The 72,089-nt window shown below is 40.4% G+C and overlaps 1 protein-coding gene across 1 annotated transcript; it reads left to right on the top strand.

The window, feature by feature from the left end:
* The first annotated feature begins 31,914 nt into the window (after positions 1–31,914).
* On the top strand, positions 31,915–57,522 carry LOC134944271 (olfactory receptor 9G19-like). The gene is made up of 5 exons (XM_063932848.1): positions 31,915–32,079; positions 47,925–47,986; positions 53,201–53,715; positions 54,275–54,326; positions 57,420–57,522. The coding sequence occupies exons 1-5, from the start codon at positions 31,915–31,917 to the stop codon at positions 57,520–57,522; spliced, it is 897 nt and encodes a 298-aa protein (XP_063788918.1).
* The last annotated feature ends 14,567 nt before the right edge of the window (positions 57,523–72,089 follow it).

Raw genomic sequence — 72,089 nt, 5'->3', positions numbered from 1 at the left:
TAACATGAGAAGATGTGAAAAAAATTGTCATCACTTGAATTCTGGGCATATAAAATAACATTGGAAAAGTGAAGTAACAAAATAACATCCAGCTAGCTGCTCCAGGTCAGCACCAGAACACAACTTGAATAAGAACATACTTTATGTAAAAGGCATAAACAGTTGAGCAAAAGTTGTATCAGCTAAATACAGTGTGCTATCAGAAGGCATTCAAAAGATAATGCCATAAAAGTATGGGGAATAGGAAATAAGGTATGTCTGCAAATAATACCCATCGCCCTATACCAACTAGGCATATTAATAAAATAGTGTACATTAGGAGATATAGGAGGGAAGGTAAACATAAGCAATGAGCTTAGATTAAGAAACAGAAATACATCAGATGGAATCAACAGGGAATACTTAGCACTTCTAAACTTTCAAGTATCCTGTGAAGCAGACGGAGGGTCAGTAATATCAGCTTGGTAAGAGTCCCTTTCTTCGTGCAGATATGCTGAAGCATCAGCTGATGAAGTAAAATCTATGAAGGAGTCTCTGTTATAAATATGCAGATTTTCTGGATAGAGTAGACTTAATTTATGTTTGGTCTCGGCGAGTTTAGAACAGACTGGATTGAAAGCTTTCTGTACTCTGGTAAGTTCCGCTGAAAAGTCTTGGAAAATAAACACCTGGTTATTTTCCCACATAATGGTGCGATTTTGTCGAGAGGCTGTCCAGAAAGCAACCTTGTGCAAGTGGTTGAAGCATCTGAACAAAGTAACTCTTGGGCGGGAATCCAGGGTTCGGAAAGAGGAGGGCCAACTCTATGCACTATTTCAATAACAAGATATTTGCATATGTCAGACATTCCCAGTAGTGACGGTAATGTGGTCTGAATAAAGGCAGATAAATCTGCACCTATGACAGTCTCAGGTAGCCCCACCAGCCGTATGATATTCCGGTGTGATCTGTTTTCAGCGTCATCGAGTTTGTACCATAACTGACGATTCTCTTTCTCAAGTCGAGTAATGGCACACTGGGCTTGCACCATATCTTGACATAAATTTCCTATTCTGTTCTCATTAACAGTGGCCTTGTGGGTTAACTGCTTCCATTGTAGGGAGATGTCTGTTACCGCCTTTGCTAACAGTGGTTCCATAGTAGAGGTGATGTCGTTCACCATGACTGCATATGTCAGTGGCGCACCCAGGGGGGGTTTACGGGCACCCCCCCTTTTTTGTAGCTGCATGAGTATTATTAATGGCTATCTAGCGTCCTCTGCACCACAAAAATATTCTTCTGATGAAGCTGCTGATGATTATAGGCGGAGAAATGCATAAAGAAGTGCACATCTGGTGTTGCTGTGTTCTGCACTTTAAAGTCTGCTGCCTAGTGGAAGAAGGATACTCTTCATTAAACGCTGCTCGGCTGGAGTGGGTGAGATCAATATGGGAGTGTGACGCTAATTGTCCACGCCAACTTTGGAGCGCTTACCTGGGGACTGCATTTTGATCAATGACTTTGTCTCAGTTGGACCTATTCAATCCAAGGTCATATTAAATATTCCTATAAGGGTCCCCAATAAATACTCAAGGAAACCAGCTGGTTACCAGACTAATTATTGGCAGGATTCAGCAGAGACAGAGAGTGATTGTCTCATTTCAGTAACATACGGAGAGACTGTCCATCATCAGCTACATTCTTTGCTATATGTAGCTATAAAAGTGTTTGGGAACTGTTACAATATTGGCAACAATTGTTTCCTTATGAGTTATATTGAAAAAGAAAGTAGAATTATTGGTATTAAGTGTTGAAGCATGCATGCTTATTATAAATGATTTTATTAATGTGATTGTGTATACAAAACACCGGCCGTGTGTATTAAGTGCTTAATTAAATATTTTTATTTTTGTTTTGGATAATTTTATTTCATTCTGGGACAGCAGCGCTTTAAATAATTTTTGTGGTGTATGTTAAAATCTTTAAGGATTAAGTGGTCCCTTCTTTAGAGCTGCAGCTGTCTCAGAGTTAAATCAGAAATATAGAATCTTACAGAGAAATTTGGTCAGTGCCCGAGTGTGTATGTTCTCCACCACGAGAGTGGAAAAAGGGGAACACGCACATATATTTATTTCTTTTGCATCTTAGTGTCCTCTGCTTAATAAAAGTTTACTTTATTTTAATTATAGTACATATATATCCATGTGCATACATATATACACATGTATATACATACATATTGTCAAAGTCAGAAAAATGTCTCTATGCACGTTGCCATATTTGCACCGCACACTGGTCCACGCTGCGCATGCGTACGCTCTCCCGTGAAGGCGCATACCCGCAATAGCGTGCACTCGCAGGCGCGGTATGCGTATTTACGGTAGAGTTTATGTAGTCGTAGCGTGCGACTCATTCGTTACATATTTTCACAATTAATGTAGTTTATAGATCATGATCCCTTTGATAGATTCTGAAAGTTTGGTTAATATAGAATGTCCCTGAGCTGAGGAATCCCTCTTTGTATTGTACGAAGGGTCTGACAGGAATCATACAGCAGTGTTTGGTACCCATCGGAAGAGTATTTAATTAGCAATATTCCGGTGTTGGTTTGGAGCGTATTAATCGCTCGTGCGAATAGTTATGGACATAAGAAGTTTATGTCCATTTCTATTATTTACGCATACTCAGGTATGCGGCGGGAAACCTAGTTTCCCACCCACCTGAGCTGTTTGAAATCGGCACAGCCCACCTGTATGAATCACCCTATGACCTTTTGTTATGATACAGGGCCGAATTCCGACGTCCAATGGACAATGGGATTGTAGGGACTATGAGATTGCATTGTGTGTGGGGCATAAATAGGCAGGCCGACCACATCCAGCTCTCACTCTTCAACGGTTCTCATTGCTGAAAATCGGGTGCTGGATGTCCAGGCGCATGCGATCGTTTCCCCTTGTGCGTAAGTTTTCTCTCCGTAATCATTGTCTTACTGTGAGCCAATTTCTCTCATCTCTCTCCAATTTCTCTCTCTCTCTCTTTCTCGTTTCTCTCACATCTCCCCTAGACTAGTATTGAATTGTATTAGATAGTATTGTATTTTGGTTAGGAAGTCTCTGTTATATTGTAGTGTATCATTTGTACTGTTATCCCCTTTTACAAGTATATTAGATATAATACAGTTAATAGGCTTTGGACCCTAAACCAGTATCTGTGTATTTTCTATAGTGTTAAATGTTCACTTGAGCGTCGGTGACGCTCAAGCAGCTTTGTAGTTAGTCAGGTTACACAAGGTTGCACTTACACCCTGTATTCACATTAAGGTATTCTGTGTATTTCATTGGTATAAGGTTTAAACATTAAGGTATAGCGTTGTGAGCGTCTGCGCCGCTGGTGATCTCCTCGTGGTCTCGAGCGAACCGCTACGCCATAGCGAATCATTCTGTCCTGTGATCTCTGGGCCGTGAGCGAACGTGACGCTTGAGCGTCTCGCCTACGGCTGAGCGATCGTTACGCAACTAGCGTACCCATACGATACTTCTTAAGTAAACAGCGTACAGTGTTCTTAGACTTCATAAAGGGTTGGTTATACGACAAAGGAATTTAGCATTGTCAATTGGGGACTCGTCCTATCCTTCTCATATCTGCACTAGGTAGATCAGCAGAAATTATCCCCCCAGCAAAGGGTGGGAGGTTGTCTCGCAGTGCTGACGGGATAAGCGTCTGCTTCGCTTAGATAAAGAGTGCTGAAGGAATCCGGGAACCGGAAGTAAGAACAAAAACGCTTGTGTCTTTTAAAAACTGTTTATTTCTCTTCTGTCTTGCGTATACACGCACGCATACATATATATCTGCATTTCTTTTTCAAATTTCGTATATCACTATTCCTGTTTGCCAATTTTTATAGTTGATAGAAAGTGCTAAAAGAGATTTGCTGTTATTTCATAGTAGAGGTAATAGTTAAAATATAGACCAACACACGGCTTGTCTGGGAGATAAGGCAGTCAGTGTGGTGTGCGGTAGATGATCAGGGATCATCTACATTGATAAAAATAGAAATTGTGTTACGGTGGATCTTTGTTTTGCGTACACGTGTCCCTAACAAAAGACTTGCGTACGCAATCCAAAGGCAGACGCACGCAGCGTACATTACGCAATGTAGCGTCTGGTTACGCCCACGTAGCTCGTCACGAAAAGTTGAATTAGCGCAAAGCGATAATTAGCGCAAAGGCGATAAGTAACGCACAGCAGTAAATAACGCAAATCTATTTTTGGAAAATCTGAAATTTAGTTTAACAGATCCTGCTCCTAATTGGTAACACAGTTGGACTGAAGACAATTTCTGCGCAGAAATAGATATAGAAACAAAGTGTACATGTGTTGAGTGAGTGTGTTTTTTTTTTTTATCACATAAGTTTATATAACTTAGAGGTTGAACCAAAAGGAAAGTCGGGTACTCGTCAAGGGACATACGTGTAAGTGACATATACGGTGGCTAGGGAGGCATCCCTGGTTAAATAATATTTGAGCATTAGAGTATAGCGGACCATAAGGTAACAAGACCAGGAGGTCATAAGGTAACAAGACCAGGAGGTCACAAGGTACTAAAAGGTCCGCTATAAAGGTACAAGAGGCACAACGCCTGGGGTGTTGGTGCAGAACCCATATAGGCCATAAGCTCTTGCTGAAGGAATCGCGGCCGGAAACATCGATTCCATTAATCTCTCAGTACATAACAGGTAGTGCTTATGTACTGAACGATTGGACCGCACGTAATTGTGTGCAGTAGTTAGTAATCTGACCTAATACCATTAGAGTAAAGTGGTCACAAACGCTATTTGTACATTCTGACGTGATTTGTGTAATTTTTTATTTTTAAAAGGGAAGTTCGCTGGTCACTCAGGAACTATCTAACAACCCCACCTTTACTGGAAAGAGTAAGTGTCCTGCGGGTAACCCTCATATGTTCCAGTAAAATAAAGGTTCACAGGGGCCCTGGGTTGGGTACCGCAGCTCTGGTTACAGTGATTGCAGTACTGGCCAACGTGGGCGAGAAGTAAGTGGGGTACTTGATAAACCACCACCGCCGGCCTGCCCAGGACATCTTGGTTTGTTTGTAAGGGTTCGCTGAAAACCTTGAGATAAAGATCCAAGGAGGAATAAGCAACACCTGCAGATTATGGGGGCCATTTGTTCAGGTAGGGGGCGATCAACCTCGGTTCGGGTTGATTCAGGGAACCGGCCAGTCGGGTCGGCACGATATGTGATGTATGAGAAATATGGAAATCACGCTGAAGTTTTATGTGATGAATGGGAGAGAATGACTGTACAAGACAGGGAGAAATTCCCAAGAATAGGTAGCTCCAGTCCAGAAGTGTTACAAAATTTAAGGAGGAGGATATGTCTCATTGAACCAACAAAGGGACGAAGTAAACATTATGATTATTTGCAGTTAGGGCAACAGGAAGGTGAATTACAAAGAGACTCAATTGACTTTTCTGAGAGGAGAGATAGTGGCATCGGGGGGGGAGTTGATTGCGGAGAGAAAAGCACAAGGTTGAACAATAAAAACGCTCTTAGCAACTGTAGTATAGATTATAAGAATAAGTGTAATAACTGTAACAATGATTATTGTAATACTGTTGAATGTACAACTATTAACCTGTGCAAGTTGCACCCCATGTCAAACTTCCCTAAGGAATACAAACAAGAAAGTGAACCCAGAACGATGTCAGCACCTCTTCCAGCAACCATCACAAAAGCCATCCAGGTGGACGCGACCAAATTGGTAAAGGCAATACTCGAACCCCCTAACGGAGGGTCAGGTGAGGTCGTGTCCACAGGTACGTACAATGTTTCATATCACGCACAAACAGATGTACCCCAAAATGTAAGACCAACACCAGATGATGTAACTGAGCTCGATCTGGCCAGGGTGATCTCAGTCCCCAATGGGAAGACTGACGATCAGGGAATCATTCCCGTCAAGGACAGTGCAATGCGCTGTCTCTGGTCCCGGACCGAATTGAGATCAATTATGTCTGAATTTCCTGATCCTAGGAAAAATCTAGCCAAATGTCAAAGGTTTATTAGAGAACTAGGAAACGCCACAGAACCCACCAACAAAGAGTGGCGGACAGTGCTGAGGGCATGTTTGCCCTCCAGGGTTGACCCTGAAAAATTCATTGCTGATTGTAAATTAAACACGGAGGTACCTTGTATGGAGGAACACAATCAGGAATGTATTAGGCAGATTAACCGACAGTTAGGAATATATTTCCCAGCTACTGTCAAGTGGAATGACATTTTCTCCATAAGGCAAAACGAAAGGGAAAATGTTTCTAATTATTTCAATCGAGCACTGCAAATAATGGCTAGAAACACTGGGATCGCAGACATCAAGACAAATGCACAACATAAAGGAATAGCGGTTAAGGTATTAATGAATGGTTTAAAAGATGAATTAAAAACAAGGGTACAGACCACCAACCCAAACTGGAGAGATATCTCGGTGACCGCACTAAGAGAGGCCGTCATCAATCATGATCAGAATATCACCAGATACAGAGAGTCACAAAGAGATAAGTTAATGGCAGCAAATATACAGGCCCAAACCACAAGACCACCCCAACAAAAGCCCCACACCCCTGCGAAAAATCCAGATATGGAAGTCTGTTACAATTGTCATAAAAAGGGACACTTTGCAAGAGATTGTAGATCAAGAGAAAGACGACACCATAATCATAAAATCCAAGGAATCAGGGAAGTACAGGGGAAACGATTGATGATGATGAGCATCCGAGCGTTTGAGGAGGCATCAAATCAACCAAAACCTCAGGTCATTGACACGTGGAGGAAACCCAGGATTTGTTATCATTGTAGGAGAGAAGGGCATTATGTTAGCAACTGTAATAACCCACATAAAGTTAGACCCCCTAGACCAAGAAATGAGCAAAATTACAACACACACACCATTATAATCAGAGATCCGACAGGAAGAACTCAGGCCCACACTCATGGTATGTAGTCAGGAAAGGTGATCATACGACTGATGGTAAGCCTGAGGTAACGGTTAATAAATTGGGAGGTCATTCACTGAAAGACACAGGAATGACCAGGTGAAACGTTGTAAATGTATCAGTGAAATGTTTTTTTTCTCTCTCTCTCTCTATCCCCATCTCTGACGAGTATTGGTAAGAATTCACACATTGCATACCCACTTGGTCCTTGCAGAAGTCTACCAAACCCCAGCATGACCTCCGCCACAATGTATTTCTGGCCAGATACAGACAGTGGAGTAATGCAGGTGCTGGTGGGGAGGGACTGCTCAAGGAGACCAGTAGACACATAGATATGACAGCCTAATAAGTCTGACAATGTTTTTCTAATGCTAACAATGTTTTCTTAATGTTGACAATGTTTAAAAATGCTTTGTTTCTCTTTTCTCATTGGTGGTTATTGTCGAGTTATGTAATGTATATATGCACATGAATTGTTCTCTATCTCTTTTGTTTTTTGTTGTCTCTCTCTTCCCACTCATGTTTCCATGGTTTAAAGATGGTATGTCACCCCTCAGTTGGACCAATGGTAATGCCAGATTTTTTTCTCCTTACAGAAAGATCGCCGGTTAGGAAGGAATATTGCATCACCAGAATGTTCGTTTGGAAGACTGAGAGACAGCACCTTTGAGAGGACAGCAGAATAAGAAGAACAACAAGACGAGAGAACTTATTATCGTAACAAGTTCTCTCCCCCTCAAACTGTTTTCTTATACCCCCTTTACAAATTTCTTCTTTTCTCCTCCTGTAAGATGGACTTGCCCCAAGAGACTGATATGGATTTTCCCGTTAACCATGATGTTGACCAGAGCAGTCTGTTTCGGTGAGAGTACCAGTGAGGTCGAGAAAGGATCCAGAAAGGTCCTGATGACTGAGACGGAGGTGTAAATTTCCAATAGCAACTCAATCACCAAGCAAAGGCGAGTACCGGGCACGATCTAACAACCATGTTATCTGTAAACATTTTCTTTGAAGGATTGTTAGTTCAAAAAAGAAAACTGTATCTGTAGGCTCGGTAACAATAATGCCAATCCAGTTTTAATAACCATATGGACCGGCATCCATTGAGTGACTATCACTCCTTAGTGGGTAACGTATTAAACCAAACAGATTGTTGGGTATGCTCTCAAGTACCTCAGGGTCACAGCAAATCAGGGCTAGTACCATTTCCTTTAACGTTAGGGGAGGTACTTGAGCTAAGTGGTGGGAGACCGGTGGACCGGAGGTTTAACATCTCCAGCCCTCCTAGTTTGAAGCTCCACCAATACCATGTGGATAGGTCCCTCTTATGTTTTAATATCTCCAATCCCCGTAAGCCGGGAAATTGGGAAGTGTCATGGAGCAACCTTACCATGACCTTTTTACACAGAGCAGATAGAATGCCTACAGATACAGAGCTGGTACGCCACATAGCCAGTAGAGGAAAATCTTTCCGGTATCGATATACCTTAGGAAATAGGATTACTAGAGTTGGAGAGGTATCACCAGGATACTGTGCACATATCGTACAAACTGATACGTGCATTAAGCAGATGGAAGAATTAAGGTCAGGAGATTTCACCTGGAAGGTTTGTAACATGATCATGTCCTTCTCCGTCCCTTATGTTCTCCCCGATGATGCATATTTCATATGCGGGAGAAAGGCGTACAAGTGGCTTGCCCCAAACTCTGAAGGATTGTGTTATATTGGAAAAGTATTGCCTGAAGTGATGACTGTTACACATGACAAAATGAAGGACATACACCGTGGTGCCCAAGCTCCTTATACTCACACTCATTACGAGCACCGAGTTAAAAGACAACTGTCAGAAAGGTTAGAGCATCCGGCCTCTGATCTTATCCATGAATCCACCGGGATTCAGGTTCTGGTAGCGTTAGATTTCACTCGTACCGCTCGAGGAGTGATGAATTATAGATACGTTTCCGCACTCGCCAATTTGTTAGATAATATCACTGAAATGTATGATGACACGTTTAGATACACTGGAAGAGAACTTCAAGCTTACAAAACAGAACTAGTTCAGCATAGGATGGTTCTTAATTATCTTACAGCAGTAACAGGCGGATATTGTGTTACATTGGCAACACAGTACGGCATAAAGTGTTGCACGTATATCACAAATAGCACCGAGGATCCGGTAGAGGTCATAGACCAAAAGATGGACGATATTCTCCAATTGAAGTGGGAATTTCGTCGAAAACACAATCTCACCCTTGCTGCTGTAGGTAATGAGCTGACTGGTTGGGTGTCATGGTTGAACCCGCGAAATTGGTTCTCCGGTTTAGGAGACTGGGCTCAAGGAGTCATAATGGATGTTGGAAAGTTTCTACTATGTATCTTGGGTGTCGTTATATCGATTGGATTGATATTTAGATGCGGGCAGGCTTTAATGAGGTGCAAACAAAGTACAAAAGTGATGAGCTTGAGGAGTGAGGAAACCGTAATTAACCTGGATTTGATTTATGACCCAATGATAGAAACCAGAATGTGATGAAAATGCGATTATACGGTCCGTTTCTTTCACCTGTTTTTCTGCTTTTCTCCCAGATACAAAGACCCCCTTGGACGAGGAAGCTGACGAGACGAGATGTATACAGACAACAGACAAGCACCAAAGATGAAGTTTTGACAACCTATGATATGGACACTTGATGAACTTTGCCATGGATCCCCAGTTTCCCTAGTACTTTTAAACTCACGCTAGCCCAACATTTTTTGTAAATCCGATGGCTCTGACAAAGCTATTTGCTCATGCCCAAGGAGCAATACAGCGCAAAGAAGACGACTCTCAACAGATACCGAACACAACTTCAACAACAGATGTACATTTCCCTGACATAGAATATCATTGCATTTTTCGTAAGTGTTCTTTATCTTCATCTCTACAACCCTCAGGTAACGACACACATAGACGATAGGGAGTACAGGCACAGATATCAGCAACCACATACCTCCCCCATTCATGTATCATCAACTAAAATGTGCATCCCCATTTTGTTACAACCACAGCCGAAATGAGCTCGGTAGAGTTTGACAGCCCATCCACAGACCCTTAGTACGGGATAAGAAGGAATTCAAATGTATACTTCGCAATACCTCGAAGCTTGATTTACCACACGTACGGCACGATGATACATGACCCTCCAAACATGGACTCATACACACATGCTTCTGCTTTCTCACTAGGTCATACCCTCTTCACACCTACTCCACTCTTCTTCCTTACCCCACCATGGAAATCAATTAACCCCTGACTTACATTTTTCTCCTTTTTGAAATGTTTTAGAAGGTGGCAGTTATTATTGACTGCCAAAGGGTGGACTGTCAAAGTCAGAAAAATGTCTCTATGCACGTTGCCATATTTGCACCGCACACTGGTCCGCGCTGCGCATGCGTACGCTCTCCCGTGAAGGCGCATACCCGCAATAGCGTGCACTCGCAGGCGCGGTATGCGTATTTACGGTAGAGTTTATGTAGTCGTAGCGTGCGACTCATTCGTTACATATTTTCACAATTAATGTAGTTTATAGATCATGATCCCTTTGATAGATTCTGAAAGTTTGGTTAATATAGAATGTCCCTGAGCTGAGGAATCCCTCTTTGTATTGTACGAAGGGTCTGACAGGAATCATACAGCAGTGTTTGGTACCCATCGGAAGAGTATTTAATTAGCAATATTCCGGTGTTGGTTTGGAGCGTATTAATCGCTCGTGCGAATAGTTATGGACATAAGAAGTTTATGTCCATTTCTATTATTTACGCATACTCAGGTATGCGGCGGGAAACCTAGTTTCCCACCCACCTGAGCTGTTTGAAATCGGCACAGCCCACCTGTATGAATCACCCTATGACCTTTTGTTATGATACAGGGCCGAATTCCGACGTCCAATGGACAATGGGATTGTAGGGACTATGAGATTGCATTGTGTGTGGGGCATAAATAGGCAGGCCGACCACATCCAGCTCTCACTCTTCAACGGTTCTCATTGCTGAAAATCGGGTGCTGGATGTCCAGGCGCATGCGATCGTTTCCCCTTGTGCGTAAGTTTTCTCTCCGTAATCATTGTCTTACTGTGAGCCAATTTCTCTCATCTCTCTCCAATTTCTCTCTCTCTCTCTTTCTCGTTTCTCTCACATCTCCCCTAGACTAGTATTGAATTGTATTAGATAGTATTGTATTTTGGTTAGGAAGTCTCTGTTATATTGTAGTGTATCATTTGTACTGTTATCCCCTTTTACAAGTATATTAGATATAATACAGTTAATAGGCTTTGGACCCTAAACCAGTATCTGTGTATTTTCTATAGTGTTAAATGTTCACTTGAGCGTCGGTGACGCTCAAGCAGCTTTGTAGTTAGTCAGGTTACACAAGGTTGCACTTACACCCTGTATTCACATTAAGGTATTCTGTGTATTTCATTGGTATAAGGTTTAAACATTAAGGTATAGCGTTGTGAGCGTCTGCGCCGCTGGTGATCTCCTCGTGGTCTCGAGCGAACCGCTACGCCATAGCGAATCATTCTGTCCTGTTATCTCTGGGCCGTGAGCGAACGTGACGCTTGAGCGTCTCGCCTACGGCTGAGCGATCGTTACGCAACTAGCGTACCCATACGATACTTCTTAAGTAAACAGCGTACAGTGTTCTTAGACTTCATAAAGGGTTGGTTATACGACAAAGGAATTTAGCATTGTCAATATAAACACACACATGATATATATACATGTGCATATATATATATATGTGTGTACTGTATATATATATATATATGTATAACTATATATATATATATATATATATATATATATGTAGATATGTATATGTGTGTGTGTGTATATATATATATATATATATATATGTATATTTACACAGACACACTAGTTTTACGGACCCAGCATATACTGGGTCACCTCAGTCCCCACCCTTATGCTTGGCTCCGCCCGGTTCTGGAAACCCCCCCTTGCAAATCCTGCGTTTGCCACTGTATGTTACTGGAGCATCAAGGCAATGACTAACCTTAGGGCAGTCAGTGTTAGGCTGTGCTGCAGCAGATTTCTTGGGACCCGGAGAATAGGGTGGCGTAGTGATGCCAGGCGCAATGTAAGAGTTTGCTTTCTGCTTCTCCTGGCATGATGCTTGCGGGGCGTTGTGAGGCTTACAAGCAGCTGTGGAGGACAAAAACCTGTACATCAGCTGCTCGGGAAAAGGGAACCGGTTGTGAACAGGTGCTTAGCCGGAGCTGTGCCACGGGGCTGCTCATAGCATAACGATGGAACCAGAAGTACTTTGTTCCTCTTTGCACTGAAGATAGTTCTTAATGACATTGGCTGTATGTTTGGGGTCAATGTTTCTGTTTGCCAAGAAATGAGGATGCTGTGCAGCCATGGGTAGTGATGGCAGTCTCACTGACATACAGCTACACAGCTGCTATTCATTCAGTTTGAGTACTTTCTTCTGCCCTGAATGCTCTGATTGGTGGACTCTTATTTAAAAGTCCATCTGACCAGTACCTCCCAGCCAGTTATATTTACACCTAGTCTGAAGCTGCTGGTTTGTGACTGGTCTGGAGTGTCTTGCTGTGTTTCCTGTGGCTTCATACCAGGGGTTTTCTCATATTGCCTCTTCCTCCAAAACTATTGTAATGGATGCGGTATTATCATCTAACCATTACCCTCCTGCAGTTGCCATTACATCATGCTCTGAGCTGTGAGGAGAACTTCTGCACTATTGTATTGGACGCAATTCCAACTAGCTGCAATATTACCATCTTACTGTACCATCCTGTATGTCACCATTCCATTGTGCTCTGAACATGGAGGAGGACTTTTGCCATAAATGACCTCACCATGTCTAGTCATCCTTGCCGTAAATGACCTCACTACAGTTAGTTGTTCTTGATGTGAATTACCTCACCATGATTGGTCATCCTTGCCGTGAATTACCTCACCATCGCTATGTCATATTTCGCCTTGCGGATTACAAATACCATTATCACATTACCACGACTAATTATATTTTTCCAATTGGATAATAAACTACAGTGAATTGTTAACACTTCAATCAAGTTTCTTCTTCTAGATACTCCTCCATATCTTCTTTGTGATTTCTGGACATCCCTTCATTTGTGATTCTGCCATAGTAAGTCCAAGAATCATAACAGTCTGTCTGGGATTACATGAAGGGACAGAAGGATTTGAGCAAATCTACATCCACAGAAGATCCGTTGTTAGTTCTCCAAGATGTAGGGAGGTCACACTAAATATTTATTTGATTTAGATTTATTTTCTGTTCATTCTCATTGCATTTTGTTAATTGATAAAAGTAAACCATTAACACTTCTATTTTCGAAAGCATTCTCAATTTGCAGCATTTTTTCCATACCTGCCTAAAACTATTTTACATTAATATATATTTATCAGGACTCTGAGCATACAGGTACACCATGAAATAGACTTTATAGTTGAAATGTGTGTTGGTGTGCATTGAAGGAGGCTGCTGCCACTGAGGACCTTGGAAGGGACCTTAATTCCAGAGGGAAGGTGAACTGCTTTTGGGGTAGCAAAATTACCCCTGAGGCTAATTACTGTGCCTTTCTTGAAAGTTTTTTGTGGTAAGCAGCCACTTTACTTTACCTTTGATTGTAGTATCACTATTGATCATTTAATGTTTTAATACATTTGATGTTGTTACACTATGGGACATTCATTTTAGGATTTTTTCGGAGGTGCAGTTGACACTGAGGGGATGTATGTGTTGAAATTTACCCAGAAAAAAAGAGAAAAGCTATATTTCATTTGAGAATTTACTGAAGTGACTTATTTTGTGTTATTTTGTTATTTGGATTGAGCACAGTCCACATGCATTATACCATAGTGGAGGAGTGCTTGATAAAGACAGACAAACAGGCAGATAGACAGACAGACAGACAGACAGACTGATAAATAGATAGATAGATAGATAGATAGATAGATAGATAGATAGATAGATAGATAGATAGAAAGAAATTTTGGGAATTGCACGAATTATAGTTGTTAATTAGTCTTAAAACATCACTTGAGCAGGGACATTATAGTAAACTCAGCTTAGATAGATAGATAGAGTATGCACTTTAATAGAGAGATTTGAGCATTGGTTTATTATATCACTCAGTCCTATCCTAGCTGAATTCACTAGAGGAATCAAGTCCACAAAGAAATATGGCCTGAACATGTGCTGAAAGCACTAGGCTCCTAAAAACACAGCTTTCTGGGGTTGGTGTCTAGCTGTTCTCAGCAAGTCCTGGCACCCTTAAGTTGTTTAGCTAGCCTGAAACTTGTATAAATACAAGTGTCAGCCTATCTATACTACATAGGATGGCCATCGGTGTGTTCGCCATCGATGGCAAAACTCTGAGTGGCCATCAATGGTTACTAACTATGCTATTGGAGACCATCAATGGTTTCACTCATTGATGGATATCCCTGTTATTTCTGTGATTGACTCAAAGGCCAATCACAGCCCGGGTGCAGCTTCGCAGGTGTTAGGGGTGGAGCTATACTCCATGTCCCGGAATCTTGTGAAGAGTTAAAATATATATATTCGTTTAGGCTAAGCCATCGATGGAGGGAAATCATCTGGTACTCTCACATAGATTGCAAAACCATTCGACATTGGCCTTAAACCATCAATGATTTGGAATCATCGATGGTCGATGGCCATCCCTATCACTACCAAAGCATATTGGCACTTGGAGAAATAAAAGTGCCAGTTTGCCTGGGATCTGTAATACATCTGCAGAAAAAATACTATTAAATAAAATGATACAGTATTGTAAGTTTTACATTTTCTCTAATCATAAGGGTATATAGTCACATATTTATAAGTTTCCATGATGACATTAATAATGTTGACACCACAATGTTAACACTAGAATGTCTACATGGTTTAACATGCTATCACTATGTCGACATTCTCAAAATGCTGATCCTTAGATTTACAGATGTGTTTTCATACATCTTTTATGCAGTCATTCCCTATTGGCACACCAGGTCATGTGAGACTCTGCTAGTGCGGGGGGGTGGGAGAGGGGTGTCTTTGTTGCCAAAAATACATCTTAGCACATCGTGATGCGAGCAGTATACACCAGGAGACTGTGCTGAGTAATTTCATAATTTATATGCAACAGTAGTAATGTATATCTGTGTGCTACTGAGTCACTGAATCTGTACACGAAGTGCGACATTGCAACGGCATTGGATTTTTTCCATGCCAAGTTCCATTGTGTTCCACACACAGACTCAATCACAAACAGATATATAAGTGTCAAACTGCATATCACATTAGTCAGCTCAGTCTCCTGCTGTGTCCTAGTCACATTGCATTGCAACTAAGATGCATTTTATGGCAAAAAAATAATAATTCCTGATGCTAATAGAGTTTCATGGGAACTGTCAGCTCACTCCCACCAGGCATCTCTCACTGTGAGGCATATTGGGCCTAATTCAGACCTGATCGTTGCTTTGTGTTTTCGCACAGCAGCCGATCAGGTCCGAACTGCACATGCACCGACTTTGATAATAATACTGAAGGTAAATGGAATAATTCAACAGTAAAGCTAAATACGTGTCTGTACAATCATTGGAATCATCGATTTCCAAACCATTCATGTGATATCTAAAGAGTCTGTACACACTTTCAATTACATTTTATTAGAAGATAAAGCTTTTATGCACAGATGGTGCACTTTCTACCATTCTGTCTGATGTGTGCTGGTGCTCCACCATTCACAGTGGCTGAAATCTGTAGAGTGTGTATGGTGTCATAATCTTTTCTTCCAAGTCTTTAGATAGATGAGTTTTATGGCTCACAAAGGTGCATAAGCACAAATAGGCACTTTGGTCAGAACTTCCAAGCATAAGTGAAATCGAAACTAAAACTGCATTGAAAGTATGATTGTACAATTGATTACCTGGCTTTTGGAAGAATTTGCAAAATGACTAAATAATACCACGTGAATGATAAATTGGAAAGCATATTGTTAATGAATTTAACTACATTAGCAGTCTTTGAATCTGCTCTTATTGGTAAAACATTCCTTATTTCTATGTCAAGCTGTGGTTTCATCATTATTTTCCTTTATTGTTAATGAACCCTCACAAATATTATGGCCAAAATGTAATAGGCTAAGGTTTCAAAAACATGCAAGTTTTCCACAAAAAACATGCAAGTTTGCAATCACTGTATGTAATAGGCCATGACAACAGCTGTTTTCCCACTGACCAAACACACCATGCAGATGTTGCCCATGTAATACTGTACATACAACTCTCTGGATGTAATAGGCTGAGAGTCGTAAACTCACGTAGAACTTGCATATAATGTACAGTGCAAACTTGTGAAAATATTGACTAATCTCAGCATGGCAAATTGTATGTGTGAGTTTACTGTACAGATCCGTCCACATACAGTTTTCCTTAAATCAAGTCACATGGCCCCATTTTGCGTACCATGGACTTTGTGACTTAGCCACACTCTGTGATTTTTCTTAAAATATGCAACTTGAATCTGTTACTTGAAACAAATTTTTTGGTAAAAAAAAATTGTGAATCCATCCAATCGCTACCCATGGTGGACCGTTAGTCATATTAAGCCATGTGACAGAAAATAAAAGGTGTACATGAACACATCTGTAATCAACATTTGAGGCCTAGTAACACACAAGGTGCCCATTATATTTCCCCAGACATTTGAAGGCCCTGGTGAGCATGAACCAGTTTAAAATACCAAAGATATTGAGTGTCATAAGAAGAATGGCCCACCATAGGAGGTTTAAGATATTGAGGGCCAAGAAGGATGATGCACCATAAGGGGTCAATGACATTAAGGAGCCCAATGAGGTTGGCCCACTTGAAAAAGTTGGATGGACCAGAGGAGGAGGGTCTACTGAAGAAGGCCATTATTATTGAGGTTCTACAGCAGAATGAGCCACTAGAGAAGCCAATGCTCTCTAGATTGCCTACAATCTGGCAATAACCCCTTTGATGAAAGTAAACAAAAATCATGGAAAAATATTTTTTTAAGTAATTTCAATCTAAGCACTGCAGATGAAAACTATGCAGAGCTAGCTGCAAATGGGAAATGTGACTAAATGTGTAGGTAGCAAATTGCCCCCCCCCCCCCTCCCCCCACACACACACACACACAAACATCCATGCAAGTAACAGGAACATATTTTATGCCCCAGTAATGTGTCAGCCAGGAGGTGTATCTTCACTGTTAGCACAAAAATGATGCTGAAAAAAGGTAGTAGACATTTTCTACACAATACAATAAATGTCCAAAAATAATAAGTGAAGATAATAAGTAACTATGGGGCCTATGTACTAAGCCTTGGAGAGTGATAAAGTGGACAGAGATTGAGTGGGAGCTGTTTTCTAGTGGCACCTCATTACCGTGGCGAAGCAGGAAGGAACATCGACAAGATGTAAGAACATCTTGCCTGCCGAAGCGTGGGAGTGAAAACTTCCTCCTACGGAGATCCCCACCAGGGCACACAGAGCATAGTGCTGATGCATTGTGTCTCCCTGCCCGGCTGGCTTCAGTGCACAAGTGTAAGATCTCACTATTCGTGCGAGATCTCACATGTAGCCTGTAGCCGGCACCCAACACAGCCAGGGACAGCGCTGTCCCTGATGTGGGTATAGGGCATCGACACATGTAGCTGTCAAAATTGATAGCTGTGGGTGTCGGAACAGTCAGTGCCACTGAACATTCTTACATAGCCCAGCAGTATCGCACCTGTCACTGGGCACACACAAGTGGTACATCTAAATATAATTCTCGAATGGACTAGGGACAGGGAGAATAAACAATGGGTCACCTTAGAGGACAGCTTTATGACTTCTCCTATTGAAATATTGCCTTGGCTGCCTAGAATCTTTAAACTCTCTCCCTCTCACCCTACTATTACTCCTACTTTGGCTGTCTGGAAATCTCTTAGAAACACAACAAATATCTCTTCTGACTTTGGCCCATTAACTTCTTTCTTAGCAAACCCATCCTTTACTCCAGGCCTACATCTTTCAAACTTTTAAACTTGGGTTCAGGAGGTCCTTTTCAGAATGGGTCTGCTGGTGTCCAGCTCAGGACTTAAATCATTCACAGAGCTTCGCGACAAATGGAGTATTCCTCAGACGGATTTTTGGAAATTTCTACAGGTTCATCATTTTTTAATGACGAAACATAGACTGAATTCAACTAAAAGAGAATTTACAAGTTTTGAGAAAATGTGTATTGCTTCTATTTCCCAAGCCCACAGAATTTCCGCTTTATTTAAAATTCTTTCACATAAACAGGATTCTCCTACTTCTTTCTAGGCTAAGACTTGGGAAAGGGAGTTGGGAATTTCCCTGTCGGATACTGACTGGCGCAATATATTTCTAAAAACCCATTTTAGCTCTACATGCATCACTATAAGGGAAACACAATATTAAATACTTATACAATGGTATAGGCACCCTTCTGTACTTCATGTAATATATCCTTCAACACCCAAAACTTGCTGGATATGTTTATCAGATACTGGGATGTTTGCACATACCTGGTGGAGCTGTCCCAAACTGAAAAATTATTTGTCAGATGTAATTAACGTCACCCAGCAAATACTGAAGTGCACAGTTCCCTTTGACTCTGCTTTTTGGCTTCTCAGTCAATCCCGCACTCCCCTATCTGAATTTAAAGTATCCCTCCTTAGACAGCAGTGCATGCTGTTTTACCGAACCTATGGAAATCTAAGATACCTCCATGTCGTAAAGACTGGTTTAATAAATTGAACTACTTTATGTCAATAGAAGACATCTTGAACTCCACACCTGATAAGTTATCTGGTTATATGGCCACATGGCTACCTTGGTGTGAATGCAAAACTACAGATGATTATAAGCTCTACATGTCCCCTACCTAATCTTTTGATTATACTGGTTACCTGGAAGGAGTCGATCCCTCCCCTGACTCCTCCCCTCCCAATTCTTCTCTTATCTTTTACTATCCTCTATTAAAATTTTCTCCATTGTATTGGTTGTTATTTTTCTCCCCGATATATTGAGCAAATTATTTAGACATTCGATATACAAAATGGAAGAGTCTGAGGTTTATTGTTCCATTGAAATGTCTTTATTAATATATTGCCTGCAACAGTTTTTTGCTCTATGTATTTGCACAAATTAATGAAAATTGATTATACACAAAAAAGAGACAGAAGCGGGTTGGAACTAAAGAGATTCTGGGGGACTGGAGTGACATACAGGAGCTAGATCTAAAGAGACACAAGGGAGCCAGAGCTGCAGAAACACTGGTGTGTGAGAAAGACACAAGGAAACTGGAGCTGGGGAGACACTAAGAGACAGGAGAGACAGAAGGGGTGGGAACTGAAGAGACACTGAGTGGCTGGAGAGACACAGCAGGGAGATATAGTGCTTGGAAATGAAGAGACAAAAGGGGGTTGGAGCTAAAGAGACACTGAGGGACTGGTGTGACATACAAGACCTAGATCTAAAGAGACACAAGGGATCTGGAGCTGGAGAGACACTGCAGGGCTATAAAGACAGAAGGGGACTGGAGCTTAATCATTATGAAGGCACCAACTCTTAAGAAACCATATTACTAATACAAATGGTATAGAAAATGATCAAATACAATTTAATAATATAACATTTTGTAGGGAAAATGTGAAGAAGTATCTGGGCGAATCTACACCAGCAGCACCCTTCTGATCTATGGTATACTCTGATACCAGAATTGTATTTATAAACAGATATTGATCAGATAAATGTGCTAGTAGGTAATATTGCAAAAATCAAATATATTGAGTAGGTGCTAGTAGGTAATGCCTCCACATGTAAATGGGAAGATATAAACAAAGCACAATATAGTGTAGTACATTCCAACAATTTTAATTGCTTTAAAACAAATAATGTACAAAAGTATCACGATTTACAAATATACAATGAAGGTGACAAGATGGAGGTTTACCAGGTGTCAGTAGAAATAAGGCCTTATGGTAAATATGGAGATCTTGGCTCCTCTGGAACCTCTTTCCTAAGTCCTATTATAAGCTTTTTTCTGGATCACCTCCACTTGTCCAGGTAGGATAGCACTCCTGTCACCTGTTGCCTGGTTTTCTTTGCCAAAATGCCCCTGGTGAGATGGGAGCAAGTGGAGAGGAACCATATTGACAGGTTCCCCTACTATTGTTCTCTTTCATTCCCAGTGGTATTATTGTAATGTTTGGTACCTATGTAATCTATCAATGCTATTTATCCTGCAATGCACTATGGATACTTTGTGGCACTTAATAATAATAATAATAATAATAATAATAATAATAATAACACCACTATCCTTGTAGTTTGTGGTTATTGGGTGTTAAGTCCAAATACTTACCATATTACAGTGGTTTCCACACTTTTTTGAATCACGAGGCCCTAGAGTATCAGATTTTTATATCACTACAAGGCCAAACATTTCTTATTGAGAAATTTAGAAAGAAATATTATATTAAGTAAATTGTGTTAATACGTCATCCTTAGTTTCCATTGTGTGGTGAGGGACAAGATTTGCTTCTGTTTGACCACATATTTTGTGATTGGAAACAACCAGCACTGGTTTTGCCTATTACCTTGACAGTAAATAATTTGAATTGGTCCTGGACCACCAATCCAAGGCACTCCTGCAAGTGTCCCAAGGCAACCCAGGGTGGTTAGGCACACAGTTTGAGAACCACTTCTATATGATTTTGTAACCCTCTTTATTTAAATTTGTTTAAACCTTGTTAGACTGTTTTAGGTTTTCATAGGCTATTTTATTTTTTGTGTTGATTTCTTCTAATTGTGTATTTATTTGCAAATGTAAAAGATTATATGAGTTACTTTGCTACTGCTTAAAATCACATGTGAAGAGCCACTCAGAAAGTATAAAAGATGCCCACCGATGTGTTTGTAAATCTGCAAATGCATTAGCAGAATCACAATGCCTATACGCAAAAAACAAGCACAATTGACAAAGTACAAAAACAAATGTGCAAAACAAAAAAAGCAAGTTACAGTACAAGACAATGTAGGACAAGTACTTGATATATAAACATCTCTGCATCAATGGACAGAAATAAGCTTCAGGGTAGCAGAAATCAAGGGTTAGGTGCCATTGTAAGGAGGATGGAGTGGAAGATAGTCTAAATAAGAAAAGGAAAAGCATATGAGGGGAGAGGGCCCTGAGTGTGAAAGCTTACATTCTAAAGGGGAGATGAAGACGAACTGGGCTGACACAGATGGGGTAGACCATGAGTGTGGAATTGTGGGTTAGGATGAGCGACAGCTGTATTTGATGAAGAAGTGGTTCTTGAGAGCCCGTTTGAAGTTTTGTAGGGAGATGGAGAGTCTTATGGGGAGAGAAAGAGTGTTCAAGAGACAGGGAGGAGTACATGCAAAATCTTGGAGGTAGGAGTGGGAGAAAGACATCAGTTAGCAAAAGAGGTGGCACACATTTGTGGATTGAAGAGAACAGGTGGGAGTGTAAAGGAAGATAAAGTCAGAGATGTAAATGGGAGAGGAATGGGTGAGAGCTTTATAAATGAGTGTAATAGGCTTTTTGCTAGAATTGGATGCTATAGGGGAGCCAGTGTAAAGTTTGCATGTGAGGGGAGTCAGTAGTATAGAGAAATAAAAGGAGATGTCCAAAAACAGAAACTTGGGGGACACCTGTTAGTGGAAGTGGGGAGGGTGGAGTTATGAAAGGAGACAGATAAGGAATGTTCAGAGAAGGTAGGAGAACAGCCAGGATAGAGCAGTATCAGGCAGACCAAGGGAGTGAAATATTTGACGGAGGAGAGGGTGGCCCACAGAGTAAAAGCAGCAGAGAGGTCAAGGAGAATAAGCAGAGTGGTGGCCCTAGGATTTGGCAGCAAAGAGGTCATTGCAAACTTTTGTGAGGGCAGTTTTGTGAGGGCAGTTTCAGTGGAGTGGAGAGGGTGGAAGCCAGACTGAAATGTATCAAATGGGGGATTGAGAGGAAAAAAAGGCAGTAAGGCAGTTATAGACAATATACTCAAGGATATTGGAGGCAAAATGGAGGAGAGAGATGGATCAGTAGTTGGAGAGAGTGTTAGGATCAAGGCTAGGTTTTTTAACAATAGGGGAGATAAGGCCACGCTTGAAAGCATAAGAGACAGTGCCTGATGAGAGGGAGAGATTGTGGAGGTGGGCAAGTTGGGAACAGCCAGAAGGTGAGAGGAAGTGGAGGAGGTTGGACAGGATAGGGTCAAGTGGGGGGTTGGAGGGTGAGAACGGATAAGGCCCATTACTTCCTCTCCATAAACAGGGGAAAAGGAAGTCAGAGTTGGTAAGAAGTATGGGGAGGGGGAGACAGGGAAAGGAGGGGGCAGGTTTCTGATGGTCTGGTGGGCTGTGATGTCCTGATGTATGGAGTCAATTTTGGATGTGAAGCACTAGTGTGGCTCCATCACACACGTGCACTCCCGGTGGGACTAGGCGATTCGGTTGCCTAGCCCTGCCAGGAGTCACACAGATGTTCCCATTTTAGTGAATGGGGCGCATGCACATCATGGATATGCTCATTCCCCAGACTCAGTGATAGGGGTGCATGGGCAGGCGCCCAGCACAGACGGAGACACGATTAGCGTGGCTCCATCTGTAGCTGGCAAAGTCAGGGACAGAGAGAGAGAAGGGAAGTTGAGTTGGGGATGGGTAGAGGAAGGAGTTGACAGTGGCAAAAAGACAATGGGGTTTTGAAGATTAGGCGCATATGAGGTTCTTGAAATATGATTGCTTAGAAAGAGAGAGGGCAACACTGTAGGATGAGAGCATTAATTTGAAATGAAGGAAGTCCAGCTTAGAGCATGATTTCCTCCACTATTGTTCGGCAGTACATAAACAGTTTAACAGATATCTGGTGAATTGAAATGCCATGTTGATCACCTAGGGTGAAAAGTGGTCACTGGAGCAACAGAATCAAGAGCATAAGAAAGAGAGGCATTGATTATGGAAGAAGCTTGAGACTGGCAGGAGGGGGAGAGAGAGAGAAAATAAGAGAGAAGTGAATTGAACAGGGAGGTTAGGGAAACAGTGTCAATGGCCTCGATGTTACGCTTAATGATGAAGGCCTAGGAGGAAGAGATGGAACAGCAGAGTGTGAAAGTTAAAAGAGAGCAGGTGTTGGTCAGGGAGGGAGAATGAGGAGTTAGAGTAAACAGATATATCACCTCAGTGAGTGAAGACCAGACCAAGTGAGTACCCACTCACGTGGGTGATGAGGTCCACTGGGAGAAACCAAGCAATGATGTGAGGTTAAGGAGTTTAGAGATAGAGGATTTTGTGGGGATATCGATTTGGATATTGATGTCACCTAAGATAATGAAAGGAATGTCTGAAGAGAGGAAGTGAGGAAGCCAGGAAGCAAAGTTGTCAAGGAATATGTAGGGAATGCCCAGGGGATGGAAAATGACAGCTACTTGAAGGTGAACAGGAGGGAAGAGGCATATAGCTTGGACCTCAAATGTAGAGAATGTAAGGGATGGTTCAGGAGGTATGGTTTGGTAAGAGTAGCCAGAGGATGGAAGGACCCCATGGTGACCCCAAGGCTGGGGTGTGTGAAGGAATATGAGGCCCCCAGCAGAGGGAGCAATAGAAGAAGTGGTGTCAGAGAAGTAAATCCACATTTCTGTAATAGCTTGGAGATTCAGGGAGTTGGAGATGAAAAGATTATGGGTGGGGATGAGTTAATTACAGACAGATTTGGCATTCCAGAGGGCACAGGAGAGAGGGGGATAATTTGTGGGAGAGATTTTAATGCGTATTAGAGTTGCTGTATTATTGGCGTGAGATTGCTTTTAATGCCAGTGATAAAGAGGGTGTAGTAATGGTGTGGGCTCCTGAGCTAGGAAAGAAAACTGCTGGAGCTGGGCAGAGTGGGAGTACAGTGTGATGCGAATGGAGGTGAGGTGGCAGGGAGAGGAGGGAAGAAGCAGGGCTGAGTAGTAGGGTAGTAGACCTATGGTAGGGCAGTGAAAAATTAAAGTGGGGTAATAGGAGCTGAGGGAATGGGAAGTAGAGTGGTGGACAGGAGACAGAGGAGTGGAGAGAAAAGGAAATGTAAAGATGTGTCCTGATTCAGCTTTGCTGTATAGCATACGCTGAACAACATCTGTTTCCCGTGATTCACTATTCATTTGCTACTATGGTTAAGCTGCAGCTGCAGATGTATCGCAGTCTCTCAGAGCATGCCATTATCATTTGAGGAAATGCTGCAGGGCTGTAGCAGAAAACATGTAGGAGACTAGGGGGAAGGATAGAGTTTTAAGCAGGGGGCAAAATAAAGGATAAGGTAGACACTGTGACGGGGGGAGTTGAAGAAAACATTGACATACAGTACTGTACCTATACAGTAGTGTGAATGAGGTAAACGGGGTGGAAAATTGGAAATAGGAGTGTTGGATATATGAGAGGCAGAGCAGTAGAATTGCAGAGATGCAGATGTAAGTACAATGTTGGTAAATTAGTATGTTGGTAAATTCAATGGCAATAATTTAGTTTCAAGCGAAATAAAAGTGAAGATTATAGGGTTGCAGATATTGAATTTTAAGGTAGACTCTGTTAGAAGTGAGTGGGGGTGAGGGTAGGCAATGGTAATTCAGACAGGACTTTCAAATGTATAAAGGCAAAATTACTGTGACTTCAGGGCCAAATTCAGACCTGATCGAAAAAGCAACATTTTTCTCTAATGGGCAAAACCATGTGCACTGCAGGTGGGGCAGATATTACATGTGCAGAGAGAGTTAAATTTGGGTGGGGTGTGTTCAAACTGAAATCTAAATTGCAGTGTAAAAATAAAGTAGCCAGTATTTACCCTGCACAGAATCAAAATAACCCATCCAAATCTAAATCTCTCTGCACATGTTATATCTGCCCCACCTGCAGTACACATGGTTTTGCCCATTAGAGAAATATTTTGTTTTTATGATCAGGTCTGAATTAGTCCCACAGATGTTTGTGAAAAACTGAATATATAAATACAAGTAACTGCAGGTGAGGTGGAAAGTTCATGCAGCATCCAAAACACAGAGTGCAGTGCTGTCTGCCTAGGTTTCACAGATAGGAGTTTTTTTGTTGTGAAGAGTAAATGAACTCACATTTGTTGTTTAAATACAGTCCTTCAATTTTCCTGATTATGCTCCTTCTGTTTTCCTTCAGTTTAATGCCGATATGACACCAAATTGTTTAAAATGTAAATTGTGACTTCCGGCATCTAGGGAGTAGGGCGCCTTCAGCCTGAGCTCTGCACCACACCCCAGGATGAACCTGCTCATGCCCCACCCCCATGCCTCCATGGATCACTTTGTGACACCACTGGTTCCTCCCAAAGCCCAGCAATATGGCGACGGAGACAGGGCCGTATCCTGTCAACCCTGCATCAAAGAAAACTGCTGTTGAGCTGTACTCATCAGCATCTAAGGTATGTCGCTCTCTGGATGCCCCTGTCACTTTTGGGGATGTTGTTGATGCTAGTGATGCTACCATGGCCCCCTCCTTTCTCAGGCAGTCAGTGACATTACTCACCAGCTTAAAGCTCTCACACAGAGAGGTTCTAATACTGATAATCTTTTGGGCTCTGTAGTGCATGATGTGGAAGGAATGCAGCAGTTAGTTAAAGAGTTAACATCTGACAATTACTTGATATGGAACAAGCTAGATGATGTTGAAAATCGTTAACGCAGAAATAATATCAGGCTTGTGGGTTTACCTGAATCTGCTAAATGCCCTGCACTGACTTATTTTGTGAGGAATACTTTGCCTGCTATTCTAGATATTAAACAGGAATGCCAAGACCTGGTCATTAAGAGAGTTAACCATGTTGGCCCGGTTCTTACACAGAATAAACCCAGACCCCGGGTCACTCTTTTCTGCTGTCTTAATTATTTGCACAAAATGGCATTTTGGTCGGCCTCGAGAAAGAAGCGAGAAATACAGTGGGATGGTCATAAACTGTTTATATTTCAGGACTACTCTGTGGAATTGACCTGGGCCGGCAAGGCGTTCTCCCCGAGATGCTCCTAACTAGTTGCTGAGGGTCACAAGTTTGGCCTCCTATATCAAGCATGCCTACGCTTATATGATGTCTCCTTTCACAGATATTTTCTCTCACCTGCTGAGACTTCACGTATTGAGTCAGCAGATATCAGTGATCCATCTTCATCTGCCACGTAACGTGCCTGTTATTTATAATCTGATAACGTTATTCCACTATGTCATGACAATACCTGCCTGATGTGATCTCATCTACACGCATTTCTCCTCTCCACATTTATTCTTGGTCTTTCATTTTGATGCTATGGTTTATGTGCTGGATTATGGACTATTGCCTCCTCCTCCTCCGCTTTTATGATGGATACTCTGCAGGTGTTATATGATCGGTTTGAACTACTCTGGTATACTGTATGCCTGGTTAATTAATCTCTTTCCTCCAGTTGTGATGTCTGTCTATGCTGTACGTCCGTGGTGCCCGGCAGGGGTGTCTTACTGTAAGTTGCTGGTCTTTACATGTTGTACTGTTTTTTTTTGTTTTTCTGATGATTTGACTCTTGGAAGTCTGATGCAAGGGTTTATTATACTTGGTATCTTCCACTACTTGGTTTCCCCTCCCTTGTTTGTGTCTCCACCCCTCCTCCCCCCTTTTCCCTTTCCCATTTCTCCATCCTATCTTGGGTACTCGCCATACTTATATTACTCTGTTCCTAATGCTGTAGCATTTTACTGTTGCCTAAATATTATTTATATCATTATGTATGCTTATAGTTACTGTTTTGTGCTCTCCATGATTTATGGCTAACCTTATTATAGGTTCTTGGAACATGGACGGGATCAACTCCCCTGCAAAGAGGAGAAAGATCCTTCTTTATTTAAATAAACAATGTGTTGATTTAGCGTTCCTTCTGGAATCACACTTAGTGTCAGTGGAGACCACAAAACTCAATATGCTTTAATGGTCTGTGAAGGCTGCTAGTTCCTTTAACTCAAAAGCTAGAGGCGTGATTATTCTGGGCAAACATTATTTACCCATTGAGGTAATCTACACGATTACTAACCCGGAAGGTAGATATGTAGTGGTGTCGATTAAAGTTAGAGGTCACCCTGTTCTCCTATGCATTGTTTATGCTGCCATTGTATATTCAAATGTGTTTTTTTCCAGAAACTGCTTATGGTTCTTTGCCCTTTTGTTTCTCTCCCATTAATAACGAGTAGGGTTTTAATTTACTCTCATCTAATAATTTAGAGCAGTCAGGGACTTCCACTAAACCCTCTTCTCTGCCTAAATTTGGTGTCCCAGCCTTATCTCTAACCCTGCAGCTGGTTAATGTCTGGAGAGCCCATCATACCATCAATAGGGAATATACCTGTTTGTCCACTGCCCACTACTTTCTTTCTAGAATAGATAATGTACTCCTTTCTCAGGTCTTGTTCCCAGATGTCACTGACACCCAAATTGAGCCGATCTCATTATCTGACCATGCCCTTGTCATAGTTACGCTGACTGTCTCATCAGATACTATTGTCCCCAAACTATGGAAGTTTCCATCCTATCTGTCTTGCTCTGTTAAATTTAAAATTGGTTTGAGGCCACCTGGGTGGAATATGAAGATGCTAATTGTTCACACCTAGAATCAGATCCTATATTATTCTGGATGACTGCTAAATCAGTCCTTCAGGGGGATGTTATTTCATATATTGCTGCAAACAACAAAAAATACTCGTCCCCATACTTGGAATTTCAAGTTCGCCTGACAACAGCCTTTCAGCAGTGAAAATCCGATCCAACTTCTCATAATAAACATTTATATATTTTGGCCAAAACAAATTTTGACGAGGTAATGCAATCCCAAGGTGACTGCTATTTGTTTTCTATTAACTACCGCTATCATAGATTTGGCAATAAAACTGGGAGATTGCTTACTCATCTCCTTAAAGGCACCCAACGCCCTGTAGTCACTCAATCCTTGCATAACTCTCATGGCCTTCTTACCACTTCTCCCTCTGAGACTGCAGAGGTCATGAGATCGTTTTACTCTGATCTTTATTCTGACCAGCCTCCCCCTATTCCACAAAACACACCCCACCCTCCATCCACTTCCTTTAGATTTCTGGGATTCTTTGCCCTATCCTCAATTGATGGCAGAGATGACACAGTCATTGACAGTCCCTGTCACTCTTGCAGAGGTTCAACTAGTTGTGAAACTGTTTAAAACCAATAAAGCCCCCAAGCCTGTTGGCTTTAGTAAGGAGTTTTATACATTAGTTTTACCTCAGATTTGCGATACCCTAGTGAAGGTACTCAATATCGTAATCTCTGCAGGTTCCCTTCATTTATATTTTAACTCGGTCATATTGAAAGTTCTCACGAAACTAGATAGGAATCTCTCCTTACCTGGCTCCTATCATCCTATATCACTGTTAAATACAATCTCTTTACAAAAATATTAGCGATACGTTTGAAGTCTCTACTCCCATCCATTATCCACCCTTACCAAAGAGGGTTAATTTGGGGTCACCACTCTGAGGTAAATGTTCGCCAAGTTCTTTCGACAGTATATTCTTCAACATCCCCCTCCTCTACCTCTGATAAATGTCTTATCTCATCAGAAGCCGAGAAGGCATTTGATCTCGTAGAATGGGATCATCTATTCTTCACTGTTGGAAAATATGAATTCCCAGATTCGTTTATTACTGTATTAAAAGTGCTGTATACTAACCTTCAGACATGAGTTATTTGTAATGATTGTCTCTCAAATCCGATTTTTTTATTTAAAGAAACAAGACAGGGTTGTCTGCTCTCCCCCCTTTTATTTGCCATCGCCCTGGAAACTTTAGCTTTCGCTCTTTGTAGATCAGCATTATTTGGATGTATCCTAATTTGTGAGATTGATCTGAGGCTAGCCCTGTTTGCAGATGAAATGATGGTGTTCGTATCCAACCTAATTTATTCTATACCTGAGCTGCTTTGTCTTATAGAGGCCTTTGGGGCTAGGGCTGGTTACTGCATCAATGTGACCAAATTGAAACTTCTACCTCTGAGATGCCCTGTGTCCTTTCCTTCTTCCCCTGTTGACTTTGCATCCTTCCCTTTTAAAATTGCCAAATCTAAATTGAACTACTTAGGGGTACAGATACCGGCATCTCTCACAAATTTAAACAAGGATAACTTCTTCCCTGTCATTATGAAATTGGCCCATATTTTGAATTCATGGAACCTACTCCCACTCTCGGTATTGGGGCGAGTGGCGATTCTTCAGAGTGTCTTTTTCCCAAAACTTTTTTAACTAATGCAAATGCTTCCCATTACCCTTTCCAAAGGTGAACTTGTATATTGATAAACTCATGACCATATTTCTTTGGAGGGGTTAGAAGCCCTCGGTAGCTCTGGCAAAACTGAAAGCTCTAAGGAAATTGGGTGGTATAGGAGTCCCTGACTTTGTTCTGTATTCTGTACCAGTTATGATTAGATATGCTGTGTTGTCGAGGAACATGTTCACAGATTCTAAACTTGATGAGGCATTGTTTTTTTTTGTTTTCCCCTGATGGTCTTCTCCATGCTAAATCATCCGCTATTCCTCCAGGTGTCCTTCATCATCCTTTATTTCATGATAACTATCGCTCTTGGGAGGCTCTTCATAAAAGTGTAGGTTCAAACGTTTTTAAATCTCCCCGTGTTCCTCTGTGGGGAAATACAGCATTTCCTCCATCACTTGCTAATGCAAACTTTAAATTGTGGTGTGATGCAAGGCTCACCGACTTATCCAAAGTATTTGACCCAGCAGGTCACATGTATCTATTTGCAACTATTCAGGACACTTATAATCTCCCTACAGGCCCGTTACTATCTTAGCTTGTTACTTATTACATCACCTTCTTCCAACTCCGTTCACCCCAACGTAGACCCTCTGAATGCTTTGTGGTCTCTTCTGATGCATGCTTCCTTTCGCATAAGACATGTCTATAATATTCTTGTTAATACCACCTTTACCACTTTCTGGGATAGATTGCTTCAGCAATGGCGGCGTGACTTGCCTGCCCTGGTGAACACTCCATCCTTAAGTACACACTATGATTCCACCATGAGGATTTTATCATCTTCCTACTTACAAGAAGTACTTTTTCGCACTTTACATTGCTCTTATACAGTATGTCACCGATTTAATATGCTAATTTTCACCCTGACATGTCGGGGGAATGTTATAAATGTCACTGCTCCTCAGCCTCTTTCTATCACTGCATGTGGGAATATGGTTATATTAAATGCTTTTGGAATAGAGTCATTGCTCATCTTAATGCTATTTTGTATATCAGAGTTGCACCTGATACATTAGCCAGTTTATTCTGTAACTTCTCGCACTGGGTGTTGGCCCACTCCCGAACCCGGATAACTCCTACTGTATGTTAACTATTTTGGTGACTGACTAAAAGAAGGTTATTTTATAACCCTGGACATCCAAATCTTTTCCTTCCCTGGTGGAGGTTAAAAGGAAAATTTTGCAAATGTTATATTTTGAGAAAAAGACTGCTTAATATGACATTGAAAATTGGGCTACTACATTTTACAAGAGTGGGGTTTATACATGGAGATAGTGGCGCTCAAACACAAATATTTAAAGTCTTTGAAAAAACTGACTAGTTCCTATTATGAAAATTGGGGGTGGCTACGACTGAATGAGCTTAATCCAAGGGGAAATTGTACTAGCCTCTGTAACTCCTCTGTAAACTTATCTGGGACTTATCCTCTATCTGATATTTTGGTAATATTGCTATGGCTTAGGTCAATGCCTTCTCAACCTCCTCCCTGTCCTCCTCCCAACATCTTTCCTCATGTGTGTGCCCCCCCTTTTCTTGTTTTTCTTGTATATTCAGAGTCCAAGAAATTTGCTTATTGAAATTGTTTATATGACTTTTGTATATATCTCTTTGCTACATATCAGACATTGTTATTCTTCTTTTTGTTCTCTTTATGATGAAAATGCGTGCTTTCTAGCTCATTGTTTTCTGCCATCCTGTCAATTGTGTGGCACATTTTTTGCTTGGACCTGATATTGGTTTCTCCTGCTATGCCTTTCTTGAAACTCAGTAAAGAGAATTTTATAAATAAAATGTCATTTGCACTTTTACATTATGCATTTTAATATTATGCATTTACTGCCTATGCTCTACAGCCTAATAGTGAACCTTAAATAAGGAGACCAGGCATTTGAATGCAATGATTACAGTCAACTCCCAATACCCACCATCTAAAATGGCTAGCAATAAATTACCTTAAACAAACAAGCAAGGCATACCACATAGCTAACAATTGGGTCTATACATCTAGAAACTAAAGAAAATACATAAGGATGAGATACTATACACAATGTTTGAATTTGGAATACCTATGAGTTTTCAAAGCTGGCCTATAGAAATACAGCAGCCAATGTTGGGAGCTGTAGTCAATTACCTATACATTTTCAAATCAGACCAATAGAAATACAAGGCAGCAGTAAATCTTGGGGGCTGTAGTCAGTTACCTACAGTATAATCTTTGAAATCTGCCATATAGAAATAAAATGCAGCTATAGATGTTGGGAGCTGTAGTACAATTACCTATAAGTTTTTAAAGCTGACCTATAGAAATACAATGCAGCAGTAAATGTTGGGAGCTGTAGTGAATTATCTGTAGAGGACAAGAAGAGAAGTGGCATCAATTCACAATCGATATCAGCTGAAGATAAAACATATAATTCCACTATAATGCCAAAAAGATGTTTCAATAAAAGTTGAATGCAGTTGGAACCATGGTACCATGCAGATGGAACCATGGAACATACACAGAAATCTGAAGTTGACTATGGTGAAATTTACTATCCTGTGGCTTGGTACAGTATATTATGCTTGGCCATTGTTATATCTACCTTGTACAATTTAATGTTATACCAATTAGTCTTTGACTCAGCTTTCATGAATGGAGCATTAAAAGAAGAGGTATACTGTACATGGAATATCCTGAGCAATTCCCTGAGAATATGTTCCAAGAATAAGCCTATCTGTTATAGAAAGATTTTTATGGTCTAAAACAGAGTGGTCATTGCTGGTACTGTGCAGATGCCCTTCTTCTCCATTTGCGATGTAGTGCTCTCTTTGGTCACTTGTGGCATGATGTGTTTTTATCCAAGTATCCAACACATTTTGTGCATCATGCACTTTGTCAAGGATGCCTCCTATGGTCCCTGAGTCCATATTTAAATGTAAAAAAAGTTTCAAAAATGTTATTGTTTCTGTTTAAAAACTGGAAGTCGCCACTGGTTTCCAATGTAAAAACAGCAAGCACATGTTTCCTGTGCTATTTTGGTTCAGCATTCAGTATTTATCAAAAGGTCTTAAACTTTGCCCATCAAATGATATTTTTTTTTTTTATCTTTTCATAGGAAACGATCTTTAAAGAAGTTTTTTGGCCCATCATAAGAAAATGAGGAAAATTTGGAAAAGGGACACGTTTTTAAAAGAAATCCAAATGTAACCGTTCCCATGCTATAGATTGTTTCATTGAATCTTTTTACAAAAATGTTATTAAAGATATAGAAGTATTAAAAACTCACGATTTTAAATATAAGAGCAACCTATCTCAACAGGAATGATTAGCTTTACACAATTGACAGGAAAATTGTGATCTATAATTAAGCAGGCGGACAAGGGTGGAGGTATGGTAATCCTCAATAAAGAAGATTATATTAATGAGGATTACAGACAACTAAATGAAGGAGGCACCTACAAAAAATTCAAATCAGACCTCTCAATAAAAACTTTAGAGGCTATGGAAACCCAAGAACCTAGAATTTAATGATATTGTGAAAATTACAAAATAAATTACTGAGTTCTTTATAAATAAAGAATTCTCAGTACCTGCATTATCATTTTTGACCAAAGTGCATAAAAGTTTAATAAATCCCACTGGTCGCTCTATAGTATCAGGTAATAATGCCATCACTGCAAATCTGTTGGTTTTTATAGATCATAATTTGCAGCCTTTAGTTTGCAAAGGGAAATCTTATCTTAAAGATACCAAGGACACTTTAAATAAAATAAGTACTGTGGTATGGGATAAAAATATGTTTTTTGTAACAGCAGATGTAACGTCACTTTAGACCATTATTTCACATGAGGATAAAATAAATGCGGTCAAAGCTACTCTGTTAAATACTATTATAGACAGTAATATATCAAGATTTTTATTAGAGTTAATATGCTTCATTTTCCAAAATAATTACTTTAATTTTGATGGACACTTCTATAAACAAGAAGTAGGACCAGCGATGGTTACCAGGTTCTCGCCCAGCTAGACTAACTTCTTTATGACACAATTGGAGGTAGAATTCTGTATGTGTGGAGTGGGCATGGTGGAGCATGAACCTGGTACACTAGTGGAGGTACATAGACATTGTTCTATTTATATGGAAGGGTGAGAGATCTGAGTTGGATAATTTCTGTCAATATTTGAAAAACAATATCTTACCTTCACTATTAGGTCCATCATGGTTATTTTGATTTATGTATTAAAATAAACAATGGAGAAATTACAATTTATAATTAAAACAAACCCACAGATTCCAATACTTGTATACCTAAAACAAGTAATCATCTATCACAATGGCTCAGTGGAGTGCCAAAAAGGCCATTCTTGCGTTTGCATCACAATTGTTCCAATATAGGAACCTTTAAGAATCAAGCATCTATTATGGTAAATAACTTTGTCCAAAAGGGATATGAAAAGTAAGAATTAAAGAAAATCATAACAGATACAGAATTAATGGATAGAACATCTCTGCTTAGTGAATAAATTGACAAACGTCAAATGGAAAATTTTGGTTTGGCTTTCTGTACTACCTATAATAAACAATTTAAAAGAGTAGAAACCATCATTAAGAAAAACTGGAAAATATTACTCAGAGATGAAACTCTGGTTAAAATCTTGACTTTGAAGCTTAAGTTTATTTACAGAATGGCCCCAATGTTAAGGATACTTTGGTATCAAGTGCATTACCTATGGATGGCATAAGACTGTTAGAGGGAAATAAAGGTTTTTATAGATGCTGCGATTGTACAATGTGTAAAGTATGTGAGAATCCTTCTGCTAGATTAACAGAGTTTGAAACTAAAGGTAGAAAGTATAAAATTAACTTGCAACACATCATACGTAATATATGCCATAGAATACAAATGTGATATGGTATATATTGGGAAAACGAAAAGATATCTAAAAATTAGATGGGCGGAACATGTGCAGAATGTTAAAAAGAGTTTTGAAGGCCATCCATTTCGGCTCATTTAAAAGAGAAGTATAGGAGTTCCACAAAGGGAATTAGACAGTTTTGCGGGATCTTATAAGTGAAAGAGAATTGGAGAATGATAAACATGGATGTTGGGTTAGCACAAAGGGAGATGCATTGCATATATGATTTAAATACTTTAACCACTTTAATTATTTTCCAAAAAAATGCTCTGAAAATGTTTGTCTTTTTAATGTGTGAATTAGGTGTAGAATGTATTTTTAACCTTATTCAAAATGATTTTAGTAAAAATATAAAAATAAAAAATAAAAAATTTTAATATTTTTTTTTAAACATTGGTCGCCAACATTGGAAACATCAAGACAATTGGAAACATCGTGACCATAGCCACTTTCATTTTGAAAGCCAGGACAGCCACTAGGAACATAAGTGGGGATTGGGGGGGTTCATTTACACTTCCCCACCGGCTGCTATTGTCTGCAGCCGTTAGGTGGGGGGGCCCTGCCGTTCTGACCAATCAGCAGCGATAGGCAGCACGGAAAACTGGAGGAGGGTGCAGGGAGGCAGAGGGACCTTCCGTTCCCTCTGAGAGCAGCAGCAGAGGGAAGTTTCTCTTCCCATGCTGTCTATATGACTGGTCGCATCCAGTGCGACCAGGTCAGATAAGACACTTGCTGGTATGGTCGCATCTGATGCGACCATGCCTGGCAAGTGGTTAAGACCTCATGGTTTGAACCATGATTTTGAAGTTAAATGGTTTCTGTAAATCTCCATGGTTTCCCTTTTTCCCCCCTAAAATACTACCCCTCCTTCCCATACCTTTTATACACTAACCAGAAAGCGGCTCTTTTAATCAAGAATTATAATGCCATTGTATATCATTGGAGTGTATAATATTGTTTTTACTGAATAATCTTTTACTAACCCCTTCTGAGTAGATTATTATTTTTACTGTATTAGAATATATATAATATCATTCATTTTATATACATATGTACAGATTGTTTGCAGTATTATTTTGATTATGTACTGTATCACGGATTGCAATGTTTTCATGTATGATACAGTATATGCTGTAAATGGAACTTGGCTGTTTGTGTGCATTGCGCATTACTATGGAAATTAGCAACTTTATTTAAACACTTTGTACAGATCGCCGATCATGTGATTTGTGTATTGTTAAGATCTTTGGACAATAAAGTGTGAACAACACGGTCATGTGATTGCAATAACTTTATTGACAGCGGAGCCCTTTGTTAATGAAATCTGAACAGCACAGTCATGTGATTGCGATAACTTTATCGACTACAGACATCGGGACACGGACACTCAATCTGCTGCATCTGCAATAGCTGGTTTGCCACTGCACACGTACCTGTGTGAGCGGCATACGGGACATGGATGGAGCGCCATACATATCCATAAGTTTGATGCTTTTATATTCAATTTGTAAAGCATTTTAGTAAGTCTAACCAGGAAGTGCACTTCTGGTGATGTCACTTCCTGATAGGAGGTATTTAAACCTCTCATTGATTCCTTCACACTCCACCTTGAAAAAGACACCCTATGATATAAAAACATGTCTGAGGAATGATTGGGAAGCTTCCAGCCATATCTACCTGTGGAGCTACGACACTGGGAACAGCATAAACACCCGGGTTCCATTTATTTGCTTGTTTTGATGTGTTTGGCTCCATTAGTACATTTATCTGGTACGGAGGCTGGGAGAATCCCATTTGCTTTTTATGTAATGTAATTCATTAGATGTGATTTTAAATATACTGCACTATGAAGCATTTTTATATATTTTTTACATGTGCAAATGGATGAAAGAAACTTTTATGTGCCTCCACTAGCAGTAAAAACACTTAACCTGTGTGAGCATCCATTGTCATTTCCATATTGAAATATATTAATGGCCTTTGGGATAAAATATACCTTTATATGTTTATTCTGCACCTACCTAAAGTAAGAGAAAAATTAGCATTGAGATATTTTCCTGCACAACATCATAGTGGTGCCCCCTATTGTAGAAGAGCACCAGAACCACTCTTCTTGGAGGTGTGGATTATAGTAACTAGGTCAACAGTAACTAGGTCAACAGTCATAAGGTCAACGACTATTGTTTGACAGTGACCATGTAGACACCATGTAGACACCTGAAATAGGTCGACATGGTCATTAGGTTGACATGAACAAGGTCAACATGGGAAAAAGTAGACATGATTTTTATTTATGGTGTAATTTTCTTTGTAAAGTGACCAAGAACCCCAATTAGTGACCCGTATCCCCTCGCATGGCTCGATTTGCTTATCATGTGTGGGCAAGGTGCCTTGCTCTGCTACTGCTGCGCACGGCACAGGTAACCATTCCCAATCGTAGTCCACGTGTATCGTAAACATTGAAAAAGTTACAAAAATGAAATAACTGTAAAAAAACTCATGTCAACCTTTTTCCATGTTGATCTTGTCCATGTTGACCTAGTGACAATGTCAACCTATTGACCATGTTGACATAATTCATATAGACCAAGAGTGGTTTATCTAACCTAAGTTCTGTTGACCTAAAGACCAGATACCCATCTTGGAAAGGTTATACTGTGAAAATCTTATGGACTGCAACCCCCTTTTTTCTATTAGTCAATTGTCAGGTCCGGGTGTTTTGTGAATCCGTTAACCTGGAACCAACCACAGGTGTAGGTGCTGGGGTATGAAGAAAACAGGGAGGACGAAGGAAGTTCCGTTTCATATATTTATTAAAGTAACAATTCAGTAAGGAGTTAAATGACTAGTTGTTAATCATCATTATACTGAAGTATTGCAGGAATGGCAGAAATAATATGCAAGAGAAAACTCAGAAATAAATAAAAGAAATGTTCATGGAAACATATGCAAAAACAAGCTGAAGAATAAATGTTGAATTGTCCAAATATAAACAAGCTTTGATGCTAAGCTGCAGATTGAGTTTAACTGGTTAATGCAGACATGGAGAATTAACTGTAAGAATTTGCAATGGAGTTTTAAGAGTTAACTAAGAGACTGTGAAGAGTTATCCTTGTAATGACAACATAGAAAATAAAAGTACTGAATTGGGTTACTTGCGGGTTCCGGAGATCACTGTGAAACTGTAGTAGATGGCAGGGTGATGAATGGGTTAAATGCAGAGTTGAACAAACGAACAGCTGAGGGAATTGGAATCCTCCAGACTTTGTATGAAAGGCAGACAGACAAGGTAACCTCATGCAGGACACTGGGAATCCAAGTATTTCCAATAGGTGTGCAATTGACTGATAGCACAATGGAGAGCCGGTGAATCTTTGGCAGTGAAGGCTGCAAACGGACCTCTGGGAACGGAGGCGATATCTGAACCACGGGAATCACACAGGAATGCACGGAGAGAGTTCAGAGCTAGAGCACAGCTTTGATACAACAAAGCACTGGCCCAGAGTGACATAATCCCAGCCTACTTAAAGGCAGCACAAGCACGGGATTGGCTTACACCTGCTCACAGGTGTTTTCACAAGTGCTCAGTATTAGCTATTTGGTCTCCAACATGGCCACCTCCTATACAGCAGACACACCGCAGTGCCTAAGGCCATTTGGTCCCCGCACTCACAGTTCCCAGACTCTGCATTACCTGTGCCATTGATCACGCCGTGTCCCCACACGGGCGCACAGCACCGCGAGCAACCGCACTGGCAACGGATGAACCCCAGAACCCGCAAAGGTGAGAGACCGGTTCGTGACAGTACCCCCTCTTCTACGGGTGGTCTCCGAACACCTTTGAACCTTGTCAGGATTTTTGGAGAAGTATTTCTGTACCAGTCTTGGAGCATGAACATCTTCAGAGAAAACCCAGGATCTCTCCTCCGGACCGTAACCCTTCCAGTCGACCAGAAACTGTAAACGTCCATATCGGGAACGTGAGTCCACAATCTCTTTAACTTCAAATTCCTCATTCTGCAAAGAGTGAACTTTAGGAGATTTGGACTGGGTAGTACGGAACTTATTGAGAATCAAAGGCTTCAGTAAAGATGTATGAAAGGCGTTAGGAATTCTCAAAGACGGTGGCAGCTTGACTTTGTATGACACAGGGTTGAGTACCTTTACAATGGGAAATGGACCAATAAACCAGGGAGCAAATTTCTTAGAAGGAACTTTGAACTTGAGATTGCGCGTAGAAATCCAAACTTGGTCTCCCACTTTGTAATTCGGTACAGCTTTACGTTTTCTATCTGCAAAAGATTTATAACGAGCGGAAGTTTTGACCAAGGACTTACGTACACAACTCCAGATGCTAGATAGACGTTGAAGCTCTTGATCTGCCGCTGGGACCTCTAGGGCTGGCAATGGATGAAACTCTGGCACACGAGGATGAAAGCCGAAGTTTATATAAAAGGGCGTAGATTCTGAAGATGAATGGAAGAGATTATTATGAGCAAATTCTGCCAATGGAAGGTAGTCAACCCAGTCATCCTGTGAGGACGATATATATAGCCGGAGAAATGTTTCAAGGTCTTGGTTGACTCTCTCAGTTTGTCCATCTGTCTGAGGATGATATGCAGAAGAAAAGTTCAACTTGACATTTAAAGATGAACAAAGCGACCTCCAAAACTTGGCCACAAACTGTGTTCCCCGATCAGAGATAATTTCTCGAGGAAGGCCATGCAACTTGAACATTTCAGAGATGAACAATCTGGCTAGTAAAGGGGCTGATGGTAACCCAGTTAATGAAATGAAATGTGCCATTTTCGAAAATCGATCCACTATCACCCAAATGGTATTTCGCCCTTTTGATGGAGGTAGATCGGTCACGAAATCCATTGAGATATGAGTCCATGGTTGTTTGGGTATGGATAGTGGATGTAGTAGACCTGGTGGAGAACTTCTTGGACTCTTATGTTGGGCACATTTAGGACATGCTGCTATAAACTCTTGGACATCGGCTTTGAGACGTGGCCACCAATAAGATTGTTGAATAAATTTGAGAGTCTTTAGAACCCCAGGATGACCCATGAAGGAAGAGTAGTGAGCCCAGGTAAGCAGCCGTTTTCGAAGACTTGTGGCGACAAAGGTCTTGCCAAGCGGAGGAACTGGAGAGGTTCGAGTCATTAAAAAGGACGTAGGATTCACAATGGCTTGATTCGTGGTAGCATCATTTAATTCAGAAGAAGCAAAGGACCGGGAAAGGGCATCTGCCTTTTTGTTCTGAGACCCTGGACGATAGGTGAGTTTGAAATCAAATCGTGAGAAGAAAAGCGCCCATCGAGCTTGTTGTGGATTCAGACACTGAGCTGACTGCAGATACAGAAGATTCTTATGATCAGTATAAACTGTAATGCGATGTTGAGCTCCTTCTAGAAGGTATCTCCACTCCTCAAATGCCAACTTGATGGCAAGTAACTCTTGCTCACTGATTGCATAATTACGTTCTGCCGGGAGGAACTTACGGGAGAAATATCCACAGGGATGGACCTTTTTATCTTCAAAGACTTGTGACAACACAGCTCCTACTGCTTCTGTAGATGCATCCACCTCTAGTAGAAAGGGACGATTCAAATCAGGCTGTCGAAGAATGGGGGCTGACACAAAGGCTTGCTTTAAATCAGAGAAGGCTTTGATTGCTTCAGAAGACCAGTTCGTAGGATTTGCTCCCTTGCGAGTTAGGGCTGTGATGGGAGCAGCTAACGTAGAATAATTCTTGATGAATCTCCTATAGAAATTCGCAAAGCCAAGAAATCGCTGAATCCCCTTGAGAGTTGAAGGAGTGGACCAATCTCGGATAGCTTGTACCTTACCTGGATCCATACATAGCTCGGATCCAGAAATGATGTAACCAAGGAACGGTATGGAAGATACTTCAAAAGTGCACTTCTCTAACTTACAATAAAGTTGATTTTTCCTCAGACGTGTCAGTACCTCTTTAACTTGGTGACGGTGAGACTTTAGATCCTTAGAGAATATTAGGATATCGTCCAGGTACACTACTAGACACTTGTAGAGAAGATCACGAAAAAGTTCATTCACATAGCTTTGAAAAACTGCAGGTGCATTACAAAGACCAAAGGGCATTACGAGGTATTCGTAATGCCCATCCCGGGTATTAAAAGCAGTCTTCCACTCGTCCCCTGCACGGATGCGGATTAAATTGTAGGCCCCTCGGAGATCCAGTTTTGTAAACACAGTAGCTCCCTTTACCCGGTCAAATAATTCTGGAATTAAGGGTAATGGATACTTGTTTTTCACAGTGATCTCATTGAGTCCACGGTAATCTATGCATGGTCGTAACCCACCGTCCTTCTTCTTAACGAAAAAGAATCCGGCTCCTGCAGGTGAAGAAGATGGTCTGATAAATCCTTTGATTAGATTTTCCTGTATATAGTCAGACATAGCTTGCGTCTCTGGGATGGATAGCGGATAAATTCGTCCCCTAGGAGGGGTTTTGCCTGGAACCAGGACGATTGGGCAGTCCCATTCGCGGTGAGGAGGTAGAGAGTCTGCTGCTTGTTTACTGAAAACATCTGCAAAAGATTGATACACCGGAGGTAGGTCAGGAAGGCTAATTGACCGGAGAGGTACAATTGAGGCTAAACAGTCCTTGGTACAAGATTTACCCCACGAAAGGACTTCCATGGTTTGCCAATTGAGTTGAGGATTATGTTTCTGCAGCCAAGGTAAACCAAGTATCACATCTTGAGAGGCTTTGGGAATCACGTAGAAGGAGAGGTATTCTGAATGGAGCACACCAACTTTCATCTTGAGACATACGGTTCGATGAGTAATTATACCATCTGGAATTCGACTTCCATCCACTGCTGTAACAGCAACTGCTGCTTCCAGAGGCATGGTTTGAACTCTGGACCGTAAGACAAAGGCTGAGGAGATGAAGTTCTCGGCTGCCCCGGAATCTAGGAGGGCTGAAACTTTCACTGTAGAACTTGGAACTTCTAATTGAATAGACAAGGTCGGCTCTTTCCCAGAACGTGGTTCTAAAGTAACTCCTAGCTTAAGCTCCCTTGAATAAGCTAGGAGCGAGAGTTTTCCAGGCCGGAGTTTGCAGGATTTAACTAAATGTTCGGAGGACCCACAGTACATGCAGAGGTTACCCTGTCGACGATGAAGTCGTTCCTCCTCTGTGAGGCGAGAGCGCCTAATCTGCATAGGTTCTTCTGTTGTTACCGGCGACTGTGATGAAGAATCTTGTCGAGGCCTAGGATGATAACGTGGACTAGATCGCTCTGTCCTGGATTTCTCTAAACATCGCTCTCTGTAGCGTAGGTCAAGTTTGTTACAGAGAGAAATCAATTCATCCAGTGTAGTAGGCACATCCCGGATGGTTAAATCATCCTTGATTTTCTCTGAAAGTCCATTCCAAAACGCGGCGATCAGGGCCTCCTCATTCCAATTTAACTCTGAAGACAACGTACGAAACTGAATAATATATTGACTGACAGGACGTAAACCTTGACGCAGACGGAGAATCTCTAAAGATGCTGAGGTGGTTCTGCCTGGTTCGTCAAAGATTCTCCGGAAGGATGATACGAACTCCTTGTAGTTAGAGAGGATAGGATCACCTCTTTCCCATAATGGAGATGCCCACTCCAGAGCCTGACCGGAGAGGAGGGCAATAATATATGCAACCTTAGAACGAGCTGATGGGAAACTTGCGGACAACAGTTCAAACTGGATCTCGCATTGATTCAGGAATCCTCTGCAAAGTTTTGGGGTTCCGTCAAACTTACTTGGAGAGGGTAACTGCAAACAGGACGTAGGTAGCATCTCAGGAGAAACTGTAGTGGTAACTGGGACAACTGGAGTTGGAATCTGGACTAGAGACGTTTTAATAGCTGTTTGAAGAATCTCTAAACGGTCTGCCATAGTTTGCATAAACTGCACTATTTGTGTCTGTATAGACTCCTGGTTTTCCAGACGGGAAAGGATATCTGATGTAGCACCGCCTCCTGCGAATTGGTCACTTGACGGATCCATGTGGCCAGTGCTTACTGTCAGGTCCGGGTGTTTTGTGAATCCGTTAACCTGGAACCAACCACAGGTGTAGGTGCTGGGGTATGAAGAAAACAGGGAGGACGAAGGAAGTTCCGTTTCATATATTTATTAAAGTAACAATTCAGTAAGGAGTTAAATGACTAGTTGTTAATCATCATTATACTGAAGTATTGCAGGAATGGCAGAAATAATATGCAAGAGAAAACTCAGAAATAAATAAAAGAAATGTTCATGGAAACATATGCAAAAACAAGCTGAAGAATAAATGTTGAATTGTCCAAATATAAACAAGCTTTGATGCTGAGCTGCAGATTGAGTTTAACTGGTTAATGCAGACATGGAGAATTAACTGTAAGAATTTGCAATGGAGTTTTAAGAGTTAACTGAGAGACTGTGAAGAGTTATCCTTGTAATGACAACATAGAAAATAAAAGTACTGAATTGGGTTACTTGCGGGTTCCGGAGATCACTGTGAAACTGTAGTAGATGGCAGGGTGATGAATGGGTTAAATGCAGAGTTGAACAAACGAACAGCTGAGGGAATTGGAATCCTCCAGACTTTGTATGAAAGGCAGACAGACAAGGTAACCTCATGCAGGACACTGGGAATCCAAGTATTTCCAATAGGTGTGCAATTGACTGATAGCACAATGGAGAGCCGGTGAATCTTTGGCAGTGAAGGCTGCAAACGGACCTCTGGGAACGGAGGCGATATCTGAACCACGGGAATCACACAGGAATGCACGGAGAGAGTTCAGAGCTAGAGCACAGCTTTGATACAACAAAGCACTGGCCCAGAGTGACATAATCCCAGCCTACTTAAAGGCAGCACAAGCACGGGATTGGCTTACACCTGCTCACAGGTGTTTTCACAAGTGCTCAGTATTAGCTATTTGGTCTCCAACATGGCCACCTCCTATACAGCAGACACACCGCAGTGCCTAAGGCCATTTGGTCCCCGCACTCACAGTTCCCAGACTCTGCATTACATGTGCCATTGATCACGCCGTGTCCCCACACGGGCGCACAGCACCGCGAGCAACCGCACTGGCAACGGATGAACCCCAGAACCCGCAAAGGTGAGAGACCGGTTCGTGACATCAATTTGGCCCCATAGTATACTCTTTTTTGAAAGAAATCAGTAGTATGAACTAATCACCTTCTTTTTCCTTTTCATATCCAAATTCTATTGAGAAAAATCAAATGAAGAAGGACCAAGAAGGAAATTGTGAACCTGCCTAAAAAACGTTGTTGTGGACATTACTTTTTTAATTCTTGAAAAAAGTGTGGCGCAAAACACGTATCATTATCTTTTTGATTAATTCTATGCACACAAGATTTAGTGACTTGTATCCATGATTGTGTCTATGGTGCCCTTCTAGCAGCACCCAGGTTTGGTATATAATTGACATTTTGGTTCAGAGCATTCTGTTAATGTAGGTACAATTTATAAAAAGTGTACTATGAGAATAAATACAATAAATGTATAAAATGCCTTCAATTCTATATATATATTCAGACCTGTTTAGGTTAGTGTTTTCAATTAATAAATCTACTTGGTTTTGGTTATTTGTAGTTCATGCATTATGTCCCCTACTCTCCAATTAGAAATTAAATTTTTAATTGCTATAGCCTGAAAATGTTCAGGTTTTTTTTTTCATGTACTTCGCAAAAATGCTTTGAAACTCTATTTGGAATGATGAATCTGAGGTCATCCTCAAGCTTTAGTATATGCCATTTTTTTTACTATTTCTTCGATCGGATGGTGATTGGAATAATATTGTGTAACAAACGTGGTGTTCATAGGATCATTTTACTTGTCCTTTTGTGTATAATTCATCATCTCAGTTCTATTGAGTTTTGACACTTTTTCAATCTAAAATTTTGTCTGCATATCCTTTATTTAAAACTTACTTATTGGTGAGGGCTTCAGACAGACTGGTGAGTTTAACCGTATCTTGCCCTAAACCTGCAGCAATTTTTGTAGAAGATGCAGCCAGTGATACATCTTGAAAGACAGATTTCCTGGGGCATCGATCCCTCCTGGGCCCTGAGTGTCTACGATGCTCAGTGGCTTTTGTAGCCAGCATTTGCTGTATCTTCTTGTCTGTGTTTGAAGTTACTTCCTGGTTTGTGATAATTGCATGTCACGTGATCGCCAGAAGTCCTCAACAATAAAAGGCTGTGTCTGTCACAGACAACGTAGCCCTCACCAATAAGAGGTACCACAAGGATAAAACAGGAGTAACTGCAAGAGAATAGGCAATTCAAATAACCTTCAGAACATTTTATAAGCTTTTTTCACCTTGGATCAGGCATATGGATTCACACCCACAAAGATGTGGGACACTGCTCTTAAGGTTACTGACATCTTGAATTTACTTATTGTTTGAATTATTTAGACTTTCTGAACTGTTTAAATAAACAAATAACTTTGCTATTTACCATTGTTTATTATAGCAGTGAATGGGATAACAACTGTTACTACTACTACTGTACATAATAGGGTTTGCATACCAAGATGTAAATAATATATTTTAACACTAGTAAAGTATTTCTGGAATATCAACTCATTCATCTTCACTTCACACTAATTTAACTGTGGCACTTGCATCTTAGAGGTTGAGTGCAGTACTCCATTATATATACTGTATATATATATATATATATATCTGCAAGCTCTGGCACTCGGGTCAAATGAAATAGCTGCGCCTGGTTCCCTCCACATGTGAGTAGTATGTTCCCTTAGTGCGCTCTTATTATACACTACTGAAATGTCTAATTACTTTATGTCAGTTAGTGTCTGAGTTTACTAGCATAAATACTATTATATTTCCAAACGGGAAAGCAAGCTTCAACACAGAGAGAATACTTTGTCGGTAAGGATCAAAAATAGATAAAAGAAGAAATATCTCTGTGGAGCGTTCTTATTCTATAATCTGATATAATTAGATGATTGTTGGTGGATGTTACTCCAATATAAACAGAGAGCTGTTATTTAGAAAACACCCCTGAAGAAGTCGATATAGACGAAACGCGTTGGGTGAAAGCTCATTATATTGTTTTATTTTTTTCCTTATACAAATAATGTTGAAATATACAATTGTGTCTCCAATGTAAAAGAAAAGGAAAAGTTTTATGATAAGTTTTAAATCAAAATCTTTTAATAAAGAGATATATGTGATTATAATAAGGGTGTATAAATGTGTAAGGTCATCCTCTCTTTATATAACATCCACCAACAATCATCTAATTATATCAGATTATAGAATAAGAGCGCTCCACAGAGATATTTCTTCTTTTATATATATATATATATATATATATATATATATATATATACTATATATATATACTGCAACAACGGTGGCACTCAGGACTTGTATAAAATTAATTACAAGACAATGCTCTTTTGCCAAAGTAAGAGCTGTGTCCTGTGATTAATTTTACACAAGTCCTGAGTGCCACCTTTGTTGCAGTATATATATATATATATATATATACAGCTTCTGCATATAACAGGCAGCCACCCATTGTTCCCTTAGAGTACAACACACTCATTGGTACTTAGGATGCTGCCAGGTCTTACACTCAGAACAGTAGAGGCTAATACCTACTGACTTCCTATTTTCTAAGTTATTTATTTTATTATTTAAAAAAAATAATTGGTTATAGCATAAATAATGTCAAAACAAACAATATTATATTAACAAACAATATGGGAAAATACAAAGTTTGAATTATTTAAATATTTTTCAGTATTTTGACTAAAATGAATGCCACAGTGGTACTGTATAATAAAATTAACTGTAAATAACTGTTAAAATAGTTAAAATTTAAAGGTTTTACTAATTTATCCCTAAAAGCTTTGTAATCAATCTCCAAAGGCAAAACGTATGGGTGATGCAATTCAATAATTTTCTAATCCACATGGTATCATCTTAATTCATTACACATTGATTATGGATCCACACGGTATAAATAACAGTCTTTCTTTTACTGTGTTCATTTATTATGGCAATCTAAAGGTGAGTTGTGACCCTTATACTACATTGTAATGTACAATGAAAAGGATTTGATCTATAGCTGTGATAGGTGTGGTACTGTATATTGAAGAACATTTTGTTTAATATTCTTACATTCTAATTTTTCCCTTATTTTTAAGGTAAAGCAAAACATTGCATCTACAATTATTTTTTGACCAGGTACATTAGGTACAGATTTCCCTATATATAAATCTTACTGCTATCATATAAAAAATTTAAAAGTATCAGGAACTTACAAAACATTTCTCAAAAGATATAAGGCCACGCATATTAAGTCTTGAAAAGAGATATAAAGTGGGGAGAGATAAAGTGCCAGCCAATCAGCTCCTATCTACCATGTTACAGACTGTGTTTGAAACATGACAGGAGCTGGTTGGTTGGTTGGTACGGTAGTTTATCACCCTCCACGTTATCACTTTTCAAAGCTTAGTACATCTGGCTCTTTGACTGACAGAGGAAGTTTTCCTATTTAGGTTCTATGAGGATCTCTGTAGGACTCACCAGGTTTGTACTGAGCTGTATGCTGAGAGTAAATATAATGTAAAATATTTTAATATCTGTGAAACTTAACAAATTGATAAATAACACAAGAAGGTATTTAATGCTGACTATATAAAAAACATTTTTCTAAATTAGAGATAGAAGGGAAAAGTAAAAAAGATTTGGACAAGTATTCTTTTTAATAGCCAGTAATCTTCCTGTTATTTTTTCTGAATGCAATATCACTTTCTAAATGCTTATAACAGCACATATATAATTTACACACAAATATGTTTTATAATATACATATTATCTTTGTATATCTCCAAAGAAAATTATGGAGTCATTTAATTATTTGAATGAGGGAGTTGTATTGTGTTTGGATTTGATTGGTAAAATTCTGTGATTTGGAAATGCCTACTGTATCGTACTGTAGATCCACCTAATCACACATCATGGCATAACTCTATATCCTGGCTAATCTGGGCGGCTTGATGCCGTGAGAACCACCTGCACTATTGCCAGCTTGTTGTATGTGCTTTGGCATGTACAGTAATACAACAGTTGGGAAAATACTGTAGAATGATTTTTTTGCTTATGAAAGTGAGTTTCTTAATAAACAGTATCACTTCTAAAAAAAAATGGCTACAAACATCCCACAGAGTCCTACTTGTACCAAAGTTTATTTTTGTTAATGCTATAATAATAGACTGATGTAATATATAACCTATATTTCACGTATAGCTGAATTTAAAACCACAATCTCCCTGCACCAGCTTTACAAGAGCATCCTATCACTAGTCAGAGCTGAAGGAGGACCCTGCTCTTCCCTCCATCTACATATCCAGCTTGTGTGTCTGATCCCCCTCACAGTATAACACTGACATGTCGTAGGCAGACCGATCCTCTCATACGCAATCAGACAGAGGGACAGGTCACTGTATTACATAAGGTTAGATACTTCTCCATAAAAAATTCTCTTAACATTCTGATGATTTATCTGTCTACAGGTTGCTCTGTCCCCACAGCCTGGGATCATGGACGTGCAGAAGATGAAGAGTGATTACAAAAAGTAACTTTGGCCTTGTCTAGCACAACATAAAAATATAAGTGGAAAAAAATCTAATTTCTGCATGAAGATTAAAAAAAATCTAATTTACGTCTAATCAAATAGTTTGTTATTTATTTTTACTTAGACACCACATGCAATGATAAAATCATGTCTCATCTGTGTAAGTACAGCGGACCACTAATAGATTACTCGTGTAAATCTGACAAAAAAAGGTAAGGAATTATACTGTAGGTAAGTATATTTTACTGTTCTTTTTTATTTTATCCTCATATAAGGAAAAAATTACATGCACTAAGGGCCTAATTCAGATCTGATTGCAGCAGCAAATTTGTAAGCTAATGGCAAGGTGTGGCAGATGTAACATGTGCAGAGAGAGTTAGATTTGGGTGGGGTATGTTCAAACTGAAATCTAAATTGCAGTGTAAAAATAATGCAGCTAGTATTTACCCTGCACAGAAACAATATAACTAGTGATGTGCATCGGAAATTTTTCGGGTTTTGTGTTTTGGTTTTGGATTCGGTTCCGTGGCCGTGTTTTGGATTCGGACACGTTTTGGCAAAACCTCACTGAAAATGTTTTGTCGGATTCGGGTGTGTTTTGGATTCAGGTGGGGTTTTTTTACAAAAAAACCCCTCAAAAACAGCTTAAATCATAGAATTTTTGGGTCATTTTGATCCCATAGTATTATTAACCTCAATAACCATAATTTCCACTTATTTCCAGTCTATTCTGAATACCTCACACCTCACAATATTATTTTTAGTCCTAAAATTTGCATTGAGGTTGCTGGATGGCTAAGCTAAGCGACCCAAGTGGCCGACACAAACACCTGGCCCATATAGGAGTGGCACTGCAGTGTCAGACGGGATGGCAGATTTAAAAAATAGTCCCCATACAGCACATGATGCACAGAAAAAAAGAGGTGCAATGAGGTAGCTGTGTGACTAAGTTAAGCGACCCAAGTGACCGACACAAACACCTGGGCCATCTAGGAGTGGCACTGCAGTGTCAGACAGGATGGCAGATTTAAAAAATAGTCCCCAAACAGCACATGATGCAAAGAAAAAAAGAGGTGCAATGAGGTAGCTGTGTGACTAAGCTAAGCGACCCAAGTGGCCGACACAAACACCTGCCCCATCTAGGACTGGCACTGCAGTGTCAGACAGGATGGCAGATTTAAAAAATAGTCTTCAAACAGCACATGATGCAAAGAAAAAAAGAGGTGCATCAATGTCGCTGGATAGCTAAGCTAAGCGACACAAGTGGCCAACACAAACACCTGGCCCATCTAGGAGTGGCACTGCAGTTTTCTAGCGAGAGGATGAGTGCTTCCATCCTCATGTGAATCTGAATCACTAGCCATGAACATAGGCCAGGCCTCAGCCGTTCCTCGCCACTCGGTGTCGTAAATGGCATATTGGCAAGTTTACACTTCTCATCACACGCTTTTAATTTTGATTTTTGGGTAATTTTACTGAATTTCTGTAGTGTACTTGACGACACAAAGGTAGAGCAGTGGACTACTGTACCGTACTGCTATATATATATATATATATACTGGTGGTCAGCAAAATTCTGCACTGTCCTCCTACTATATACTGCACACAGCTGAAATGCAGCACAGGTATGGATGCATAGTATACTTGATGACACAGAGGTAGGCAGAGCAGTGAACTACTGTACTGTACTGCTATATATGTATATACTGGTGGTCACAGCAAAATTCTGCACTGTCCTCCTACTATATACTGCACACAACTAAAATGCACCACAGGTATGGATGGATAGTATACTTGATGACACAGAGGTAGGTAAAGCAGTGGACTTCTGTACCGTACTGCTATATAATACTGGTGGTCAGCAAAATTCTGCACTGTCCTCCTACTATACTGCGCACAACTAAAATGCAGCACAGGAATGGATGGACAGTATACTTGACGACACAAAGTTAGGTAGAGCACTGGACTACTGTACCGTACTGCTCTATATATTCTGGTGGTCAGCAAAATTCTGCACTGTCCTCCTTCTCTATGCTACTCTACAATGCAGCACAGATATGGAGCGTTTTTCAGGCAGAGAACGTAGATATTTGCAGCACACTGAGCACAGATATTTGCAGCACTCTAATCACAGATATTTGCAGCACACTGAGCACAGATATTTGCAGCACACTAATCACAGATATTTGCAGCACACTGAGCACAGATATTTGCAGCACACTAATCACAGATATTTGCAGCACACTGAACACAGAAATTGAGAGAACGCGGCATGTCATCTCGCTATCATCTCCATTGCACGAGTGAAAATGGCGGCGACGCGCGGCTCCTTATATAGAATACGAATCTCGCTAGAATCCAACAGTGGGATGATGACGTTCGGGCGCGCTCGGGTTAACCGAGCAAGGCGGGAGGATCCGAGGCTGCCTCGGAACCTTGTAAAATGGGTGAAGTTCGGGGGGGTTCGGATCTCGAGGAACCGAACCAGCTCATCACTAAATATAACCCACCCAAGTCTAACTCTCTCTGCACATGTTACATCTGTCCCACCTGCACTGCATATGGTTTTGCCCATTAGCTTACAAATTTGCTGCTATGATCTGAATCAGGCCCTAAATTTGTTACTAAAAGAAGCATTTCCTGTTCCATTTTCTGCACTATTTCTAAAAAAATCTAGATATCTGAATAAATGATGTTATTTAAAACTTGTCAATGTTGCAAGCTAATGGATTTTATCTGTTGATTTGATATCTCCTTATTATTTATAAGATCTGCTGATCATTTACCTCGTGAGACAATTTGTGCTATTTATCAATTTTTGAAAGTAATGTAAATATCTGCACTGTATTATACTTTTGACCTGTTGTATTCTGAAAGTATTCATATATTATATTGTTTACATAGTTTTATTCTGGTTAGCCAATAAGATATCTACAGTGAGACCGATTCCCATTTTATACCCACAGTGGGTGAAGGCATGTTCTAATCAAACACATCATAAGACAATATATTGCTTCATTTCCACCCTGTCTACCTTTTGAACCTGTCTACCTTTTCCATGTAGACCTTTTGATCCTGTGGGCCTAAAGCATGTCGACCATATGGTGTCAATCTATTTACTGTTAATTTATGTATTGTCAATCTATTAATCTACAGCCAACCACATTATGGGGATGAGCAGCAACATTCTATGGGGGACATGGGGATAAAAAGAAAATATTAAACTGTTTTTTGTTACATGTGTTCTTCTTGGTTTCACCGTTACTTTCACAATGGCCGGTATGGTCAACCAAACTTCATAAGGTCCTTCCCTATACCCATTCAGGGATCCGAGCCAAAGGAAGCTCTGGATACGTATCTCCTATCCTAAGTAGATAACATAACAAGCTCCATTTTTTAGAGCTGGCTGGGACTCATCACAGAGGTCTGATCTGTTTTTACTGATTTTAATAAGATATTCCACAGGTAAGTCATTTGTCTGGTGATGTATTCAGTCTTCCTCTGAGAGTTCTCCTTATACAGTAGAATATTATGATAAATACTTCAGGTCATGTTAGGGTTGTTTCTTTAAATTTAACAATTTTTTTTTTAATGACACAGTCATACTGTATCTTGTTTCTGAACAAGGACCACTAGCTTCACCTATAGCAGTTACTTTTCCCATAAAGAATACTCTAGCGTACTTATTGAAGCTCAGATACTCCAAGGGAATCAGAGAGGATAGTAAAAGCTTCTCAGGACAAAATTAATTTTAGAAGATCAATAATTAAAAAAATATTTATTTATTGTTTCAAATAATCTTACAAGAACAGGGAAGAATCACATTTTTAAAATATCATTCCTGTAATGTGTGTACCCTGATGTTTACAATCTATATTCCCCATCACATGTCCATGCACACACATTCACAACAGGGTTCATTTTGTTGGGAAGATACAGGGATGCAGACAAGAGACTCCATGGGCCCTCTAGCTTAGTGTAGTGAGGGGAGAGTTACAGTGAGACAGGTTCCCAGTATTGAGAAACATCACCATGTGTGGTGTGCATCCCCCGCCATTCACCTCACCACACATCACTTATATACAGTATATTGGTTTCTGTCTCTCTCTGATCAGTGAATACTGACCTGGGTGCCCTCACAATAGCTACTATACAATCTCCAGTAGGTGTGGGATTCCCAGGCTAAATAATTGTACTCTCACAGCGACATATACGGTAACATGTCAGTGATTTTGTTTATCAACATGGCACATCCATCAGTCCATAAAAATAGCATGGCACCCATTATTCCCATCAGTTGTGTCTGTGCACCGTGTTACCTGTCTCACCTGTGGTACATCTTCATCACACCTGCATATGCAGAGACTTTTGGCTGCCTAACATCGACCTATATACCCTGAGATATAAGTGACAGAGCTACAGGTGTGTGATTATACTAATGGAAATGGTAGAATCTATATCCCCATCGCTAAAAGTACCAATATGTGACATCAGGTGAGGGCGGAAGTTCTGTTTTGCCCTTACAGCATTTTAATTTTTCGCTAATCTAGGTTTCTAGTGTTTAGCTTCCATTGTACCCTCATTGGTTCTCTTCAGACACAATGTCTCACACAACTCCCCTTCGCTCGCCACAGGTTACTATTCCCAATTGATGGGGATGGTGACCCAGTGCATTATAGGAGGGGGTCCTCTCGCCAAAGGGGATATAGGCACTACCTAATGAGAATACTATTACCCCACAGCCTTGCAAATAGGTTGAAGTAATAAGTACAGTGTATATTTCTTTACAGAGTAACCTGGATGTGGCATGGAGAACCAGACTTACATGAATAGATTCCACTTGTTACCATTTTATGCAAAATCAAATTATATATTGTATACTATATGTGTATTTTTTCCCCTCTATATATTTGGAGTACTTATTAATGCTATTATAATAACTATGATATACATTGATTACCAGTTACACACCCCCATGTATTTATTTATCTGTAACCTGGCCTTAGTAGATATCTGTTATACAACCACTACTGTCCCTAACCTGCTGTACATGTTACTATCTGGAGATAATACAGTGTCCTTCCTACAGTGCTTCACTCAGATGTTCTTTTATTTTTTGGCTGATTCCTCAGAGGTTTATCTAATATTCATTATGGCATATGACCGATATGTTGCTATATGTCATCCTTTACACTATCATACTATTTTGAGCAGGAAACACAGCCTCTTATTGGCATCTGGCACTTGGATATCAGGATTCTTAAACTCACTTGTGGTTACAATCCCAGCATCACACATGTCCTTCTGTCATTCTCGCACCATACGCCAGTTTTTCTGTGATGCTAAAGCTCTGCTGAACATCTCCTGTGCTGGCCGTGAAGATTTCTATAATGTATTCTATATGGAAATATTGATGTATGGAGTTTTCCCAGTCATGTTCTGTTTGACATCATACATAAAAATTATTGGAGTCATCTTGCAGATAAAATCTAAGATTGGAAGAAAGAAAGCCTTCTCCACCTGCTCATCCCACCTCACCATTGTCATTATGTACTATATGACAGGTGTGTCTGTGTACATGATGCCACCATCAGAATACTCAGATGTCCTAGAACCAGTGTTTAGTGTACTGTACTCAGTTGTCACCCCCATGATAAACCCTCTGATCTACAGTCTACGGAATAAAGATGTGAAACGTGCTCTGCTGAGACTACTGGGGGGGAAACAAAGTATTGAGCAGTAAGGGGGAATGTGCAAAATACTTACATAAAATGATGTGAATGATAACATGATTTTAGCAATTTATTGTCAATCACTATGAAATAAATGATAATACAGTAGTCTTTGAATTTGCTCTTACCGATCCTTTTATTATTTTCAGTTTTGCTCTCTGAGCCTAATTCAGACCAATGGTGGGAACTTTGCGGTCAGCGGTTGACCGCGAGTAACCTCACCGCTGACTGAAAAGTTCTCACCATTGGTTACAATGGAGCGCATAGGCGCTACATTGTATCACTGCCGTGTGCTGCCTGTCAGACACTACAGGAGCACACAGCCAATCAGGAGGGTGCCACGACGTGGCACTCCCTGATTGGCTGAAGGGACCCGCTTAGATAGGAGTCAGGGGGGTCCTGGCAGTCGGGGAAAGGGGTCCCATGTGTAAACATGGGGCCCCTTTCAGTGCGTGGTCGGGTGTTCGTTTTTTTATTTTGCCAAGTACGTGGATTTTACAAAGACCAGAAGAGGACCGATCTTCACTGGATTATGTGAGTATATTTTTTTCAACAGGTACACCATGGATTCTACATGGAGAAGAGGACCGACCATCGTGTGATCATAGGTAAGTATGTATGTTTGGAGGTGTGGATGTATGTATTAAACTTTTACTTTCAAGGTGTGTGTGTCCTGTTTTTATTGGGGTATTTTTTAGTAGTAGTACTACAGGTACCAGCAGGCCCGGTTTTCCACCGCATGCTGGTACTTGTGGTTCTCCAAGTACCAGCTTGCGGGGAGGCTTGCTGGGACTTGTAGTACTGCTACTAAAAACAATATTCAACCATTTTCATCAAGGCTATCAGCCCCCCATCTGCAGCCCTTGGATGGGGGGGACAGCCTTGGGCTTCACCCCTGGCCCTTGGGTGGCTGGAGGGGGGGACCCCTTGATTTAAGGTGTTCCCACTCCTCCAGGGTACCCCGGCCAGGGGTGACTAGTTAGGTATGTAATGCCAGGGCCACAGTGACCTAGATAAAAGTGTCCCCCGGCTGTGGCATTATGTACCTGGCTAGTGGAGCCGGGTGATGGTTTCAAAAATACAGGGGACCCCTACACTTTTTGTCCCCCGTATTTTTGGAACCAGGATCAGGCAGAGCCCGGTGCTGGTTTATGAAATATGGGGGAACCCCGGTTAATTTCCCCCCAAAATTTTGTGAACCAGGACCGGCTCAAAGAGCCCAGGGCTGGTTTTGCTTAGGAGGGGGGACCCCACGCAAATTTTTTTAAGATTTTTAACAATTTAATTTGTTTTACGAAAGGTGCACAATGAAGCCCAGCACGGATCTCACAGATCCGGTCGAGATTTATTGTGTTAATGTCGGCAGTGTTTTACTATTCACTCCCGTAAAACATTGCCAAAAAATACGAATGACATCGACATCGGAAAACATGAAAATTCAGAATACGACAGCTTAGTAAATTTGTTGTAAAATATTCAAAAAGTTGCACAATTACACTTTCGATGTAATTCGTCATGAATCTCCCTCCAAATCGGTACAAATACGAATTTTAGTAAATATACCCCATAGAGTGCACCAAGCAGGTATTCTTGCCATTAGGAGCCACTTATCCCTTAAGATTTTATGCACCTACCAGTACTGGGATGGCCACAAGGACTTACGCCACTGGTGACAGTACGGTAGAGAAAGCAGGGACAGGAAGAGGAAGAATGAGACCAAAAATGGGTCATAAGATAGGCTAACAGAACCAAGATAAAGTATTTAGATGCAAGGGGCCAGGGAGAGACACTGTAGTGGTATGGGACTGCAGTGATAGAGGCTAGTGTGGTATTGTATGAAGCAGCTGTATGCGAATAATAATGATAATGAAAAACTAGCTGAAAGACAAAAGATAAAGGTAGATAAAGAACAAGTATTGGGTGGAAGAATCCACACTACGCCTGATGCTAAGGCAGACAGGATCCAGACTGGACAGGGTCCAGCAAACATACTTTAGCATGAGGGCTCATAGGCCTGGCAGCTTCTCACAAGAAGCAAGAACTATAACTAGCATTTGAGGAGTATACAGGAAGGGATGCCTGCACCAATCCAAACTAGGATATTATTATAGAGCAACCTCATGCAACTGCCCTGCTGCACCTACACTGATCTAATTACTCAGCAATGGGGAATGCCATCTGCCCCCACAGCAGCAGGCGTGGCAGATGCTGGGTGGGACCCAGCCACCCTGGCAGCTGGAATAGATGCAGTGTCTTGTTCTCCTAGCAATGACCAGGACCTGCATCTCCCGCAAGCCACGGCATGGCTTTTAGCAGTACCACCCCTTGAAGAGGGTTTAAGAGACCCTAGATCCTGGTTTCAGGGGAAACCTCCTGATTTTTTTTTTAAGTTTAGGAGTGGGGCTGAACCTCCCAGGGATCCAAGCTTTCTCTTCAGAACTGTAGCCTTTCCAATTACCTAAAAAACTAAAAAATTTACCTGGCCCTGAATAAACTTAAAGTCCAATATTTTTTCCACCACAAACTCTTGATGCCCTTTTACCATGACTAGGGCAGGCCTCCTGGAATTTCTGACCTTAATTATCAAAATGCAGGCATAAACAAACAACAGTAAAATGTGTTATTGATTTTCAAAGATCTGGGCAACTGAATAAGTAAGCCAACAGGATCAAATATAGAATATTTCTGATACCACTCCCTTCAAGCTTAAATACAATTTTTTACATTTGAAGGGGTGTTTTTTGGAGTCTTTCAGTGCATTAGTAATGGAAGATTTAGAAAAGTTATGTGCTTACAAAAATAAGAAGAATTTAACATATAAAGAAAGATAAGCCCTAAAAACCTTGTCCAAAGAAGAGAATCTCATCATAAAACCTGCTGACAAAAGAGGAAGCATGAAACTTATGTATAAAATCAACTATGAAGAAGTGTTAAAACAGGTAGATGATAAAAACACATATAAAAAGAATACAAGGTGATCCTACCCAAAAAAATAGAGTTACAACTATGAAGTTTTTCGAAAAATATGTCAAAAAAGGAACAATAACAGAAACAGAAATTAAGTTCCTATTAATTAAACTCCCCATTTTCCCTACACTATATATTTTACCTAAAGTACACAAAAATCCACAGACTCTTTATCTTTATATATTGAGTCCCACCTACAACCACTAGTTTTATCTAACAGATCACATTTGAAAGACAGGTGATGTTTTAGATTTTTCAGAAAAAAATCATTTGTTGTGAAAACTATTTTTTTTATAAACTCAGATGTCAGCTCACTCTACACCATTATAGAACACCAACATGTTGTAGAATCAGTGAAGAATATTTTTTAATAAACAAACCTCTTTGGAAGATAATTTACAAGAGTTTTTATTTGAAGAGATAAACTTAATTTTATCCAATAATCACTTAATTTTTAAGGATTAATATTATGTCCAGAAGAGGGGAACCCCGATGGGCAATTCATTTGCCCCAAGTTATGCAAATATTTTATTGGGGAAGGGAAGGCCTATTATGTATGCCCAACAACCCCTTTGGGGCGAACTTAGAGTGCTGGCGAAGGTATATTGATGATATTTTATTTATATGGATGGGATGAAGGTAAGAATTGGAATTTTTTTGTATATATTTAAATACTAATGAAAAGAATATAAGTTTAACTTTTGATATCAGTCAAACCAGTATCAATTTTTTAGATTTGACTATGTTGAGAATGGCAAAATAAAAACAAAAAAAATCATAAAATCCACCGATTCCAGAGCGTATATTAACAGAGACAGCTGTTACCATGAACACTGATTGGACTCAGTGCCATCTGGGCATTTTAAAAAGTTAAAAAAGAACTGTTTTGATAAAGACTTATTTCATACTCAGGCAAAAGAGATGGAACAACATTTTAAGGACTGTGGTTATGATGAAACCAAAACTGCATTAGCCATCAAGGAAGATTCCAAATTAGCGAGAGGAGGTCTATTAAAAAGCCTTAAAAAATAATGAAAACAATAAAAACAATAACTTATAACGGGCTTTTACAACAATTTTTTTCTCACAACATAATCAGACCCTGTGATAGGTGATAATTTTCCACAAAACCCAAAATGTATTTTTAGACAGGCACTAAATTTAAAATCAAAATTAGTATGGAGTTTATGCCCAGTATGCTCCAAAGTCCCTAAGATTATTACTACAAGGTTTTTTAGATGTGGCACATGTATAGGCTGTAAGAGTGTTAAGAACAACTTTGGAATTCAAATCTTGGAAGTAAATATTAATGGGAGGAAGAATAAGATAACTGATTTAATTGCTTGTAACTCAGCCAATGTGATTTTTTTGCACTAAATGCACATGCAACAAGCTTTATATTGGATGTACCAGCAGAACCCTTAAAATTTGACTAGGGGAACATTTGAGAAATATAAAGAAAAGCATTGAGACATATACCCTTCCATCACATTCCAGAGACACCCATAAGTGTGATGTGGGTCAATTTTTTTTTTTTTATGGATTGAAGAAAGTTACAGGTGATACAAGAGTAAATGACATAGCACAGAAATTAGCACGCAGTGAGATGACCATGATCTATAACTTTAAAAGCCTGATTCCTTCAGGATTAAATAAGGACTTTGAGTTAAAATGGTTCTTAGAATGTTATGAGCTCTATGCACTTTCTTGTCATATTCTCCTGAATTAGCACTTTATCTTTTCATTCTCATGCACTTTATTCTTTCACTTGGATGTACCTAATATGAGCACTTTTTTATTACGGGTTTGATTATAAATTTTGCCTATATTTTAATAGTTTTTATATTTTTTAATTATTTTATTCTCTTTATATGTCTTCCTATATATGGGGACAAAATCTTCAACAATATTGCTTCTGAACATATGTGGTCAAAGAGAATACATTCAAAAATGGCCACCCCCACTAATAAAGGACCACTCTATCATTGGAATTTACTTCTGGTACCAGAGAATACCTCCATTTTGAGGACTGCGAGGGGGATGGAGGAATTAAATCTGAGGTCAAGGATCCTCTTCTGGGACAGTAAGTATCATCACCGCAATGTAGACTAGGATGCGGATGATGACTTCCGGCCGTGATCAGATGGAACTGCGGTCAGCAACAACTGGTGGTCTGGAGATGAGGAAATAAGAGAAAACACCAGAGTGGACTAATTTAATAAAGATACTTTGGATGGGATTATAGGATTTTAGAACATAGGTGATCTATGTCTGGCAATGTGGTTACCCATCCAATAATGGAAAGGGGTATAAATATAGGGATTAGGCACAATCCTCCTTGTGCCTTGAAATAGACACCAACCAGGTGTTGAAATGCATTGGTAAGGAGGTCTTTATGAGACGGGACATTGGAGAACCACCATTCGGTCAGACAGCTGGTTCCGGGGATGCCTGATATTGTTTTCATCAAATACTTTGCTGTATCAGTCTACTTGAATTGTAGATATCATTAATAAAATGTAAATATCGTTACTGCATATCTAGCCCCCTCCAGCCAGTATCTCCACTCCCCCAGGGCCCATTCTACTGCTAAAAGTTCCTGATTTCCAATGTCATTATTACCCTCCGCAGAGGAAAACTTCTGTAAGTAGAAGGCACAGGAGTGAAGTTTGTTGTCAATTGGATCATCCTGAGAGAGAATGGCTCCTGCTCTGACTTCAGAAGCATCAACTTCTACAATGAAGGACAAATACGGATCAGGGTGACGGAGAACTGGAGCGGATTTGAATGCTTTTTAAGATCTTCAAATTCTTTTACCTCCTGTGGAGTCCAATGAGTAGGATCCGCACCTTTCCTAGTTAATTTCACTATAGATGCTATATTGGTGGAGAAAGAATGGATACATCTTCTATAATAATTAGAGAAACCAAGGAAGGGTTGAATGGCTTTTAAACTTGTGGGACAAACCCAGTTAAGGCTAGCTTGAAGTTTCTTAGGATCCATAGAAAACCCCTTCCGACATGATAATATATCCTAAGAATGCTAACTTTTCTACCTCAAACTCACACTTCTCCATCTTGGCATACAGATGATTGTCTCTGAGTTTCAAGAGGACAGCCTTATCATGTGCCAGATGTTCCACAAGATTTCTTGAATAACTCAAGATATCATCTAGGTATACAACCACAAACCTCCCTAAAAATTCCCGAAGAACATCATTAATCAAATATTGGAATACAGCTGGAACATTAGAAAGACCAAACAGCATCACTAAATACTGATAATTACTTACATGGCCGATTGTGGATGACAAGTGATAAACTCAACCAGACTATCAATGCAATAATTGAGTACATCGCATGGATGTATCAATTATCGTATGCAGGAACACAGCTTGTGGGCAATCTCCGTCCCTGCAATGCCTCTCCGCCTACGCCTTGTGGGCAAACTTAAGGTGCTTTTCCAATTGTCCCTCTGCTTGATCTGGATTAAGTTGTATGCTCCTCGTAAATCAATCTTGGAGAAGATAGTAGCCTTCCTTAACTGATCGAACAGAACAGAGATTAATGGCAATGAGTAGGAATTTTTAATAGTAATCTTGTTCAAATCCCTGTAGTCAATACATGGCCGAGTACATCGCATGGATGTATCAATTATCGTATGCAGGAACACAGCTTGTGGGCAAACTCCGTCCCTGCAATGCCTCTCCGCCTACGCCTTGTGGGCAAACTTAAGGTGCTTTTCCAATTGTCCCTCTGCTTGATCTGGATTAAGTTGTATGCTCCTCGTAAATCAATCTTGGAGAAGATAGTAGCCTTCCTTAACTGATCGAACAGAACAGAGATTAATGGCAATGAGTAGGAATTTTAATTAGTAATCTTGTTCAAATCCCTGTAGTCAATACATGGCCGAAGGGAGCCGTCCTTCTTGGCCCTAAAGAAGAAACCGGCCCCTTCTGGTGACTTGGAAGTATGAATGAAGCTCTTTTCTAGACTCTCCTGAATATACTCCTCCGTGGCCTTGGTTTTTGGCAAGGACAATGCATAGAGCCGACCCTTTGGAAGCTTAGCTCTGGGCATGAGATTGATTGCACAGTCATTGGAATGATGGGGAGGCAGTGACTTAGCTTGCTGCTTGGAGAAGACATCAGCAAAGGCCAGGTATTGGGTTGGCAACCCTTCAGGAACTGGAAGTGTTGACCAGATGGGTATGGACAAACATTCTGAGTCCCAAGAAACAAAGTTTCTATTACTCCAGTTGAACACTAGGTTATGTGCTTTGAACCAAGGCAGACCCAGTACAATGGGAGTTAGAGGACAATGGACAAGGAAGAAAGACAACTCATCAGAATATAAGACTCTGACAAAAATAATATGAAGAATTAGTGTCCGGGAGTTCACCCTGCCATTAAGAAGCGGATTCCCATCCAAGCTGCAAACAGATATGGGTAAGTCAAGATCTTTCATAGGAATTCCCTGAGCATGTGCAAATTCCAGATTCGTAAAATCTCTGGTGGCTCCAGAATCCAGGAAGGCCAGAACTTTGAACCCTCGACCTCTCGGCTGGCTCTTCACTCTTCAGGGATGCATTACTGGGAGGAGACGTGGCCATGCTGAGCCTGCTGGGACATTCCTGCCTCCTACAAGTAATGCATCGGTGAAAAGCTGGCTAGGTCAGGACATGGGGCAGCCCACTGAAGTGCCAGCGACAGACTTTTAAAGCAGGCGTCACCCTGGGGATCTGGAGGTAAGCATTCCCACACCCCAGTGCCTGCACCTCTGACATGTTTGAGGGGTCATGCTGCTCCCTAGCACCCCCCCTCCCCGTACCAATGCCTCTGATTACCGATTATGGTATTAGTAATTATTGTATTTCCATGGAAAGAAGAAACCTAAAAGGGCCTACATATAGTTTGATTCTGCTTAAAGGAAGATTTTGACTTTGCGATTTTCCTTGAACTCCCTTGAATTATATACAATTTTGCCTATATACAATTTTGACTATACTAGAAACTAGATTGTAGACTTTCTAGTTAAAATTGACCTGACTGCACAGTCTATTTTTTCTTCTGGTACCAACTCTGCAGGGGTGTGCATCGCCATCACAAGCTGTATTCATATGGTAGGATATGTACTATGTTTTCTACCGATATGGACTATATAGTCCATATCAGTAGTTAGAACTGCATTGTGTGTATGCGGTTTTAGCTAATTAAATTACACATATAGATCATTGTGCTAAACTGTGAGAATCTGTACTGACAAAAATTTTTTTTAGCATTTGTAACATATATCAATATAACTGCCACAGTTTTCATCACATCAACTGGAAATCAAAGCATCATACCTGGATTGTACATTCATGCGGATTTATGTAGTTATTCATATCATGGTGCTGCTATATCGAGATGTCAGCACCTCATTAATTTAGACACTTTTATGACTGATTACTATTTATAACAAATAGCTGTAATTGTGTTTCTTTAAAGAAAACAAACTTTTGTTTATTGAACCACACCTGTAGATCTTTGTACTGAAATGCAGAAGTCTGTGTCCCATTCTAAAAAAAAGATTATGTAACTGCACAATATATCAATATAAAGGTGCAGGTCACATTAGCTGATAATCAGAGCCTGATATTCATTGTACATGCAGAAATGGTCATGACCATATCATTATCAAAGAGATAAGGTAAAGAAAGTGCAACACTCGAAGCCCTGGTCTCTTCTACTGTCTGCTGTCATGCGTGGAAAGGACAGCAGATGAGAGGGCAACACAGTGGTAGTGTTCCCTTGATGCAGACACTTGCGATGAAGGTGTGCAGTGCAAGGAAGAAGATGCTCCATGGAAAATTATGCCACCTTAAAAGAGAGAAAATGATACCTATTGTGGATCATTAAGGTTGCTGTTGCCAGCGGGTGGCATTCCCTTGGTATGGAGAGCCTCCAGGAGTAAACAGAATGATTTTTTAACCAGCGTCGGCTTGATCACCTGTCAGCCTGTCCATCAGATCTCTTATAGAAGTCTATTTATCACCATCCACATCTGATGATGTGGATGACAAGTGATAAACTCAACCAGACTATCAATGCAATAATTGAGTACATCGCATGGATGTATCAATTATCGTATGCAGGAACACTGCTTGTGGGCAAACTCCGTCCCTGCAATGCCTCTCCGCCTACGCCTTGTGGGCAAACTCCGTCCCTGCAATGCCTCTCCGATGTCCTGCTGCGCCGCTACCACCGCCACCGGGATTCCCCCTGTTGTTACTACCCCCATGCTGAGACCCCCTCCCCTAGATTTTATACTTACCAGTCCAGGAACCGGTGTCCACTGCTCCAGGAGGCTGCTGGGCACCAGTTCCTTATTCTGCGCCATGACCAGTGGTGCTGTTAAGTGAGCTGCTGCTTTGCAGCATCACTTTACTGCATCGGGGTCACAGCACAGCATATGGGTGACCCGCCCCGGCAGTGCTCACCGGAGCATCGGACACCGGCTCCCTGGACCGGTAAGTATTTTTTGTACTTTCTATTTTTTATAAGTGATCTGCTTGTATGTCCATCAGACACACATAGCTGATCACTGGAGCCAGATCCCGCACAGCTTTCTCTGCCTGGGGGCAGAAAAAGCTGGGCAAGGACAGTATATCGCATTGCTGCCCTGTGAGTTCCTCAGCCTGTGCTTGCAAAATTATCACAGGGCTCACTGCAGTGTTTTTTCACATTTCTAATTTAGTAAATTCGAGCACATCGCATTTCCCATTATAAGTATGGGGAAAGTGATGTGGCTTACTAAAAAAATGACAATTAAAGGGTTTGGAGCAGTTTTTCATGAAACCTGCTCCAAATGCCCTTTAATACATTCAGGTGATACTTAAATAATGTGAAAATTGTGTGAAAACACCCCTTTTAACATTATTTTAATACAAATAATGTTAATAAATAGGTCCCATAGTCTGTTAATCAACTCTTGCATTGATTGTATAGTGGGTGCAATGTTTGTATATAACTGTTTTATATTTGTATATTACATTATATTGATACACATATTTATTCATCCCTATTGCACCCACAAACTACTAGCTGAATACCCGTGATTCGCTACAGAATTTGAAGCATTTCCGTGCGTGTATCTTTCATTTTGAATGTCTTCCTTTTAAACTACATTTTTATTATTTCCTTCAGGCTGGAGAATGGCCAGGCTGTCAGAGGAGCTGACTCTGGAACAGGCAACATACAACTGGCCATGGGAGAAGCAGTCACTCCTCAGATCCAACTCTGCCCCTGAGTTTTTTTAATGGTCATGGCGTAGCAGACTTTTACCGGGAACTACAGCCATTTGAACTGTAAATGGTAGTCTGATGGGATCTGAGGAATTTTCAGAATGAAGACTGTTTCACCAATATCTACACAGATATACACACCCTGACATTTCTATATAGACTGACATACACACCGCCACACCAACATACACACCCTAACATTTATACATACACTGACAACTTATACATACACCGACATACACACGCTGATACCTATATATACACTCACATGCTAACACCAATATCTACACAGATATACACACCCTGACACTTCTATATACACTGACATACACACTGCCACACCAACATTCACACCCTGACATTTATACATACACTGACCACTTATACATACACCGACATACACACGCTGATACCTATATATACACTCACATGCTAACACCTATATACACAGATATACACACCCTGACACTTATGCATACACTGACATACTGAGGAGGACAAGCATGGCTCACATTCCATAGTCTCACTTGTGGTAGGATGTTTTTGAGAACTGGTAGCATCAAAGTGCCCCTCCATGAAACTGCCTGAGAACACACCAAAACAATAAATGGATTTTATTGTACGGGAATCTGTAGTCTCTATGTCTTATTTTCTGGACAATGGAATATACCTAAAGTTAACTGGTTAGTTTATCACAGAAGATCAGCAATTAGACTTACAACAGGACATGTGCCGTCTGCTACTGCCAATCTTTGTCAGGCCGCACCTCTGGGTGGACCTACCCCAGATTGATGCTGTAAAAAGCTGCCGCTAAGGAGAATAATCAGTCTCCTTCTCTGCCCCATCCCACTTCTGATACTTTCCTACTCAGGACTGTAAATGCTGGGATGTCAGGATAAGCTCCACCCGTTGTATGTTAAATATGTAAGGTTTGCAAGATAGGCTGACTGTATTCCAAAGGGCCCTAGTTCTCCTTGCTTAGCTTCTTGCTCTACTTTGGGCTCCTCCTTTGAGGTAAAAAGGTAAATACTTTCGCACAACACGTAAGGTCACTGGGAGAGCTGTTGGTACCCATTACACAGCAGATATGCAGTTACTGACTATCAAGCTTTCCTTTAAAGCATTTAAGAGTCAAAATATCTATCTCTCCCTTCCTCCTATTGCTCTCTGAGAGGTTCAGCAATGTTTAGTTTAAGTAACAGGTTAACCTCTGATAATTGAGACACTGTCCTCTCCTGTCTGGAAATAGGTGGGTTAAGTACTTACTGTATATCTGAAAACTATATTAAGATAGATAGATAGATAGATAGATAGATAGATAGATAGATAGATAGATAGATAGATAGATAGATAGATAAAAGGAATAGGGGTATTGTGACTAAATGTGATAAAAAGTGAATGCTCTATATGACCGTTAAAAATGGAACCTAAAAGCCAGTATCAATAAAAAATATATACATTTAATAAAATATCATGAAGGAGCTGAGGACAATAACAAATACAATTCTAAAAATTAAACATAAAAAAAATGAGTAGCTGAGTCTGAAGGATAGAAAACTTATCTCAGTGCACGGTGGAGGTCAAGTTAGGGGAGCCCAACGTGTTTTGTCCTATCTGGACATCATCAAGGGGTGATGTGAAACTGAGACTGGTCTGGATTTTATACCCCACCTAACAGGAGCTAATTCTGACATCAAATCCTGTTTCATTAATAGTGGTATAACAGATAACCAAGGAAGAAACAATAGCATAAAGATATACATATTAGAAGACAGCAAGCTAAGCTGTCCTATGTAGATTATGGAGGTAATTCCAAGTTGATTGCAGCAGGACATTTTTTAGCAGTTGGGCAAAACCGTGTGCACTGCAGGGGAGGCAGATATAACATGTGCAGAGAGAGTTAGATTTGGGTGGATTATTTTGTTTCTGTGCAGGGTAAATACTGGCTGCTTTATTTTTACACTGCAATTTAGATTGCAGATTGAACACACCACACCCAAATCTAACTCTCTCTGCACATGTTATATCTGCCTTCCCTGCAGTGCACATGGTTTTGCCCAACTGCTAAAAAGTTTCCTGCTGCGATCAACTTGGAATTACCCCCTATATCCAGAAATGAATGTCCAGAGATAAGAAAACAGTTTTAATAGTATCATTCAAAAGGTACCTTGGTGAGTACCTTTTGAATGATGCTGAGACTAAAATATATATTTTGCAATCGTTAACTTTGTACCTGGAAACTAATCTTCCAGCTGAAACGTCCCTCTTCACCCATTGGTGTGCTTTAAAGGCAGTCGTGACGGGCTCTATAATCCAATCCGTGGCCCTTCACCATAGGGCATTGAATAGACATTTAAAATATATTGAAAAGCAACTAGCTGACCTGGAATGTAAACTTAAAGTGTCACCCACTAATCGGTCACTTTACAAAGAGCTTCTAAAGACCAGGGAAGAATGGAACATTTTGATGCTGAAAGAGTTCAATAAAGCCTTTTCAAATTAAAACAAACATTTTACACTCAGGGTGATAGAGCAGGTAGACTCTTAGCCCGAAAGTTGAGAGGGAAACTAGCAAACAACTGAATTTAGGAAGTTATGAATTTGAAAGGGATTAAAGTATCTGACCCATTAGAGATAGCTAACGCATTTGCTGACTACTATTCCTCCCTTTATAATCTCCGTAATGACCCTATGACTCCCCAACCATCTGTTGAAGGAATTGAGGCCTTTCTGAAATAGCTTAAACTTCCATCTTTAGACCCTTCGGCTATTGAGCTCCTGGATGTCCCTGGACCACAGACAAAATATGGAAAGTGATTACCAGCTTACCAGGTGATAAAGTGCCTGGTCCGGACAGATACACAAATTTATTTTATAAACATTTTCAGGATATTTTAGCTCCAGTTCTTGCTCCTGTCTTTAATGAGGCTTCATCTAGCAGATCCTTTCCCCCAGAAATGCAGGAAGCACGGATTGTGGCCTTCCCCAAACTGGGCAAAAATTCTACTGTATTGTCAAATTTTTGCCCAATTGCCTTATTGAACTCCAATTTAAATATGTATGCTAAACTCATAGCAAATAGGCTTAACCTGTTACTTTCGTCTCTTATTCACCAAGATCAAGTAAGTTTTATTCAGGGTAGACAAGCCACTGATAACACCAGGAGGATAATTAATGTTCTAGATGCCCTCGCTCTACCATCCAAACCCCTGTTATTGCTTTCATTAGATGCAGAGAAGGCCTTTGATAGGCTTCACTGGGGTAATCTGCAAGCCATTCTACATAAATTCGTAATCAATGGATTAGCACTATCCTCTATTTTAGCACTCTACTTTAATCCATCTGCTGGGGTTTTTGTTAGTGGTCTACTGTCCACTACTTTTGATATTACAAATGGTACTCATGAGTGCTGCCCCTTATCCCCCTAGTATTTGTTTTAGCGACAGAACTTTTAGCTGTATCGATTAGGGCTCACCCTACTGTCCATGTTTTCGGTCAGCCGTAAAAGGTACGTCTATTCGCCAATGATGTCCTTCTCTCTTTAACCAACCCAATTATGTCTGTTCATAGTTTGCAGGAGATACTATTTGAATACTCCTCTGTCTCATATTATAAGCTAAATAGCTCTTCCAATTAACTTCCCTGCCAATTTACTCGCCCTGTTAAAGCCGAATATGATTATAGCGTGCCTAGCAGGATGGAAGCTTGAAGTATCTGGGAATCCAGATCTCTCACAAAGTCTCTGATCTCATATCTTGCAACTATCTCCCTTTGCTGCACAAATTCTTGTCTAAGACAAATGACTGGGCGCTACTCAATATATCGTGGTTAGGCCATATTAATGCTTTGAAAAGGGTTCTTCTTCCCAAATTGTACTGATAAATCTTGGGTTCTCCTTGTGAGGGTCTTTCTGTCACCTGTCCCCTTACCTGATATACTATGGTTGCCCGCAATAGCAGGATTGAGTTTAAATGAGCGTTCCTCAGTAGTTCATTCTACACGTAAATAATGGATTTTTACAGGAAGTTACGCTCCCATCCCTGGAACTTTCACTGTTGACTTTAGGACATTTAATTCCTGACGTATTATTTGATTCATGGATCTCCCGGGGTATTTTATACTTTAAATGATGTGACGGAGGCCGGATCATTGGTTCCCTTCATATCACTTCAATCTAAACACTGTATCTATAGTAAGGATTTCTATAAATATCTCCAATTGCACCACTGGCTACAAAGTGTTTGTAAACCGTTAGGTACTGTGCGGTCAATTACTGCATTTCTCCAAAATAACATTTATGAAGTGGTCTCTAAAGGTCCCATCTCCTGGTGGTATAATATCCTGGTTTGTCCTCAACAACCAGCTAAGTTTCCTTCCCAAATTAAGTGGGAATCAGACTTGGCTTGTCTCCTGACAGAGGGTGAATAGTGCACAGTATACAACTTATGTTTCCATGTTTCTAAATGTCAATCTCACATTGAACAATTCTTCAAGCTTCTCCACTGACAATACCTTACTTCTGCCCATTTACACACTATGTGGCCTACTAATTCTAATACTTGTTGGTGACAATGTGAAAGTATGGGAACTCTTTTCTATATTTTATGTTTGTGCCCCATGGTTGCTGGCCTTTGGTAATGAGCATTTAACCTAATTTCCAAACTTTTGGGAACCCCAATACCTCCCCATCCTAAAATAGCATTACTCCATCTGTTTCCGGACTCCATTTGGTCTAATAACCGGTGTGTCCTAGGTCACATTCTGGCATCCACAAAACTTTTCCTAGCCAAATATTGGCGATCCTCATTAATTCCCATGATCCTCGCAATTGAACATGAAGTTATAGCTCATTTTGAATTTGAGTCTGCAGGGCTGTCACACTCAATACCAACGACGTCACAGACAACCAAATAGTCTTTCTGGGTTGGCTATAGAACATCTACTCTAGCTTGAGAATATAAATGTTTTTTGTTTTTTCTCTCCCTGGATAATAAATCTAGGGCACCTATAGGGTAATTCTGTTGTTCCATTTCCAGGCATACTATGTGGGCTTCCTATCTAATATTTCCTCTTTTTTCTTAGCAAATCTCAATATTTCCATTGTTAATTGATGACATTGCTGTCTTGTTATATTGTGAATTGGTCTTGCAATGTGGCCTGGTCGTTGAGAGGACCTTACTGTGCAGATGTTGCTCTTTAACTTTGCTGATTATGTCAGTATGTATATTATCTCTGTGGAACGTTATGTATACATGTCCCCCCCTCCATTTCCACCTTTTCTTCTTTCTGTATCCACCCCTTCAAATTTTATCTCGCTTGAAACTTTAATAAAAATGTAATCTTTAAAAAAAAAAGAAAAATATATATTGGACAATATATATTATTAGATGCTTTAATCATCTGTACAGATGATTTTCAGCCTCAATGTGGGATCAGTTCCTGAAAGTTATGTTCGACCTGGAGAAGGTAACCGCTACATCCAACTTTATGCAAGTTATGTAGTACCATGTAAATGTGTTTGACCAATATACACAACTAATTTTTGTCTTAATTCAACATTTTTATACTTTATTGCAGACATTGTGGCAGAAAGGGTCCCAGATGCGGCTCCCTTATATGGAATTTAAAACCTGCAAGATCCGATGCTGGATGAAACAATTTTGTGATTTAGTCAAAATTGACTGGAAATTAATTGTATTGAAGCAATAATATTGTAGTAACAAAAACAGGCCAAACCTCTGGGATTTTAGCTGTTTTTATGATTTAAAAAAAATACAGATCCAAAACAAATACAGATCCAAAACTCGCAAGAGCCGATTTGGCAAAACAAATACAGATCCGAAAACATGAAGAAGATACAGATCCAAAACAAGAACCCAAAATGAAAGATTTTGGCTGGCGTATATCTCTAGTTTAAAGTAAATGAGCTTAGATGGGGTGCATGAGAAAGCTACAATCACAGACAGGTTCATTAAAAATTAACCAAATATATACAGTACATACAGAAATCCACTGCACTCTTTATTCACAAGCAGGGGTGCAGTGGCCTGTGACCACATTGCTTAAATAATATATATATAGAGAACCCAGCACTGATCATGGTATGCTGACTCACTTTAATACATTGGTACATAATTAACTAATGGGGTTTTAGTTAATGAATTGGAAAAAGCATTTAAGCTTGCAGCCCAACATCAAGAGACCCTATTTCACTGCAAGTCCTACTCTATCACCCAGATTTTTTATTTTCAGTTTGACCCTGATGTGGTAGCAGTGGCCAGGTTTTCAAAAATCTGGGTGATAGAGTAGGAATACTCTAAGTATACTGTGTGTGTACATTTAGGTGCCGGTGTGTCCTATGTATCAATCCAGGGGTGCTCTGTCTGTCATCTGGTGGTGTATCTGACAAAAAGGGATGATCTGTCCATCCTAGGGGTGATCTGTCCATCCATCCAGTGGCTCCACCCCAGTGTAAAGTTAAATTAATAAAAGCTCAAAAGCCTAAAATATATTTATAAAAATATATATATTTTGCTTTGTTTGTGCTGTACCCCAGTGTACTATACAATTTTTATATTATTTTCCTAAGTACTGTGACACTGCCGGTCAGACCACAGGATATTATAATTTCTGATTCATACACATATTGTGTGACACGGTTGGTGAAATTAAACTGCAGTGTTTGATTACTATTTCTGATGCATACACATATTGGGGGTAATACTGAGTTGATCGCAGCAAGAACTTTTTTAGCAGTTGGGCAAAACCATGTGCACTGCAGGGGAGGCAGATATAACATATGCAGAGAGTTAGATTTGGGTGTTTTTTTTGTTTCTGTGCAGGGTATATACTGGCTGCTTTATTTTTACACTGCAATTTAGATTGCAGATTGAACACACCACACCCAAATTTAACTCTCTCTGCACATGTTATATCTGCCTCCCCTGCAGTGCACATGGTTTTGCCCAGTTGCTATCAAAAATCCTGCTGCGATCAACTTGGAATTACCCCCATTGTGCAACACTGTTGGTGAAATGAAACTGCAGTGTTTGATTACTATTTCTGACTCATACATGTATTGTGCAACACTGTTGGGGAAATAAAACCGCAGTGTTTGATTACTATTCTGATTTATACAAGTATTGTGCGACAAAGTTGGTGAAATCTAGCCCCAGTGTTTGATAACATTTTCTGACTATTACATTTTTTGTACAAATTGTGGTGTATGCTGTACCCCACTTTATTTGTGTTTGTGGCTAGATATGGAAGACGAACATTTGAGAGGAGAGCAGGAAGCACATACTAGTGGTGCAGGTGCTGCCACCAGTCATGATGATACAAGTCCATCAACCTTATCTACTAAGGCCAATGCCCAGGTGCAAAGAGGGTGTCACGATCCGGTTATCTGGACGCCATTTCTTACCCATCAGATGCCTCCTAAGGCTGGCTCAGCGCTCCAGGACCGGATCCCATCTGTTATCCTGATGTTTACATGCCTGTATCCTCTCCTGTCACTCTGAGACGCTGTCACAGTAAACGCCATATTACACCTGGCATGGCGTCTCCCGCCGCCTCCGCCGCCGTCCCTGAGCTTCTGCATGCAGAGTGTCTGAGTGGTGATTACGTCAGCTGCGGCCTCCGCTGTGTCCGCGTGGTTGGATGTGCACCTGTCAGCCTGGCGCCTCCTGTCTCCGGTGGTCGGCGCCGCCATTACTGTTTTCATTACCACATGGATTACAAACCAAACTTCCCTCCAAGTGTCTGCATGGGCGCAGCCATCTTGGATTCTGTCAGCTGATTATTTCCACCAATCTGTTCTCAGTATTGATAATCTGCATATTTGCCTAGCCAATCCCTTCCTTGCTGCGGGTATAAGTATGTTGTACCTGAGCAAGGAAGGCGTCAGTGCTTTGGTTGTCAAACCTAGTTCCTGTTTGTCTCTCTCCTGTGATTGTCTTCCAGGTTCCAGCTCCTGTCTCAAGACTTCCACCATAGAGACCCGCACCAGCATTCCACCTGCGGTGTAGCCTGACTCTCTGCTCCGTTTTGGATTCATCTGTTTCCAGCTACAACATTACCTGCTTCCAGCCCAGCTTCCAGCAGTGTACAGCTTCTCTTAA

The sequence above is a fragment of the Pseudophryne corroboree genome, chromosome 7 (genome assembly GCF_028390025.1).
Source record: "Pseudophryne corroboree isolate aPseCor3 chromosome 7, aPseCor3.hap2, whole genome shotgun sequence".
NCBI lineage: Eukaryota > Metazoa > Chordata > Amphibia > Anura > Myobatrachidae > Pseudophryne > Pseudophryne corroboree.
The sequence above is the reverse complement of the archived record's forward strand: the minus strand, read 5'-3'. Positions and strand labels throughout refer to the sequence as shown.

Bases quoted from the DNA above. Each gene is read 5' to 3' on its own strand.
- LOC134944271 (XM_063932848.1), top strand. From the start codon at position 31,915: ATGGAACATACACAGAAATCTGAAGTTGACTATGGTGAAATTTACTAT. The intron at 53,716-54,274 runs GTATTGAGCAGT...TTTTTTCAACAG, and splicing joins ACTACTGGGGGGGAAACAAA to GTACACCATGGATTCTACAT. The intron at 54,327-57,419 runs GTAAGTATGTAT...TCAATTTTTTAG, and splicing joins CGACCATCGTGTGATCATAG to ATTTGACTATGTTGAGAATG.